The sequence below is a fragment of the Mytilus galloprovincialis genome, chromosome 5 (genome assembly GCF_965363235.1).
Source record: "Mytilus galloprovincialis chromosome 5, xbMytGall1.hap1.1, whole genome shotgun sequence".
NCBI lineage: Eukaryota > Metazoa > Mollusca > Bivalvia > Mytilida > Mytilidae > Mytilus > Mytilus galloprovincialis.
Genome location: NC_134842.1, coordinates 55,802,867 through 55,874,955, shown reverse-complemented (window position 1 = coordinate 55,874,955; position 72,089 = coordinate 55,802,867). Strand labels below are relative to the sequence as shown.

Here is a 72,089-nt window from a genome sequence, read left to right as displayed (position 1 = left end):
CAATTAACCATGACCAACGAACATTGAAAATGAGATGAAATTGACATCGAATTATAAGTCCATCATGCAACAGATATAATCGATCTGTCGCTTATGGTATTCGATTTATAGATCTGACCATGGAAAATAAACGTTTACCACTGAACCATGTAAGATAAACACGGTCAGACAGATATGGACAACTTTAAATCATTCCATACACACATTATAGTTGACCTATTGCATAAAGTATAGGGAAAAGTGACCTTCATATTTATTACGATAAATCAGACATTGGTAAACGATCGAAAAAGAGATGAAAGTCAGATGAACAAAAAACAACTTAATATCATTCCATATGCGAAATGTTGTTGCTTAAAGTATTTTTGACATGGTCAAAACTACAAAAACGTAACGTTGACCAATGACTCATGAATATGAGGTCAAAGTCAGATGACTCCCGCGAAATGGACCTCTTTAAATACTCCAAAGATAGTCGAAATTACACTAATTGTACACAACACACAATTGTTAAAATTGAGAACAAAGAACAATATTTACAATTAATAGTAATTCTTCTGCTCAACGATTGACACCCGTAATTACGTTTTATTATTTATCAATTGGTTTCAATATTCAAATTTATATGTTATTTAATTTTTATTTTGTTTAAAGTAAAAGAAAACAACATTTGGAAGATTTAACACATTGTCAAAATCAGTAGTTAATACTGAACATTAAACTATTTTGAATTGTCTGTATACAAATTGTCTAATCGTTTCTTTTGTCTAAAATGAAAAGAAACAAAAAAAGTCGCCATACATTCTATAAGTCAAAATCATGTTTCAAAAATAATATTGGCATTTTCAAATGTTAACGTTGATTCATCCCGATCCAATTGAACGACGTGTTGGTTTTCCAAAGAAGGACGATATTTCTGCTCTCATCGTTTTACTATGTGGTAATATAGATGACGAAGTTAGATAAACATCCAACTATTGTAAATAATTTCACACCCTCAACGATATTTGCATGATATTCCAACTTTTCAAATATGATAAAAATATCATATCGGGAGAAAAGAGTCAGGAACAATACAATACCGTACTCATACCTTGTGGCTACCAAGAACAGAAAAAATGTCATCTCAAAATCGTGACATGCAATATATTTCACACAAAACCGCATGTATAAGATCACTTTTGGAATTTCTGATAACAGAAAAACAACCAGAACGATGACCACCATCACTATCGATCTTCTTTCCTGTACTCTTTGTTGTGTCATCCGGGCTCTTAATTTGTTGGTGGTTAATTTGTACGTGATTAATATGAACTAGTACGGCCTGAATCATCAGGTAATACAACGAAGAGTATTCCAAAAATAGGTCGTTGACTGAAATCTTGCATTTATTTGAATCTTCTGCAGGCTCAATATGTACAGAAAGATGGCGAGGAAGACTAATTGCCATAGAAAGCAAAACATACATAACACAACAAAAAAAAAAAAAGGATTTTCTTTTTGACATTTGACATTTCGTCCAGATAGGAAACTGAATTGCAACGACTTTCAATATCCCAAAGGCACGTTGTTATCATGTAGGATGAAGTATGGCAAATGACGGATGATATTGACATATGTGTAGCAGCAACAAATTCCGGGTATGGTAACGTACATACTTTGACAATTGTTTCCCTATAAGGTTTCATCTCCTCTATCACCGTACAAACATATTTTGATTGAAACAAAGGTTTTAAACCATAGGATGAAAATGCTGTCAAAAAGTCAGCTAGAGCTAACCCTTGCATTAGTATTGTTGCAGGCGAGAATAAAGTTTTACAAACACAAAAAAGTTGAATATCATCGATATGTACGACGTAATTTTACCAGCAGTTGAAATATTTTGCAGGTACTTTTCTTCGCCTAAGTCGAAAAAATCATAATAACGCGACACCATTTTCCACATTTCGGTTAATCCAAATTTGTGAATGAATCTATTATTTTCATCCCAACTTGTTGATTTTGCTATAAGTGCTTGCAATATCATTTTCATCGTTCAAATATTTGCTTTTTGTTGAAGCTTGCGTGCACTTTTTTCACGATCTTTATACCCATTATATATACACTAAACACATCCTGTCATAATAACTGTGCATTTAAGGAAACATGAATGGTATTTATTAAGCGAGTCGAAATCAATTTACAAATAAGTTTTAACTTTCAGAGACATATATCATTTTCATGTTTCGCTTTTGTTAATGTAGTTTGATGAATATTCGGATAAGCATTTGTTATCTTTGGTACATTTGTTCGTTTTACTAGCTACGTGACATCGACAAACATTTAGTAAGAAAAGCCGACTGGAATGCATATACGTATACAAAGTCGGCCTTGCAAGAATCAAGAAATATTTTGGCCAGGAAATGAGCAGTTAGTTGAGAAGAATTTTATGAGTATCGGGTAGTTTCGTCAGGTCTTTTATCTTATTAATCATCCGATTGTCATGTGACAATATAAACATTTTTTGTTGTTGTTTACTTTATGACACATCAGCGTTAAAAGGCTATATCCCGGTGACTTTCGTCCAGAACGAAATGCAATACATGATTTCTTGTTTGGTTTTTAAAATTTGATATGTAACATAAAAACATACATGATATAACCTCATTCTACATACAAGATGTCGAAAATATAGAAAATGGTAGATTGAACCTGGTTTTATAGGTAGCTAAACCTCTCACTTGTATGACAGTCCCATCAAATTCCATTATATTGTCACCGATGCGTGAACAAAACAAACAGACACAATAGTTAAAAATGTCAAAAATAGGGGTACAGCAGTCAACATTGTGTTATCATCTTAATAACTTTAAAAACTAGAAATGTAACGAAGAAACACAAAAAGGCATACATCAAATTAACATCCTCATTTTGTTTATATTATACGATTTTATTTGTCTATGTAAAATGCACCCATCAAGGAAGGAGGGTTTTGAGTACTGGTGTCAAATTGCGCGTTTGAAATTCGTACAGGTAGACATAAAATAATTTTGTCGTTCAAAGTATGACGGGATGCATAAATGCAGTCACGCAAAATAGATATAACAAAAACTGACTAAACAGTATAAAGTAATGATAAATAAAATAATAGTGATGTTCAAAGTATGACGGGATACATAAGCACAGAGTTACGTCAAAAGGGATATCTAAAAAAAACAGACTTAACAGTAAAAGTAATATTAAGAGATCACTAAATTTAATTGGGTATAAAGATTGTTCTATTGATGTGTTTTGGAAATCTGAGACATGGTTTTGAGGATAACTGGTCAAGGAACAACATGTCTGAAAATCAAAATTCAAAACTACATTTTCATGACAAAAATGAATATGTCACAATTGAATAAATAAGAAGTATTATCTATACTTCATATGCCTATACATAAAACAAGACAAACACAAAACAAGACAAACACAAATATCAATTTGTCGACAGCCCGCCGTATTTGATGGACGCCGGATGTAATTTTATTATAACACATACAATATTGTTTCAAACAACAAATAAGAAACATGTCGCAACTCCATGCTTCTATACACTCTCTCTTAAATTTTCCCCAACATTTCCCTCACGGATAGTCTAAGCCGTCCAGGAAAAACCAAATTTTTTAAAATGGAAACCTGTATCCGACAACAATGCACACGCCTATCTCAGGAAAAAGGTAGTCAGACCTTACCTTATATAACGAGAGAGATGACAAACAAACAATTTTGAACAAAAATAAAATACTTCAATATATATATATATATATATATATATATATATATACATTATGACTTAAGTTTAAGTCATGCACGTACGAACGACGGATAGAAAGTGACAAACAAATCAAACATACCTACATACCCGGATCTAAATCAACCCCTCTGATTGGACCATACGCATATTACCCATAACGTCAATACAATATTTTCCCGCTTTACTTCGAATCGCGAGAAAATATTATTTTCCTACCCAATTAACTTCAATGTAATTCACACATGTACCATGGGGATACTTCAGGATTGACCTTTAATCATAAATCAATTAGGTTTTTAGCAGTAAGAAAGCATTCCATTTCAGCAATTCTAAATATATAAAGAAAATGCACACCCTATGAAACAAAAATCAGATCTGGCGGGAGATGTTATATCATATATAATTAGTGACCTTGCTGAAAGTCAGTTGCTACAGATATGGTCAAAACTCCGCCCACCATGATAAACCTTTACTATTAATGATCTCAGAAGTTTAATTACACATTGATTTACTTTCTTCAATATGGATTTTATTCATTTAGTACATAAAATAATGTTTTCATTTTTGCATTTTTACAAAAAGTAAGTTATGCATGTGTACACAAAATTATCAGTTGGTCAGTCTACAGGATCCATATGGGGGATTTCTAAAATTGTAATTGTATACAATGACAATATGGTGTTTTACACAAAGTATATTTTCTCATTTGTGCAGTTTGATAATGAAATATTCTGTGGTTTTGGAATATTGAGAAGTAACAAAAATAGCTGAAAATGAAATTTTGATAAAATTTAGTTGCTTATGTACCTTAAATAATCATAAGCCTATTAAATGCACTTCACTGCTATAATGTCAATTAGTTTTTGAAAATCGATACTTATCGCCAGCATTAGTACTCAATATTCCTTAATCTATTTGTCCGAGACCACAGTTATTTCGTAGTTCATTTCTTTTAGACAATAAATGATAATTAAAAAAAAATCCAACGTGCGCTTTCTCAATAATATTTTTAAAATGTTTTGTACTACTTTTGGGACAAATTATATCAAAATTCTAGAAAACTCTATCAGCTCTAACTCCAAATATGGACAATTTTATGTTAAGGGGGTCTTTAAACATTTTGACAGCTTCCAAAATGCTAAATTTTAACCTTTTTTGCTGGACCAAATCACTACTTGACTTTCAAGTTGATGACCCAAATTGTTTTACAGTGTAAACTCATCCCCTTCTTCCTATTTGAGACATTAAACATGAGGAGATAAATTTGGAAGGGGTATATAAAAAAATTGGCAAGTAACACACTGTCCATACTAGGAACTATATATATATCAGTGGACAACGAAGGGTGATAACTGTGTACCTGGACCTATTGTTACGACATATTTTTTTGCATTTTACAAACATTAGATACATGTATGCAAAACTTATAATATGATTATTCTTAAATGATTTGCATATTAATATGATTGGTCGGGGGTCTTCCAGTATTGGATGTTGACGTTGTTTATTTTTAAATAGACGACGTTGACAGAACTGCTTTTTGTATCCAATGTAAACAAGATGGCGGCTGTAAAAACAAATACCGACTCGACGTTAAAAATATGTATTTTCACTTCGCGTTCATCGTCAAATTAAATTTTAAAAAACATTTATTTGAGAGAAAATATAATATTTTTAGTTAACCAAATAACAAGCGCGTGGTCATTTCAATGGCACAAATTTACAATTTACGTGTGATAGAAGTTACGAGTGGATAAATCAAATTCCTTATCTTCAATATTAAAGAATTATAAGGATTTAACGTATTTTAAAGGAATTTATTGGTGTATAAAGTGGACCAAGTCCCTCACAAACATAAAATAAAAGTTTGTGAATGAATTGGTCGAGTTTATACACCAATAAATTCCGTTGAAAAGTCGTTTAATCCTATAATGTGCTTTAAGATATCCAGTATGTGTTTTTTTCTCACTTTATTTTTTTTTTAATTTCTATATATGAAAATCAGAAAATAAGGTATGACTGCCAACAAGACAACTCCCCATAAGAGACCAAATGACACAGAAATCAACAGCTTTAGGTAAACCTAAAACGGCCTTAAACATAAACAAAGCCCATATCATATCATCAGCTTTAAGGGCCCAGAAATAACAAATGTAAAGCAATTCAAACAAGAAAACTTACGGGGGCCTATATTAATGAACAAAAAAATTAACGAAAAACAAAATTAATATGTTACACAGCAACAAACGACAACCACAAAATAACAGGTGGCTGATAACAAGTACATACAAAATGTGGCGGGGTTTAACAGTAAAATTGAGAATGAAAATAGGGAATGTGTCAAAGAGACAACAAACCCACCATAGAACAGACAACAGCAGATGGTCACCAACAGGTCTTCAATGCACCCAGAAATTCCCGCACCCATAGGCGTCCTTCATCTGACCCCTAAACAAATATATATATATACTAGCTCAGTGATAATGAACGCCATACTAAACTCCAAATTGTACACAAGAAAGTAAAATTAGAAATAATACAAGACTAACAAAGACCTAACAGTACCTACTTTGATAAAGATCAAGGACTTTTCTCCAATGTTTTACTTACTGAAATTATCATGGATGCTCCATCAAATTCATAGAAATTTATTTTGCAATGTTATGTTAACCATTATTAATGTTTCAAAACAAATGTAACATTTCAAATTTTAGTAAATTTCTTGTTTGTTTGTCATCTTGCATTGGCATGAATGATATGTATGGTTCATGAATTGACTTATAAAATTCGCTAAAACAGTGTTCAATCGAAGAAAATACACTAATTATTTGCTAAAAGTATATAAATCAAACGTTTTAGATTTTGGTATTGTAATCAGATCGGAAGCACCTTGTCAATAGAACAGAAAGTATGGTTTGTGAACATGTATCTGTGAATATTATTTTAACAACACAACCAAAATTAATTCACCTTAGCAAAGTCGACACTAAGAACTATTGGAACGTCGGTGTTCTCCTTAAGAGTAGCCAATTGACATTAAAATACCAAACACATTCGGTAATGCCTGTACCAAGTCCATAATATGCCAGTTGGGTTTCACTCGTTCTATTGATTGATAGCATTTGATATTGTCAGTTTGTATAGACTTCCGATTATACATATAGACTTTATATATATATATGTTGCATTACGTTGTAATTCGGTCTTTTTCTTTTTTTTGTGTTTTCATTCTACGTTTCCTGATTTGTTGACTTCGTGGACATGTTGTATATGTAATGGGCTTAGTTTCCGATATTTGTTTTAAACTTTATAATATGTAGATCTGATGTACAGTAGTTGTCGTTTGTTTATGTAATATATACGTGTTTCTCGTTTCTCGTTTTGTTTATATAGATTAGACCGTTGGTTTTCCCGTTTGAATGGTTTTACACTAGTAATTTTGGGGCCCTTTATAGCTTGTTGTTCGTTGTGAGCCAAGGCTCCGTGTTGAAGGCCGTACTTTAACCTATAGTGGTTTACTTTTTAAATTGTTATTTGTATGGAGAGTTGTCTCATTGGCACTCACACCACATCTTCCTATATCTAGATGGATATGAATGTCACACATTGTCCAGCCGCCACAGTACACACGCTTGAAATGTCTCGCTTTCTTTATCGTGATTGAACTTATCTAGAATGTCTTTAATATGCACATATATATTAAACATATTTATATTATTAATCTGGTAAAGTGACAAAACCACAAAATTCAAACATGGACCATTGAGCCATGAAAATGAGACCAAGGTCAGGTGAACCCTGCCAGACAACTTGTACACCATGTTCCTCATTGAATTGCCTGCAAATATGAATAGTTAATGTTAGAGTTCAGCTACTAATTGGTTGGTCTTTAGTACAGCAGTGTGTTTGATTACCACACAATATAGGAAAATCAAACATCACATTAACATAATAAAATTAACGGTACCAATTTTCTTGCATCAGATGCGCATTTCAACAATACATGTCTCTCCAGTGATGCTCGTGGCCAAAATATTTGAAATCCAAAGCTTATATAAAAGATGAAGAGCTATAATCCAAAAGGTCCAAAAAATATAGCCAAATCCGTGAAAGGAATCAGAGCTTTGCATGAGGGAGATAAATTCCTTAATTTATAATAATTTCTATCATTTTGTTACAGCAAATTATAATAACACAAAAAAAAACGTATTTTTATGCCAGTAAGTATTAGCTACTGGGCTGCTGATACCCTCGGGGACTAATAGTCCACCAGCAGAGGCATCGACCCAGTGGTAGTAATAAAATTAACAGTACCAATTTTCTTGCACCAGATGCGCATTTCGACAATACATGTCTCTTCAGTGATGCATAAGTTACGTTAACCTGAAATTCTTTGAAAAACATAGTTATATACTCTTGATGTGGATGTTGCATCATAAGGAGGTTGAAAACTTACGCAATGGGAAAGATATTTAATGTAGACGGGGTGATACCAGGAGTGTAAACAGAACCAGCCTATCTTATTTGGGGAAATATTCGTCACACATTTCAAAACTAGCGTGGTTGATGTCACAGAGTCGGTAAATGGCAAAACAATAAAACAAAAAAACAGATTGACATTATGAGACATATCTGATTAGTACCAGGATTAAAATGACACCTGTCAACAGACGATCAGTCAAATTACAGTAGTCCCTGAAGTATTTGCATAATTCGTTTTATTCTGCACATCGGGTTTGGATTACTTTTCATTAATGTTTGTTTTTTTCATCGAAAGACCTGACATTTTCAAAAAACTATTTGGCATTTTTTTCTACACGTAAATATTTTTCACGTAGAATACAGAATTAACTATATTTAAATAGCTTATATTTGTGAATAAACTCATCATAGATACCAGTATTAAAATCCACTAGATACTGTAGTATATAAAATTTAAGTACATGTTCCTATCTGTACATGTTTGTCTGTACTCGTGGTAGTTTTTGAGGTGTAAACACAACCATTTTTGTCCATTTGTGGTGATGAACCTTAATAATAGATGTAGGTTATATAGGGTCTATTTCACCTTCATTAATCTATACGCATTTTTCAACATTGAAGAGCAAAATTATAATTCATAAATACTGGACTTATTCTCGAACATATTACTTAGTTCAAAATACTTGACTTGTTCTCGACCAATTCGTAACTGTGTTAAATAGTCTGAATGAACTTTACCCAAGTCTGAATCGTATTAAAAATTAAGAAGAAATAAGAGGGGATAATGGGATACTTCAATATAAAGAATAGTGGGGGGAAATATAAAGAATAGTGAGGAAAAATATTAAGAATAGTGGGGAAAAATATAAAGAATAGTGGGGAAAATATATAAAGGAAATGACTTCAGTTTTTTTGTATGTATAAATTGAAATTCTTATTTTTCCTCATCATTTGGACCCTTTCAAGCATTAACAAATTCGACATGTGTATTCACACTTTATAAAAACACTAATGTTCGTGCTTATTTGAAGGCATTTCCTTGGATCTTTTTTTTTTTTTTTTTTTTTATCTCCACTAAATCTAAATCACACCAGGCATTGGGCGAATTATTTTGCAATATAATGCATTATACTACAATTACGTTGAAAAAAACATGCATTAAATTACAATTACAATTACATGCATTTATCAAAGTAATGCATTATATTACAATTACTTTTGCAAAGTATTGCATTGAATTACACATTACATTTTTTATCAAGTGAAAAACAACATGCTTTTTTGAACTAGTTTATATTAACCTTACACCTTGTCCCATAACTTGCGATTTAAAGCATAATTTGAACAAACCTCTGCAGGAATCATTCAAAGGTAGTCTTTTCCATAGAAAGTATAAAACCTTAAGGGAAACAATCCTTTATTATTTGTACATCGTCATTCTAAAGTTTTATTTTACCCTGAGGTTTTAAAATAATATGATAAACCATTTCCTGGCAGTAATTCTGAATGTTGTTATCTTTTAATAGTTTTATTTTCCAGAGGTTTTAAGACAACATCAGTATACTTCTGTATCCATCCTGACTACTCTAATATTTTGTCCAATGAGAAGGTGTTGGATCACACATGTATATTTTTTGTACAAATTAAATATCAAATAGTTACTGAATGAGCAATGGCAAATATTTCAGGCATGTTCAGGATGAGAAATAGACACCCTTGTTGTTTGGTCCCTAGTGGATGATCATTTTTTTCATTGGCAATCATATCAAATCTGTCTCCTTTTTTTAATACATATTGAGTAAAAGACACTTTCATGATAGCACACATATATCTTGTCTCTTTCTTTACATACTCAGACTGTTTAAATGGTAATGTACTCTTTTTTCAAAGAAAAAAATTAATTCATTTACACACACACTTGCTCTTTTTTAGAAGAAATACACAGTAAGCATATAGACAGGCAGCAAGAAGGAAAGGTAAACTTCTAATTTACATGCTACAAAGGATATGCCTAAAAAACTAGACCAGTGCTTAAGGTTGAAGTTTGTCGTTTATAGGTGAATTTGGCATGCATAAATAAAAGTTCAAAAATAAGAAAGCAATGAATGAGGTTATTTAATTTGATATGTGCCTGTTTGTGCTTCTTTGGTAAATATTTGTTTGTTTTTATTGTGATTAAAATACTTGTGGTACTTGTATATTATTGTTTATGATATTCTCAGATTCGTTTTTCATTTATGCTAATGTGCATTGTATATATGCCTTTTGGTGTTACTTTGTAACATATAGCATGGCTCTGAACTTATACATCCCGTTATTTTGCTATTGTTAAACTTGTTTGTTGCTTTTCACTCAATTTTGCAAAGTGCTTTTTCTATAAGCCTTTTTATATTTCTTTGTTACATATATGACGTGGCTCTGTACTTATACATGCCGTCATTGTGTTATTGTACTATGGTAAATTTGTGTATTTTTGTCTTTAATTTTAACTAATATGCTTGGTCTATATGTCATTTGGCCTTGTTTGTTACATATTTGTTTGTTTTTTTTGGTGATTCAGGTAATAACACAATGTTGACAGCTGTATTATTAACATTTTTACCTATTATGTCTGTTTGTTTTGTTCACGCAAAATAGTCAATATATTGGAATTTGATGCAACTGTCATACAAGTAAGATGTTTAGCGAGCTATAAAACCAGGTTCAATCCACCATTTTCTACATTAAAAAAATGTCTGTAACAAGTCAGGAATATGACAGTTGTTATCCATTCCTTTGATGTGTTTGAGCTTTTGATTTTGCCATTTGATTAGGGATTTTTTCTTGGAATTCAGTATTTTTGTGATTTTACTTTTTGCATTTTATCATAAAATAGTTTTACTTATATCTTTTAATTGATTTATGTTGTTTATTTCTGCACTTTTTGTTACTGTTAATGCAGAAATTATTGCAATGTTTTTATTAAAACAAAAATTCGACTATGTTACAGTCAAGCATTAAATAAAAATTTATAATATCAACAGGATTTTTCTTAATATCGCAAAAATCAAAATCGTGTTCTAGTCAAAAATGACAAAGTCACAATAATAAATGCATGAAATAATTTCTGAATTTACAGAAATGATATCATGGTTAAAAGTTTTTGATGGTGGCTGAAACCACGGTTGCCAGAAAGAAGCATCCCTTCAACAGGAAACTTAAAATATACTTTTATTATATTATTCAGGGTCAAAAGCAGGAGTACAGTTTTGGCATAGATATATAAATAAGAATATATAAAACAAACGTCATATACTGAATGAAAAATGGATTTTATTATCAACAGACTTACAGACTGAAAATATAATTCCTCATATAAATTATTCAAGGCACAGTACTGATATAGCATAACAGTGTTAAAAAGTAACAGACAATAATAAATGAATCTACTTCTTGTACTTAATATAAAATATCTGAACATAAAATTTGGTAAATAGATTAAAATAATTTTCAGATTTTAAATGTGTGTCTGTCAAGGACCTGATAACACATTTCTTCTGCAGTCAATAAAGTAATTATTAAGAAATCTAGTATTTGTTTGTTTCATTTACATGCTGGTTAACATTCTGAATATTGACTGAAATCAAGAAATTAAACCTTCACATACTTTGTACATTTCAATTTATAGTAAATATATTAAAATGTGTATACTGAGGATTCATTTATTTTCGTGGGTACCAATTTTTGTGGTTTGAGGAAAACTTGCATATTCGTGGATATTTAATTTCGTGGTTTTTACAAAGTATGCATATATTCCTTTAAAAAAATTGCAATTCGTTGAATATTTAAATTCGTGGTTTCCCGGTACCCACGAAATCCACGAAAATTGGTATCCAACGAATAATAATGAATCCACAGTATTATCGTGAACAAAGGCACTTGAAGGAAAAATTTAAAAGTAACTGCCATTTAAAATAAATTATTCTAGCTCATACAAAATATGCTCATGTGTGAAAAAAAAAAATGGAATAAATTAATGTGAAACTAAAGTTCATTTAATGAACAATAAAGAATACATATTAGCATATAAACACTTATAAGTTAACTTTCAAACAAAGCTCCATTTGGCCAACAATTGGTTTCAAATTATTAGCACTACACTAAAAAATAAAATCTTTGGACTGAAATGTAAATGTATATCAGTGAATGATTTAATTTGGCAGCACTTTAGAAAAAAAAACAGTTTATAAAACTCTGAGAAAATATGCAATACTATTTATATACATGCAGTATATATAACAATGAAGGTTATACAAAAAAAAAATAAACAATTGAATTTGGATCATATCAGAACATCTAACAATACCTATTGAGATTGAGCATCAGCGGTAAATCCAAAAACAATATATCTATTTAATTTTTTTTTTGAGTCAAAATGTCTCAATTAACATGTGCCACTTGGGTAGGTATATTCTAATACAGTTCAACTATAAATGTTCATAATCTTGCTATGCACTTTCAAGATCCATTTCAATTGTAAAAGTTGAATCAAAAGTTATCTCCCATTTTTGGTTACCTCCCATTTCAATAGAAATAATCAAAATGTGAATGTATAGAAAATGTTCACAATTCATTTTTTTCCACTTTAATCAAGTTCCACTAAAACTTTCATACCCAGAATTTTATGTAATTGCTCCATATTTTTTATTTCTCAAATATTGAATGAAAAAAAAATAGTAAAAAAAAAACACAACACAAAAATTTTCAGAACATGTATACCTTTCATTTGCTAACAAAAATGTATAAGGCGTAACATATGAACACATTTATACAATGGATCAGATGATGTTATTATAAAAATAAAATTCAAGTCAAAATATTTTAGAAGTTCAACATTTCCATAGCCATATCAGCATTACAATAATGGTGAATTGTAGTTTGCTCTAGTAAAAATTCTACTCTAAAAAAAATGACATGACTTGTAACTAGACATATATAATAATTAAGATAAATAAGACAAACAAAGTAAAATTGATGATACATGTATAACAAGTTGAAAGATTTCAGCTCAATCTGTTTTAAATTTAAAAAAAAATATCAACAAATGCCACCTTATTACAAAAGCTTATGTTTCCACTGCAGAAGCTAGGGTTAAAAGAACAAGGTGTAAAATTGCACAGAAAATATTCTTTCATTTAAAATTGATTAGCATATATATACCTATCATACAAAAATCCCTAATCTGAGTCTGAGACTAAAAAAAAAATGAACAAGAGTGCACACGCTGAAATGTCTCGCCTTCTATACTAATCATTGATATTATGTTGATAGTCCTAAGTATAAAGCTAAGCTTTAATACAACTGTCACATAAACTTAACATTAACCAAGATAACTAAACAAAGACCAAGGAACCTTGAAAATGAGGTCATTAAGGTCAGATGAACCATGCCAGGCAGACATGTACAGCTAACAATGCTTCTATACAACATATATAGTTGACTTATTACTTATAGTTTAAGAAAAATAGACCAAAACACAAAAACTTAACACTGTGCAATGAACCGTGAAAATGAGGTCACGGTCAAATAAAACTTGCGCGACTGACCTAAAGATCATAAAATATTTCCATACACCAAATATAGATGACCTATGGCATATAGTATTAGATAAAAAGACCAAAACTCAAAAACTTAACTTTGACCACTGAACCATGAAAATGAGGTCAAGGTCACATGACATCTGCCCGCTAGATAGGTACACCTTACAATCATTCCATACAACAAATATAGTAGGCCTATTGCATATAGTATGAGAAAAACAGACCAAAACACAAACATTTAACTATAACCACTGAACCATAAAAATGAGGTCAAGGTCAGATGACACCTGCCAGTTGGACATGTACACCTTACAGTCCTTCCATACACCGAATATACTAGCCCTATTGCTTGTAGTATCTGAGATATGGACTTGACCACCAAAACTTAACCTTGTTCACTGATCCATGAAATGAGGTCGAGGTCAAGTGAAAACTGTCTGACAGACATGAGGACCTTTCAAGGTACGCACATATCAAATATAGTTATCCTATTACTTATAATAAGAGAGAATTCAACATTACAAAAAATCTGAACTTTTTTTTCAAGTGGTCACTGAACCATGAAAATGAGGTCAAGGACATTGGACATGTGACTGACGGAAACTTCGTAACATGAGGCATCTATATACAAAGTATGAAGCATCCAGGTCTTCCACCTTCTAAAATATAAAGCTTTTAAGAAGTTAGCTAACACCGCCGCCGCGCCGGATCACTATCCCTATGTCGAGCTTTCTGCAACAAAAGTTGCAGGCTCGACAAAAATTCATTGATTATCTTCCCTTTACTAGTATTTGTTTATATGAATCTTCTAGACTTGTACCAGAATCTTCAAGAAAGAACTTAAATATGCAGATGAATTAGAAAGAAAAAAATGAATGGAATAAATTTTGAATGAAAAGGAAAAATATATAAACATATAATTTAACCAGAATGAATTTATGTGTAAGAAAATAACTTTAATAAGTAGATTAATTAAAAGAAAAAAATATATATTTAGAATGAAAAAGAACACCATTGTAAATTTAACCATATAATTTAGAATGATTCTATTGAACCAAAAAAATAAAGTTTTCTGTGTTTTTTTTTTTTATTTTCCTTCCTCTGCCCCATTAAATGATACTAAACTTATAACTACATTAAATAAAAAAAGAGCAATTTAATTACACAGTATTAAATTGCCTTTAGAATTTAATAATCTGATAATCTCCTTTGATTTGCACCTCATTAAATACTTAACACTTTTGATTTGTAGTGTAAAACTAAGGTATGAGGGTTTATCAAGAAGTCTAAGAACCATAATTTGTACCTTAATATTTGTATAGATTTTGTAAATGTGTAGCTACTTATATCTCTGTCACACCAGAAACAACAATGCTGACAATTTATGTGGAAAGTATACACAATAATGAACACAAAAGTTATGTACTAAAAAGTCTCAAGGGCTCTTTTTAAAAAAAATCTTATGAAAAAAATTGATTGTAAGTTACATATATACTGAAATTTTCATGACTTACACATAATTTTTCGTAAGATTTTTTGTGAAATGAGTCTGAATCCTTCAAGCAGTGGAAATTAAGGTTTGTGCCTAAAAAATTTGTAAGAAAAATTACATATGTTATAGATTCTCAATATAACTGAAAGCAATTATTTGATATTCATTGCATGATAGACAATAGAAACTATTTATAGTGTATATGTATAAATATATATTTTTATATACATGTACATTCAACAGCATCAGAAATATGTAATTTTAACAAAGACATGAAGCTAACAAATCTCACTTTTATTTTTTTGGCAAGTACCGGTAAGTAAAATACACATTACAATATATGTTATACTTATAAAAATGTCTACTGGTAGATACGAAGTTAAAAAGCATGTGGTTACCATGGTTACCAAATGAAATTCAGAACACTTGGAAAGTAAAAATACTTGGTTAATTTTTATAGCTTAAAATATATACATGAGCAATATTTTAACAAATCTTAAACAATATGGAAGATATTTAATAACAGAAAATAATTATAATCTTTAAGCATAGCCTTAACCTAAAAAAAAGGGAATTAAAATGAATGATAATACAAAAATATTGGAAGGCAGTATTACTGAATAACATCACTGTTTTTGTTGGCATCCTGTGTTCAAATAAACAAGTTTCTTTTCTTCTAAGGTTAATGTTTTTTACCTTGGTAATTTAACAGAATTTTTTAATATTCTCTTATGACCTTTCAGCAAAAATGAAGGTTTCAGGACAATTTGCTAGTAAAAACCAGCACACTGCTTTTTACAGATCTATGAATTACTGGTTTACCATACATCAATCTGATGTCATTTAAATGAATAACTCTTTAATAAATATTTAAAAAAAAAAGCAAAATAGCATCTAATACAAAATTAAAAAAAAGAGCATGTTCCCTTGTATCAATAAGCAAAGAGTTGTCTCTAAATTGGGCTGGGTAGTATATAAGTAAAGAGCGCTTACGAAATGATTTGGTTAAAAATCACTCTAAATGTCTTACTATGAAAGAACATATCTTTCAAAAATACTGAATTTTGGAAAATGAATTGTACAAAGCCCAAAGTTGCAATATTAATGTCAGTAAATAAAACTTTGTAAACTTAGAATCAATCACTTCTTAGACTCTACAAAAACTTTTACCAAAAAATATTTTTAAGTATTTTTCAACATTAAAGGAAATCTTCCTTGAGGTATTTAATGATCGATAATTATAAATATATCTTTTAACCATTTTTTTTTTCAAAAAGAATAAATGTTCTAATAAATGTAAATTAAAAATGTTTTGGCAAATGAAAAGTTTCTTTTATATGAAATAAAGTTTTAACAATTGGACTATCTGATTCATACATTGTATGTATATTTTACTGAAGTTGTATATGACCATGATGACCCTTTATAGCCTTTTTCAACGAAATTCAAATTCAAGGCAGTGAAAAGGGCAGTCAAACCATATTCTATATTTTCCCATTTTCCCAATAACTTTATAACACTAATATAGTGCATTCTTAATTTCTTTCAGTTTGGACCGCAAAAATAAATTAACCACAAAAAAAAAAAAACAAAAACAAAAACCAACAACAGATATATATCTTATTAACTCTAATCTTGAATCAAAAATTATATAATCCGAGGTAGATCGTAACATTATTTTCTTAACATAACTTTGTAACTAACAATGAGATTCAAAACAAGCCAAGAAAGAAAAATCAAATAGTCAGTATCATTTAGAAGCTTAAGTAAGAATATAAATAGCTGATAAGATAAAACATACAGTAGATCGATATATTAACATTCCACCATACTACTGGAAGTCATTGTCTGACTAGGTGCTAGCTTTTTTAAAGATGAGAAATCAGCAATGGCCACTGGTGACGGGTGAGTATCACGAATTGAAAGACGTTCCTGTTCTCTGGTCTCTATCCCAGAATCCTCTGACAAAGGAGACCCATTGCTTTGATATTTAGAAGTCCAACCAAGTCCTTGAGCTTGAGCATAAGCTAAATATCTTTTTCTTCGATTTATTTTATACAACTTAATTCTCTCTTTTTCCTCATCACTATCAGAGACAGCATTTTCCCATCTTAAACTTTCTGTAGATTTCTGTTCGTTTCTGTTATTTCCTTTCCTTGGGTCGCTGACGGTAATCTTTTTTAAGTTTTTAGCACCACTTTGATTCCCTGATTTGCTTTTAGTTTTACTTCCTTTGGAAGAAATAGTTTTAGATTTGGATGTAACTTGCATGTTGGTCATTGATTCTGATAAAGATTGAACAGCTAGGGGTGAAATAGGGGAGGCTACTGGTTTGCGATCCTGTTTAATGTCAGATAAGACTGTCCGTTTGTCCTCATTTTTCACAACAGGGGTATCTAATGGTTTTTCACTTTGTCCTTGAGTAGAAGAGTCAGATTCATAACCTGAAAAGATATAGAATTAGAAAAAAGTTTACATTATGATATGAAAATGATGCGCAGAGTGAAAGAGCAATATTTTAAAACCACTACAAATGTATATACATATGCATGCTTAGCTGCTGAAAATAAAAATAGTGAAAAACAAGCAAAACTGCTCACTGATGATACCCCTGCCCAAATATGCATTGTCAACTACTTGAAAATAATTGTCATGTTTAAAAGGATGTAATTAGTGTTGGGTAAACAGTAAGTTGTGAAGTCATGTAAGTCATGATGAATCTGTAAACGCATCACACCGTAAAGCCGACTTATATAAACCCTGAAACAAAATTTCAAAAATCCTAATGACAGATGTTAAGTTCCTGAGAAAGATGCTGGACATTAAACAGTTAAATTAAACAAGAGTGCACACGCTGAAATGTCTCTCCTTCTTTACTAATCATTGATATTCTTTGATAGTCCTAAATATAAAGCTTTATTAATACAACTATCACATAAACTTTAAACAATAACCAAGAAAACTAAGCATTGACCAATGAACCATGAAAATGAGGTCATGGTCAGATGAACCAAGCCAGGCAGGCTTGTACAGCTAACAATTCTTCCTTACAACAAATATTATAGTTTACCTTTTGCTTATAGTTTAAGAAAAACAGACCAAAACACAAAAACTTAACACTGAGCAATGCACTGTGAAAATGAGGTCAAGGTCGAATCAAACCTGCTCGACTGACATATAAATAATTCAATATTTCAATACACCAAATATAGTTGACCTATATATTGCATGATATAGTATAAGAAAAAAAGACCAAAACTCAAATTCTAAACTTTGACAACTGAACCATGAAAATGAGGTCAAGGTCAGATGACATCTACCAGCTAGACATGTTCACCTTACAATCATTCCATACACCAAATATAATAGACCTATTGCATGCAGTATAAGTAAAACAGACCAAAACACAAAAACTTAACTATAACCACTGAACCATGAAAATGAGGTCAAGGTCAGATGACACCTGCCAGTTGGACATGTACACCTTACAGTCCTTCCGTACTCTGAAAATAGTAGATCTATTGTTTATAGCATCTGAGATATAAACTTGACCACCAAAACTTAACCTTGTTTCTGTGATCCATGAAATGAGGTCGAGGTCAAGTGAAAACTGGCTGACGGGCATGAGGACCTTGCAATGTACGCACATAACAAATATAGTTATCCTATTACATAAAATCTTAACTTTTTTTCAAGTAGTCACTGAACCATGAAAATGAGGTCAAGGACATTGGACATGTGACTGACGGAAACTTGTTACATGAGGCTTCCATATACAAAGTATGAAGCATCCAGGTTTTCCACCTTCTGAAATATATAGCTTTTAAGAAGTTAGCTAATGCTGCCACCGCCGCCGGATCACTATCCCTACGTCGAGCTTTCTGCGACAAAAGTCACAGGTTCGACAAAAACAATACCTTTTTTATTTATTTTTTGGCACTTTAACTATTTTATCTAAGGCTAAAAAAAATTACTAGAAATGGAAAATGCTTGACAAAAAGTAAATAAAAAACATTACCTTTTTTTTTCAAGAATGCTTCAAAAATAAAATTAATTGAAACAAAATCCTCATGGAATATAACTGAACTCAATAATGAATACTTCACAATTTAACTTTTCCTGTATTTTTCTCCAAGGTAGAGTTTCGTGAATCCATGACATTCAATAGTTCAAAGTAAAGAGTTTTAAACAAAATGTAACTGTGTATTCCATAAATTAACCTTAATCACCGGTGAAAAACAACAAAGCGTTAAGTTATTGAACAACTAGTCACTATACATGCGATTTAAGTATAAAACTTTCCATATCCAATGTTTAATGCGTGGACGATTTAAATTTCACCGAAAGACAAAAGCTACAATATATGAACAATGACCAGAAATCTGAGATTTAAAAGGATTAAATTGGATGGAACATCATGCTTAACCAAGTGAGAATAATTAGGAAAGTAATATCTTTAAATATTGATTAATGATTTTTTTTAATTTGCATACTTACAAACATGTAGGGTTCATTATTATTTGTTGGATCCCAATTTTTATGCCCCACCTACGATAGTAGAGGGGCATTATGTTTTCTGGTCTGTACCTCCGTTCGTCCGTCCGGTTAAAGTTTTTGGTCAGGTAGTTTTTGATGAAGCTGAAGTCCAATCAACTTGAAACTTAATACACATGTTCCCCATGATATGATCTTTCTAATTTTAATGCCAAATTATAGTTTTGACCCCAATTTCATGGTCCACTGAACATAGAAAATGATAGTGCAAAGTTCAGGTTAAAGTTTTTGGTCAAGGTAGTTTTTGATGAAGTTAAAGTTACTGTACATCAACTTGAAACTTAGTACACATGTTCCCTATGATATGATCTTTCCAATTTTAATTCCAAATTAAAGTTTTGACCCCAATTTCACGGTACACTGAACATGGAAAATGATAGTGGGAGTGGGGCATCCGTGTACTATGGACACATTCTTGTTATATATATTTTGTTGGTACAGGGAAACTAGGAATTTAAATGTTGAAGATACTTTTTATAGTAACTTTGGCAAATAACGAGGCTTCTCAATTAGGCGAGTCCATGAGTCCTGGACTCATCAAAATCTGTCTGGACTCGCCATTTTCAAAACTGGTGAGTCCACAGATGCATTTTAGATTGAAATATTTTGTATAAACTGAACACAGTTAAACACAAATATCATCATTTTCTAGCAAAAGTTTAAAAATGATCTGAATTTAATGTAATTTCATTGCTCTGTTAGGAAATGGAGACTAAAATATTACATTATATTGCAATAAATATTTTCTTCTTGCTGTTGAACTCATCATGGCTAAAAATGACGAGTCCCTGGACTAGCATTCAAAAATCCTAAGTGAGAACCCTGCTAACCACAAAATCAATATAATATCCATGAATGCAAGTCTTCCTCAACTCACCAAAAATACCCACTAAAAATAAATGAATCCACAGTATATATAACCTATTCAAGACTATAATGGTACTATAATATTAAAAATAATGGACAATTAAACTTTTCTATACAGATGTAACTTTAATATGTCATTTTAGTTTTGCTAGTTTTTATTGCAGTCTATTAGTCTATTATATATGCTTTCTTCACAGATGAGCTGTGTATTAATATTTTCACAGACCAGATCACCAATTTAAATATGTAACAAACAAAAATAACTATTCATGCAGGTTCCTTAACTAGCAGTGATCTTCAATTATTGCTCTTCATAAAAAATAAAACTGACTCAAAATTAAGCCTCATAAGTAATTTTCATTTTAAACTTCATGCATGTACATATGTTTGGTTAATTCTAAAACTTATATTGACCAGTCTTTTTGACTTTGTTTTTTTAATATTGCAGAACTGTTTCCTTAATTTTTTTTATCTTCCATAAATGATTTTTCTTAAATAAAGTAGAGTTATCTCCCATTACACATGTTAATTTGACCAAAACTTATACAGGTACCTATATTTACAAATTTATAGAAAACTTTATATAATTTACAATGTGACTTTTTGTTATGAAGTGAAAAAAGACTTTATTAACACATTTAAGTGTTTAGGAAAAGCCTTTAAATGATGTTGGATCCAGACTTAGACCTAAGATTTCTATGAAGGGCTTATTTTGTGTCTATCTCTCTGAATTTAATAGTCAAAATTCAAACCCATTTAAATAAGTTTTCTTTTCAGAGGGAGGTTTATATTTATCTTAACCCCTGGCTTAGTACAAATGTATATGAGGTGTAAATCAAAGTATGGGCTAAGTAACAAATTTTCAAGAATTTTCAAGTACAATTAGCATACTCAGGATCAGAAACCATTATCAAAATACGGAATTTGTTGTTATGAGCACAAATTTTGTAAGTAAAGTTTTATGACTGTTAGTCCTGCTCAATCTTTATCAGCCAGCAATAATACTGTTTCAGCGTTAATATTTCAAGATTTTATAGAGGTTGTTATTATTGCGACAGAGCGAGTTTCATAATTATAAGATTCTAATACCTGTTTATATATATGTTTTCCCAGAAATTACAATAATTAATATTGAATATTTGTCAATTTTTCAAAAATTACAATAATAAATGCACATAAAAACATTTTCTGCATTTACAGTACATTTGCAGTTTATTTTTACTGCAATTAATTTTGATAAACAATATAAAATCAGGTTAAAATGAAGACCACAATGGACAAACATAACTGGTGACTTTTAATTATTATTCTTCAGCAAGTTGCAGAAAGAAAATTTATTGTGTCACTATGTTTAAACACTTTTTACACTTTTTTCTGTTAGTTATTATGCGCATTTGATATATATATTCTACACTTTAACAAGTATATATATAGATGTAGTAATAATCAAAGATACTGAAAGTTATCAGATTTGAACAAAAATACATGTTGTGATGTATCATGCTATTGTTTCAGAAAAAGGGAGAAGGTTTGGATCCATTAAAACATTTAATCCCGCTGCAAATGTTTGCACCTGTCCTAAGTCAGGAATCTGATGTACAGTAGTTGTCGTTTGTTTATGTAATTTATATGTGTTACTCGTCTCTGGTTTTTTTAATTTTATATATATTAGACCGTTGGTTTTCCTGTTTGAATGGTTTTACACTAGTAATTTTTGGGCCCTTTATAGCTTGTTGTTCAGTGTGATCCAAGGCTCCGTGTTGAAGGCCGTACATTGAGCTATATACAATGATATAATGGTTTACTTTTTTAAAATTGTTATTTGGATGGAGAGTTGTCTCATTGGCACTCACACCACATCTTCCTATATCTATGTACATGTATATTGTTAACATTAGCTAAGGTACAAAAAGTATTAGCTAACCATGACCAATCATGACCATATCATTGTTAGGACCCTCATAGTAGCAATATATTAATGTCAATGTTTGAAAAACTAATCTCTAATAAATACAATAATCTCTAATCTATATGATCAATAATCAAAGTTACATAAAAGCTTTAACCTATTGACCATCTAGATAGGTTTAATTTGGTTTATTGGTTTAACATTGTGTATTGTCTATTAAATTGTGTCAAGTCATATACTTTATACAAACAATTCAGTCAAATCATCCAAGTCATTCAAATTTAAGTTGCTTTAAATTATGATATGCTGTACTTTGATGAATACTCTAGATCTCAAGACTGAAATAGCGCTAAAATTACTTTAAATAAAAAAAGTCTTAACGTTTTTTCATAAATAAAGGGTCCACCAGAATACAAAAAAAAACCAAATATGCAGAAATTTGAATAATATTTTTAAAATAAATTTTAAACCAGATGCCCCGCAGAGCACAGCTTTACGACCGCAGAGGTCGAACCCTGAACAGTTTGGGCAAGTATGGACACAACATTTAAGCTTGATACAGCTCTGAATTTGGATTGTGATTAAATAGTTGACACAACATAGGTTTCTGACAAAGAATGAATGTGGTCTAAGAACTTAAACTTAAAAACTTAAAAAATTTTAAATTGGACATTTACCTATTATGGTCCAATATCCAAAATCTAAATGGTTAGATTCAGCATATCATAGAACTTCAAGAAATCAATTTTTGATGAAATCAAATAATGTTCAATTTTAGACCCTTTAGACCTCGATGTGGACCAATTTGATATCTGGGCCCAAATATTAAAAAATCTAAATACATGGTTAGATTCAGCATATTGAACATGTTGAAGAACCCCATACATGTATATATTCAATTTTTGTTGAAATCAAACAAAGTTTAATTTTGGACCCCGATTTGGACCAACTTGAAAACTGGGCCCATAATCAAAAATCTAAGTACCTGTTTAGATTCAGCATATTAAAGAACCCCAAGAATTCAATTTTTGTTAAAATCAAACTAAGTTTAATTTTGGACTCTTTGGACCTTATATAATTAATGTAAAACAATTTGAAAACAGGATCAAAAATTTAGAATCTAAATACATGGTTAGATTTGGCATATCAAAGAACCCCAATAATTCATTTTTTGATGAAAACAAACAAAGTTTAATTTTGGACCCTTTTGGACCCTAATTCTTAAACTGTTGGGACCAAAACTCCCAAAATCAATCCCAACCAGAACCTTCCTTTTGTGGTCATAAACCTTATGTTAAAATTTCAGAGATTTCTTTTTACTTATACTAAAGTTATTGTGCGAAAACCAAGAAAAATGCTTATTTGGGCCCTTTTTGGCCCCTAATTCCTAAACTGTTGATACTAAAATCCCAAAATCAATCCCAACCTTTCTTTTGTGGTCATAAACCTTGTGTTAAAATTTCATAGATTTCTATTTACTTATACTAGAGTTATTGTGCGAAAAACCAAGAAAAATGCTTCTTGGACCCTTTTTTGGCCCCTAATTCTTAAACTGTTGGGACCAATACTTCATCAATCCAAAATCAATCCCAACCTTCCTTTTGTTGTCATAATTTCATAGATTTCTATTAACTTTTACTTAAGTTATAGTGCGAAAACGAAATGTCTTCGTACGACATACGTCAAAATTTTTGTGGTCTTATAAAAATGTGAAAACTTCTGCCATTCGTGTATTCAAAGGTATTAAATCAAGAATTTACCAATCAACAAGTAATCAATTAAAGCATATATATATACCATGTATACCCTGCTTTAGTTTAAAACATGATATAATATTATACAAATATAGCCTTTGTATGAGGTCGATACAAGGATATATTGACCTGAAAGAAGTATATTGACTGAGGATGAAGTCCGAGGTCGATAAACTTCTTTGGGTCGATATATCCTGTATAAAAGTTGTTATTTATTTTTATTTTTTTGTTTGTTTGACATCTTATGTATTTGAAGATTTTTTTCGTCAAATAACGATTACAGATATCATTTGTTTCAAAACGTTAAACAATATCCTGAAATTCATTACATGACGTCACAAAGTATATCGGTTTTTAAATATTCTAAAAATAACCATGCAATATGCTCTGTGCAATATGCTTTTTGCTATCCGCCGTTTTCTCTCCACCTTCGAAAATATAGTTTAACATGTGACTATCCCGAAACGAATCAAATTTGTTAAAATATACAAATTAATAAAATTACTTAATTTCAGGAACAAAACCTTACTTGACATCTCATTAAGGGATTTTAAGCTAATTATATAGCACACAAATAAAAACAGCTTTAAATGCATAAAATGCATGCAGTATTCGCAATATCATTGCAGTCCAAATATTGTTTCAGTCTTAAAATTTATAAGTTTTCCAATCAAAAAAACAAAACTTAACTTTTGCATACATTATGCATAATATTATTATAATTGATAATGGACCTTAAATACAGTAACTGTAAAAATTAAACCAGTAAACAAATATTGTTACACTTACATATATACCCTTATTTTCAATTTTTAATAATATTGACTTTTTGCCCTTGTGGTAACATGTGTTTCTTGCAAAAGCCAGAGTTTCAAATTGAGAAATTGACAAGCAAAGATCATAAATTTAACCATCAACAATCAAATTAAAAACAAGAGGCTCTCAAGAGCCTGAATCGCTCACCTTAAATTTTTTGCTTAAATCTTCCATCAATGATTATTTTGGGTTTTCAATTTATATAAATGGTTCTTCGATTCTGTCATATCTTCTTCAAAAGCAAAAACAAGAGTGGACACACTGAAATGTCTCGTTTGTCTCATGTTCATAATATAATTTATGATGAAAGTATAAAAAAACATTGTATACCCCAAGCATTACATTATTGCTGTTTACAGTTTATCTACATCTATAATAATATTCAAGATAATAACCAAAAACAGCAAAATTTCCTTAAAATTACCAATTCAGGGGCGGCAACCCAACAACGGGTTGTCCGATTCATCTGAAAATTTCAGGGCAGATAGATCTTGACCTGATAAACAATTTTACCCCAGGTCAGATTTGCTCTAAATGCTTTGGTTTTTGAGTTATAAGCTAAAAACTGCATTTTACCCCTATGTTCTATTTTTAGCCATGGCGGCCATGTTTTTTGATGAAATGGGAATTAAAACACAAACTTTATTCTAGATACCCTAGGAATCAATCAGATGAAGTTTGGTTTGAATTGGTTCAGTTGTTTCAGAGGAGAAGATCTTTGAAATAGTTTAAGACGACGACGACGACGCCAAGTGATGGCAAAAGCTCACATTTCCTTTTAGGAAAGGTGAGCTAATAATGTCGAAGTATAAATACTTTTTAAAGCTGGTGTCTCCAGCTGCTCTGCCAAGAATGTGGCCTTTCAGGGTAACAGTAATATTTTTATGGAAATATTCTTGAACTGAAGGAATGTGGCTTACATGAAATGTAAAATGAAATTTTAAATTTTAACAGACGGGGCCAGCCGGGGTTTTGATTAAATGTTTAAGGCCAGTCATCACTACCATGCATATAAACTCTTACATGTATATACTGCAGCTGTGCTATTTGAGCAGTCAAATTGCATTGACCCTATATTCATATGTGTTATACAGTCACTGACCGTATATCACCTTGTTTATGACGTTGACAATGTGTTTCAAGAGAGTTCCCCAGGTACAATGCTAGTCCAATTACTGCAGATGGTTGCTTTGTGAGCTACATAATGTAAGACCTTAAAAAATGTTTGACTGACCATCAGTTGTCTTACATGCATATATCACAGAGATTGAAAGAATTTAACATTAGTACAAATGTACCAAAATAACAGAAACACTGAGACAGTCAATAAAACAACAAATTATAATTTTATTATTGCTTAGGGACGACATCAAAAGTTCGATCAATGAAGGATAAAAAACCTTAATTCACATAGTTTTTTCACTGACCCCCACACCCCCCTCTAACTTAATTTGGGAAAAATTGATTGACCAATAGGGATATATGTAAAATCGATTTTAGATTAACAAAACTTGCAGCAATGTTGACCCCCCACCCCCAAACTATTTGATTTAAGTTTTTTATCCTACATCAATCTTTTGATGTCGTCCCTTAATGTCAAACATAACAAAGGTCGCAAGACAGTGTCAAATGTACATGTTAAGATCAATGTGATCTAATATCATAAGCAATGCAGTTTAAATTTTATTATTTTATCCCCTGACCAAATGTCATTACTCTATGACTTGTATTTTCTTTAAAATTATCTTTACTGTACCAGTGCACCAAAATACATTACATGTAAACATTAAAGTAAAATATATTATAAAAAATCACATGTACTTATATATAATGCAGCTGCGATTATTTATATTTTATAAATCACTTCATTCCTATTAGATTTCACTATCATGACTATATTAAGTACTTTCGAGCATGCCCTTGAAAAAGTTAGGTTCCGTCATGTCTATGTCAGAAGTACTGTCACAATACATGTACATACTTCTCAGTACATCCGTTTACAACAACCCCCCTCCTCTGATTAAATAACAAAGCTAGTACAAATAATACTACATTCAAACAATTACGAAAAGTAACAAGGAAGACTCGTGTTACTTATCTTTACAACAAAGTTCTAGGTCAGGTAACCGTTTCATTCAAGCTTTAGTAATATGATCACAACAAAATTAATTAAGAGAAGGTTGAATAATATATTGAATGACCTCTCTAAAAGAATTTGTTACAATTGCTTTCATTTCATTTCTATATATCAAAATATTTTGAAATCAACATATTAAAACGTAATCTATCTTGACAATTTAACAAAGAAAGTCAAATTGATATATTAGTACATGTATTTGTATTTTTTTAAGCAATTGTCATGTGATAAAATCTGAACAAAAAGAACATAGAATATGATAAACGGATTGAATTTTACACATGTTTCAATATTTTTCTAGCCTACACTGACTATTTAAATCTTGATAAATTTGTATTCAGACTAAAGTTTCCATACTTAATCCTTTATTTTGATTTCCTTTGATTTCTGAATTCTTCAAATTCACCTTAAAAAGTTTAAACATACAATGTAGCCTTTTAAAAGTAAAAGCATAAGAGTAAGTTTCACAGGTGTTTTTAATCCACAAGACTTAGTTTCATATATGTATATGCATGTACCTTATAGGTCCATATTCAACTTGAGCAATTTAAAGTTAATTTACAAATTAACAATCCAGGCTACCCAAGCAATTATGTCAAACGAAGAAAAATCACCAAAAATTTATTTTTTCTAATGTTCAGACCTAATACATGTAGCTTCTGGTAGAAGCTGATGCTTAACATTAGACAAAATTCCTTCAATTGTCAATGTGTGTAATTTTGATAGTACATTGTATTTGGAAGGGAGGGATTTGGTTGGTTATATATAGAGAATCACTGAAGCATGACTGGAGCAGACCTACCCTTAGGTCAGTCAGCGACCCCCCTTACAAAAAGTTCTTGATCCGCCACTGGTTACCCTTAAACATGTTAAACTAAACCATCACAAACATCAATAATTGTTGACAAACTCTGATACCAGACACAGAATTGGTGAGTGACTCACTTCTGGGATTACTTAGAGGTAAGACAAAATAATTATCATAAAGACCTTCAACCAACAGAAAAAAACTTCAAAAAGAACATTGTTGGAAAAACATTTTAAGCCACCATGACCATGATGACATTAAAAATGCTAATTTGTATGACTTGTATGAATGTTTTGGCCTTTAAAATATATAGTTGCATTAATTTAAATTGTTAAATGATCTGATCATTGAATAATTTAAATATGTCGTAATAGACCAATAAATGGAATTTTATTGATGCATTTCTTTATACAACTGAACATAATTTTAAAGTTTGAGTTCAAACTGATTTAAACTATTTACCTACAGCATTTTAATTCTGATCATGCTGATAAAAACCTTTAATCCAAATCTATTCAAGACAGATATATATCTCTATGTATAAGTACTTTCTCTCTTTAGTTATAAATTTTGGTGCGATGAGTCAAGAACTGTATATCAGTAAAAATAAATAAATTGAAATAAAATAACCTCACTATAAATTAATGCATTGACGTACATTTATGCAGTACTAGTGCACTTAAAGTAAAACATTTATTGACTCTGGGAAAGTCTTGGTCATTTTGGTGAACCTTTGGAAGTTCTGTGACAGTCTGAATATACATGTATCTCCGTTCGTATGCCAAAAGTAACTGGATATAATCTGGGCTGAATGACATAAGGGGGGCCCTGTTCAACAGTCATGCTTTAGTGATTCTCTATATAATCAACCAAATTTTTCCCCACAAGAGGGAGGGGCCGGGGACCCCCACAGGACTGCCTATACAAATTCTATCATTTCAAATTTATACTTCCATACCACCATAACTGTAAAACTATATATTTTTTATTACATTGAATGGTCATGTTGGTTGCAGTGAAATAACTCGATAACATGATTACAGTTACCCAGTGAAATCACTTCTCTAGTTATACAACATTCATGACATTGTTGCGATAAATTTATTTTAATAAAAAAATATTTTTCAGTAAAATAATAACAAACATGACAAAGATAAAGATTTGTGGTAAAATCTCATTCTTATTCATTATTGTGCAACCTTCTGACATGAAGCCAATGATGCAGGGTATTCAAAAGTTCAATATAGTGGGTTTTTTTTAAATGATAGGGATTTTTTTAGTATTTTATTAATGTGTAGTCAGTTTACTGTAATTTTGCAGAAATCAGAATTTCAGTTATTATTTATAAAGACTTTTTCCTCACTTTAAAAAATTACCACACAATTTCCTGTAAAATTTGACATCAACGTACATTTTACAAATTGTTGTTTAATGTCAGATGGTTATAAGCACAGACATATCTAAGGGAATTTGAGAAAAAATTCAGCTAATGATCATTGATCTGAAAGGATTTTTTCACTATGGGCCCATGGCCATGGCCCCACAAAAATAAATTCAATGAGACATTTTTGGATTAATGGGTAATGTTGTCAAATGAATGGGCCATACATTTACTACAAAAAAATTAAAATTCAGCAATGAGCATGAAGAGGTAGCGGAACTTATAAACCGGTTTGATTCTAATTGAAATCATGGATATTGTTCCTTTGCATTTGGAAATTTCAATTTCAATGAATAATTTACTCTCAAACCTGAGGCAATATTTACAATGTTAAAAATGGTACCGTTGCCTTGTTCTTTTACATTAAATTTTGGTCTTCTTGTTTAGTTATTACTTTATCACAATGACAAGAATAACAGTAAAGAGTAACATACATAGATAAGACTTTTAAAACAACAATTCACTGAAGGCATGCATGTTACAAATGTACTACAAAATGTACAAACGAGACCAATTATAGACAAGGACTGATAAGCGTCTTTCATGGAGACAAATACGACATTAATATAATAAAAAGTCCTTTCGGGTTTTCTATCGAAAAATAATTGCGATTTTACTTTAAAGATTATAATTTGAGAAAATTTCTCGTCTGTACTAGCCAAATTTCACAAATTTTAAAGTTGTTTATAAAAATTTACATCATGAAAGACGTGCAGGATGGCTCTTATAGTCCCATAAAACATTCAAGGGGCCTTCAAATATATTTTAATGTTGTTTTTTTGCTTCTTCATATTATTACAAGCATACATGTATCTAGATTATAATTGTAAAATTATTTGTTTTGTTTAAAATTGTGGACAAAATTGCTCTTTAAAAATTTTCATTTGGGAGCCTCCATGAGGGAAATCTCCTACAAATAGTGACAGTTGGCAGGTATGCGTATGTTGCTTATATTACCATATGAAAACGCCAGAGACATCCCAAAAATAGTTGGTGCTCCTATCAATGCCTATAACACAACACATTTATATACACACATATGAATTCGGGTCCGTTCGCGCCCATTCACGTTCGCACCCTACACGTTCGCGCCCTTTCAGTTTCGCACCCTACACGTTCGCGCCCAATTTTTATTGGTTTTGTGTTTGATAACTTTATAACCAAGTTTTGGCAAGTGTATTACTATTAGTATATTTGTTGTCATTGTCTCAAAATAAAGTGAGACAACGTGTTTTTTGTGTTGAATAAATCTTAATCATGCCGTTTTGGATAGTGTATTGTTAAAATATTTTTAATCATTGTTTCTAAATAAAGTGAGATTCTGACGACCGGGATATTTTGGTGGAATAAATCTTAAATATAAATTAATTTTGGTAAGTGTAATTGCTATAATTTTTTATTTAATTGTTTCAGATCAAAGGGGCAAATCTGCCGGTTAAAAAACAATTATCTTTTGTGTCTTTCATTTAAAATTTTCAAGGTTTTACTCATACGAGGTTAAATACATGCAGTATTTACAAAAAATGTACATCAAGGCAATTTAAAACAACAATCATGATGTTCTAATTATTCAACTGGAACTTGATTTTAAATTGGGTGCGAACAGACCTTGGGTGCGAACGTGCGAGGTGCGAACATGTTGGCTGCGAAAGTGTATTGGGCGCGAACGGACCTGATACCCACACATATGGCGACACAAAAAACAATAGAAAATCTATTTTAAGATATCTATATATGTTTAGAATTTAAGAAGTGAAAAATATTGTGTGCCATGTTGGCGCTTTCATTAGTCACTCTTTGCTCCATTTCTGGTCATGAAGCACAATTGGTGCATGGCGCTTGACCTTCCTGATTACAGTTTATCAAAACTTAGGTAAAACTATAAAATGCGTTTATAAGAGTCAAAATGGGAATCGAGACTACAAGTTGCGGAACTATAGTTCTAAGGTACTTTAATATATTATTTTTTCAATTATTTGCAGACCATAGAAAAATTAAAAAAAATATAAATAGGGTAAGAGTTATGGTAAGGCAGAGCTAACACAATTTTAAAACAGTTAACAACTACAACACTTTAGCACTTGAACTTCTACTGGTTACTCAACTGAAATGTTATAATTTTATCCAAAATAAAACATAGTGTAATACCTGTTTGATCTAAAGCCCTGACCCCTTCAATTTCTAAGGCATCTGGACTCGGATCACTATCTTTAGCATCTCCTTTTGACGCAGATTTCCGTTGTTTCTTTTTCTTGTTTTTACTGTTAAGTTTTGCCATAGTTTTGTCAACTACTACTGACAACCTTTTCTGATTTTTCTTTAAAAGTGTCTTTGCTTCCATTTTGTGATGAAAGCCCAATATAACGTGAATATGTCGACTTTTTCATCTTTTATCTGCCGTTATCATCCATTGCTGTTGACAGGACCGAAGAACAAAGAATATAAACTATGAGTCCGCAAAAATTCCAACAAATAGTTCATGATAACTTATCAATGATTTTCAAAGTTTAATTTTTTTTCTAAATCGAATCACAAATTTGGTATCAAATATGACTTCTGTTATGACTATTGATTATCTTTAAATCATATTAATTCTATTTATGAAAGGGGAAATAACGGAATCGTGTTACGTAGTAATATATGTTGTTAGGTACTATTTTATATTCTACTTCCGATGTAAACAACCGGCTTGAAATGTGCGATGTCTTGTGCGCCAAATTCAAACAATGAGATAGACTTTGATGACGAAGATGACGAGTTACTTTTGAAATCTGTGAATGAATGTAACATGAATTTTGTTTCAGTAGTTTAAGGAAAACAGTTCTCTAATTTCTCCTTTAAGGAATTTATGTGGCAGCCACGCCCATTTTTAACAGGTTGGGGAACTGTTCCCCAAATGAGTAACAATCCCTCATTTGAGTAATCATTCTGTAGTGCTAAAAAACAAAATTTTCGTATTGAGTCTTTTTTCTTAAAATGGCACATATTCATGAAAAATGCAGCAACTTTTCCAAAAGATGATTATCCTTATCTTGATTTACTGAGAAGATACTAGCCTACATGTATGAAAAATCAGAAAATTTGACTATTTTCTAGGCTTCTAACTTTTTTAAACCCACAATAACAATATAGTTCTTTGGGAGAAGTTGTTCAATTTTCTATAAATTTGTGCCATTTTACCTAAAAAGACCCATTTTTAGAAAAATTAGTTTTTAGCATTATGAAATGATTACTCAAATGAGGGATTGTTACTCATTTGGGGAATAGCTCCCCATTTGGCGGGTTGTCCCCAACCTGTTTAATACACTTTTACTAGTTTTAGTTTGACAGTAGCTTGCCTCACTAACCACTGATCACCACTTGTGTTTGTAGAATGCAAGTGGAAAGTGGGATTTGCTTTGATGAGATTGATACACAAGAGTTTGCACTTTAGATGTTTTGAGGGTATACATGTTACTGAATTCATGAGGCATGTGTTCAGGTGTTTGAGCAAGCACCTGTCTATTTACATTGATTTATGATTAAATAGGCACCTGCTACAATTACTATTATTACATTAAGACTGAATGCTGGAATGCCAGATTGAGTTAGGAACATTAAACATATAATATAATATTTTCAGCCACAACAAACCAGGGATGTCTCAAAGTGCACACAAAACAAATTTTCTCTGTAATTTCTCTTTTGAGTTAAACATATCCAAAATTTATTGTTACCTTCTCAATTAAAGGTTCCTGATCGATGACCCATCTTAGCTTTTGGCAATATGCCTTTTTGTTATTATTAAATTTTCAACCCAATTTTAGCCAGTATCTTATTCTTATGCAGTAAATTCACTTTTAAGCATACATGTAATATAAAAGTCATCTTGATTGTTTGTTTGAATAAGATGTCACTTAATTGGACATTTCCACATCAGGCATTTATTTTAATTATAAGTGTCATTTTTTGATATTATTAGTTACACAATGTGAATTGTCCTAATACAAGAATTTATTGGGTCAATAAAATTCATATCAGGTGAGAAGAAGCCAAACTTGATAGGAATTTTATTGACCTGATAAATTCTGCATAAGGACAATTGCACACTGTGTAATAAATTTATCCTTATTTTGTTATATTACAAGTTATTATGTTAAATTCAATCATTAGGACATTATCAATCAAATGTATTTAGATATTTAATCTAAAACTGTGAAAAATGAAAATTTTAGAACTACATGTATAATGCAACTAAATAATTTAGTATTTTTTCTAAGGTATTGAATTGTAATTATTCTAAATACATTTTGTTTCAGGTGAAGCAGAAGTAGCAAAAAATTCAACAAAACCACAATTTCCATTAACATCTGGAGATTGGCAAATTGTTCCATTGCAAAAGTTTAGACATGGCTACCTATGGGTATCAGATTTGTCCTCACAGAGTTGGTGTGAACAACAGATGTTCTATAAGTTTACAGTTCCTGGGGTCATTGAGGAGAACCCTGCAATGACAAAAGGCACCGATTTACATCTAGCTAGAGGTACAATGTTTAGAATTTTTGGGCTAAAAAAAAATGTGGATTTTTTTGTAGTTAAACTCTGTTCTCTTAATCACATGTATACATGATATATGTGTATTATAGCAATGAATCTATCAAAAAAATTAAATAAAATATGTGTAAACAATATTGAGTGGTCATTGATAAATGAGTAAGATCAATATTGTAAGGGCAACATATTTCACAAATATGTTTTAACATGTTCAACAGACAATCCCATACAAAAATCAATTTGCTAATTAACTTTTGGTTTTTATTTTTTAGTTGTGTTCCAAACATAAGTAATATGGGGAATGTGCCAAAGAGACAACAACCCGACCATAGAGCAGACAACAGCAGAAGGTCAGCAACAGGTCTTCAATGCAACGAGAAATTCTCGCACCTGGAGGTGTCCTTCAGCTGTCCCCTAAACAAATATATAATGAACACCATACTAAACTCCAAATTGTACACAAGAAACTAAAAGTTAAAATAATACAAGACTAACAAAGGCCAGAAAACATAATTCAGATTAAAAGGCAATCTTGTTTAATTCAATGTGTGATGTGAGTAGCTTTAGCATGTTCAGTTTACCTTTTTTCTACTTTTACTGAAAGGGGAGTTAATTTGAAAAGAAAAGACTGAATTATCTCCCATACACCTACACATGTAATTGTTACTTAACCTGCACATTGCAATTGTTTGAGTTCCATTTAACTTTAAATAGATTGAGTGTTCAGTATTTATTAAAATATAAAACAAACATGAAAACAAACTCAAAATTTTTATGATCAACTTTAAAGCAGATAGAGTTGTCTCCCATTTGTAGTAGATTAATTGTTTTAATATCAATTGACATTACTTTCATTTGAAAGGTTTGACAAAAAAGATAAAATATGAATTGTTTTATGTTTCAAATTTTAACTACAGTTTTCATTATAGTCCTTTCTGGATTATTTAATTATGAGTTAAAAACAAGATATTATTTGAACTTTAGAATTTGCATAATTTTATGTGCTTGAAATTTTTGATAAATTCCATGCTTATTCGGTATTATAATGTTTCGAGCCATTCATAACACTTTTCATTCAATGTATTTTGTATATAGTGTTGTGTGCAGCACAGTACATTCTATTGAAAATGTACACTTTTCTTTGTAATAGAAAGTGTTGTGCGCAGCACAGAACTTTCAAGTACAGAATTTATTAAAAATTTTAAGCACAAGAAATTATGCAAATTCCATAATTAAAAATAATTCCAAGTTCAAATAATAGCCTGTTTAAAGTAAATCATAAAATGTGGAGGTTTACATAATTGAGACATCAAATTATTCAAAGAAAAAACTTTCACCACATCTACACATGTAGACAAAGGCAAAAAACTTTCATATTGATATCATTCATTTCTTTATATGGAATTCTGTAATTAAAATTATCTGTATTTTCTGATTTTCTGATTTTTCAATGTGTTCAAGTCTAAATAATATTTCATTAATGAAAGAAATTGTGTCAGTTTGTGTTAGTTAGTAAGGACTGTTGTGGCCTTCTATACAACTTTTGAGTCTTTGTCCTTTACAATTGACTCCATCTAGGGGTAGTATTGGACGCTTTCTTAAGGTAAGCAGTACTGTGCTGCTCCATTAGCCATTTACATGTAGTTACACCTGTTGTGTTGCTCATAGTAAGTAAAAATTATGCCATAAGTTGCTACCTACCACTAACTGAATTCTATTGAGACTTTCAGAAGTTTTCCATAACAATACATTTAACCATATCCCCAACATTACCGATAAAGGTATTCACAACTCCTCCTTAAATTTAGTTTTTCAGACCAAGCATCTCTTTTCCTGTATAACTAAATGTATGAATTTTTTGATTGAACTCAAGATATTCTTGTTAGAAATAATTTTTGAGTTATCTCCCATGTAGCATTATTGATCAGGCTCAAGAATTTATTCATGGATTCATTATGAAGTCTGAAGATTTTACATTGCTTTTGTAACTCCTACAACCTTACAAGCATAAACAAATATTTTTTTACTGTAATTAAACAAATTAATAGCCCAGATCTATTGTAAAATATCTTGTTTATGAACAATAACCAGTAATGGACAAGGTGATTTTTGTAACTAGATAAACAAAGTTTATTTTTTTTTCAAATATAAAATTTCAATAACTTTTATGCTATAAATATATTTATACATATGAAAAGAAATATTATAAACACCCCTTTTTGAGAAAAAATTTGTTTGGTTATATAGGGAATCACTGAAGACTGGCTGGAGCGGGCCCCCTCTTAGGCAGTCAGTGGGCCCCCACTTATGAAAATTTCTGGATCCGCCACTGGTCCTAGTATCCCCCTAATAATTTTATGTTTTTATGCCCCACCTACGATAGTAGAGGGGCATTATGTTTTCTGGTCTGTGCGTCCGTTCGTTCGTCCATCCGTTCGTTCGTCCGTCTGTCCCGCTTCAGGTTAAAGTTTTTGGTCAAGGTAGTTTTTGATGAAGCTGAAGTCCAATCAACTTGAAACTTAGTACATATGTTACTTATGATATGATCTTTCTAATTTTAAAGACAAATTAAACTTTTGACCCCAATTTCACGGCCCACTGAACATAGAAAATGAAAGTGCGAGTATCAGGTTAAAGTTTTTGGTCAAGGTAGTTTTTGATGAAGTTGAAGTCCAATCAACTTTAAACTTAGTACAAATGTTCCCTATGATATGATCTTTCTAATTTGAATGCCTAATTATATTTTTAACCCATTTTCACGGTCCATTGAACATGGAAAATGATAGTGCGAGTGGGGCATCCGTGTACTTTGGACACATTCTTGTTTTCCTATGACATATGGTCTATTGCTCTTAAAAATATTGGAAAGCTATTTTGGAAGTTACATTGTATAATGAAATTGATTATAGAATTCTTTTACGTTCTATATTTTAACTATAATTTTGATATTTCAGAACTAGCAGCACATGATGTTGTACAGGTACAAGTCACCTCTAATGAAGACATCTGGGCTATCAAAGTCCTCAATCTACTGACAGCAATCAATGCATTTCAGTTTGGTCAGACTATTGCTAGAGAAGTACCAATATTTGGTGTTCCATTTAAGGAGGAAGATATCTTTGTGGTTGGGTTAATTGATGAGTTGAGGTTTGACCCTGAAAATTACACAATAGATTTATCAGAGCTGAAAACACGAACAAGTAGGATGAATCCATCTAAAGCTGTAACAAAGCAGCATAAAATTCAAGTGATGTTATATAAAAGATTATTTGATAATTTAGTTAAAGGCACTTTGTCAAAAAACACTATAGCTAAACATTTGAGACTAGATTTAAATAAAGATTTTGGAGATCAAATTGTAAAGCATTTGGAAGAGAAAACAATTATCAAAAAAAATTTGAACGATTTAATGGATCATGTTTTCGAAAAAATGCAATCCTTGACTTGTATCAACCAGTTACATGTGGAATATGTGTACCAAGGTACAGCAGAAACCTTAAGTCATGTGACTCATCCATATGATGAAGGAGAAATCAAAACTCTATATTTAAATTATCTCAAATTCTGGACAGGTGAAAGGTCACCAATTGGTGTTGATATTGAAGAAGCCTGGAAATGTCAAAGATGTGATTTTGAATCAATTTGTGAATGGCGGGAAAAGAAATCAGAAGAATGTGCGCAGAGAAATATTCAAAAGAACCATTTGTATTGAATTGAACAAATCAAAATTATATAACCCTGATTAAATGATTGTCATTTTAATTTTGGAAAAAGTTCATACCAATGATTATTAATATTATCCCATGGGTAAAATTGAGAATGGAAATGGGGAATGTGGCAAAGACGACAACCCGACCATAAAAAAAAAGCAGCAGAAGGTCACCAACAGGTCTTCAATGTAGTCAGAAATTCCCTCACCCAGAGGCGTCCTTCAGCTGGCCCCTAAACAAATATATACTAGTTCAGTGATAATGAACATGATGAACACCATACTAATTTACAAATTGTACACAAGAAGCTAAAATTAAAATAATACAAGACTAACAAAGGCCCCTATGCCTCTAGCCAATGTAGAAAAGTAAACGCATAACAATACACACATTTAAAATTCAGTTCAAGAGAAGTCCGAGTCTGATGTCAGAAGATGTAACCAAAGACAATAAACAAAATGACAACAATGCATAAAAAACAACACACTACTAGCAGTTAACTGACATGCCAGCTCCAGACTTCAATTAAACTGATTGAAAGATTAGGATTTCGTTCATATGAATATCAGGCACAATCCTTCCCATTAGGGGTTTAGTATCATACCATCATAACATATATCAGTCAGGGGTACTACTTGTACAAGTTATTGTTATTTACTTGAAGAAGTAAAAAAAATATACACATATAAGTAAATAAATAATGTTTGAATAATTTCCCCATAATTTTTTCAAAAATTTACTTGTATAAGTAAATTTTTCTTACAATCCCACAAAAGTCCTCAAGTTTTGAGATGTAAAATCATGGCTTTAATGATTTCCCAGGTTTACTCAATTTTTTTTTTTTCATAGAGTTTAATGTTTCATCTCATTAGGGTAATTCAACAAAGTACAAAATGTAACTGATTGCGCAAAGATCTTAGGTATTTGTGCAAGGCCTTCAAAAAATGCTCCTTGGGGGCTTGTAAATGGGCAGTGTTTTGAAGATAACAGATTGTCCATAAAATTACACTTAAATGATTAGTAAAGACATCTACAAAGGGCAGATAATTTAAAATTCTATTAGAGCAAAGAAATCATAAGCATTCAATACATGTAATAGAAGATAGGATGACTTTTTTACTTCTACAAGTAAAAAAATCTGAATGTCTAAGGGAACTCAGCCAATATTTTTAGCTCACCTGGCCCGAAGGGGCAAGTGAGCTTTTCCCATCACTTGGCGTCCGGCGTCTGGCGTCGTCGTTGTCGTCTTCCATTGTCCGTCGTCGTTAACTTTTACAAAAATCTTCTCCTCTGTAACTACTGGGCCAAATTTAACCAAACTTGGCCACAATCATCATTGGGGTATCTAGTTTAAAAAATGTGTGGCGTGACCCGGCCAACCAACCAAGATGGCCGCCATGGCTAAAAATAGAACATAGGGGTAAAATGCAGTTTTTGGCTTATAACTCAAAAACCAAAGCATTTAGAGCAAATCTGACTGGGGGTAAAATTGTTTATCAGGTCAAGACCTATCTGCCCTGAAATTTTCAGATGAATCGGACAACCTGTTGTTAGGTTGCTGCTCCTGAATAGGTAACTTTAAGGAATTTCGCTGTTTTTGGTTATTATCTTGAATATTATTATAGATAGAGATAAACTGTAAACAGCAATAATGTTCAGCAAAATAAGATTTACAAATAAGTCAACATGATCAAAATGGTCAGTTGACCCCATTAGGAGTTATTGCCCTTTATAGTCAATGTTTAACCATTTTTCGTAAATCTTAGTAGTCTTTTAGAAAAATCTTCTCCTCTGAAACTACTGGGCAAAATTTAACCAAACTTGGCCACAATCATTATTGGGGTATCTAGTTAAAAAATTGTGTCCGCTGACTCAGCCAACCAACCACCATGGCTAAAAATAGAACATAGGGGTAAAACACAGTTTTTGGCTTATAACTCAAAAATCAAAGCATTTAGAGCAAATCTGACAGTAGGTGAAATTGTTTTTCAGGTCAAGATCTATCCGCCCTGAAATTTCAGATGAATCGACTAGTCGGTTGTTAGGTTGCTGCCCCTGAATTGGTAATTTTAAGGAAATTTTGCCGTTTTTTGTTATTATCTTGAATATTATTATAGATAGAGATAAACTGTAAACAGCAATAATGTACAGCAAAGTAAGACCTAAAAATAAGTCAACAAGACCAAAATGGTCAATTGACTCCTTAAGGGGTTATTGCCCTTTATAGTCAATTTTTAACAATTTTCATAATTTGTAAATTTCACTAACATTTTCCACTGAAACTACTTGGCCAAGTTCATTATAGATAGAGATAATTGTAAGCCGCAAGAATGTTTAGTAAAGTAAGATCTACAAACACATCACCATCACCAAAACACAATTTTGTCATGAATCCATCTGTGTCCTTAAATATTCACATAGACCAAGATGAGCGACACAGGCTCTTTAGAGCCTCTAGTTTTTTTACCTATACAAGTTAAATAAAATTCACTTGCATAAGTATCCTACAAATTTATTAATATAAGTATATTTATATTACTTCTTCAAGTAATTTAAAATAACTTGTACAAGTAGTACCCCTGCCTGTATATGAGAAGAACATAACTTGTGTCATGCCAATAACTGGTTTTTGAATAAATGTGTTTAGTTCCGATGCAAAGACCCTATAAGTGAATCAATATTAATGCCAAAATATGCAATCTTTAATGACCTGACAACAGTATTGTAACTATATCCCTTCTTAAGTTTCTGGGGTGAATACTGACATTTCTGTGCTCTATAAAGAATATTTCCATAAAAAAATTGGATGTGAAATACCTGAACGTATAAGAAGTCTACATGTTGAGCTATATTTACGAATGATGTCCTTATACCGATGATAAGTTTAGTAAATGTTTTTACTAGTTTTTGATATCGAAAACCCTGGTGTAATAATTTTTCAGTAATACATAAATTTCTCTCGTTAAAAATCTAAAACATTGTTACATACACGAGCAAATCGTACAAGTTGAAATATATAAACGCGGGAAGATGGTGACAAGGGAACATCACCATCTAAAAATGGATAATTAACGATGGGTAATGAAAATCATCTCTTTTATCATAAATTTTAGTATTGAGCTTTCCGTAAGTGATATAGATATCAAGATCGAGGAAAGGGCAGTGGTCATTGTTAATATTAGCTTTATTTAAAAGTAAGTTCAACAGGATAAATTTCTTTAGTATACATACAAGACATCAAAGCACCCGGCAGAGAGCGACAGGGATTCAAATATGAAGAAAGATGAGCAGTCAAGAGAATATGACAGCAGAAAAGCAGAATACCACCATCTGTAAGTAATAATCATTTCTTCTGGGAAACCAGTGACCGTCAGGAAAGGCTGAATGGAGACTGGGGAAGACCAGTGACGCTGGAGAGACAGCTGACAACCGGGAACAGACTGGTATGGGCACTTGGGGTCAGCTACCCTTAGTGTGGTTTCCGTGAGGGAACACCAAAGACAGCTACTACACAGAATAAAGAAGTATACCCCCAGAGTCTCCCGAGAGGGGGGGAGGATGAGAGGCTCAACCAAACAGATAAAACGGCAACGACTAGGAAACGAAAACGGACAACGACACAGATGGTGCAAACAACTTTGACAGGAGAGAAGGCAGAAGCTAAATGCCATTGTGGAAAGATCTGCAAGAACCAAAGAGGCTTAAAGATCCACCAGTCAAGGTCTGGATGCAGTCGAGAAATTGTTACAGAGCAGCGCACAGATTTATCTGGTGAGACGCAGGAGAATCCTAGCCAGGACACAAACCATAGCGCAAGGAATCTCTCAGCATCAGTCACATTCCACGACAGCAGTCAAAGCTTGAATGATGAGGAGCCTATTGCACAGCAAAGGCAAGAGACATCACATCAGAAAGAACGGATAGCATGGCCAAAGATGAACAGCGAAGCCCAATGGAGGAATCTGAACGATGATTTAGGGGTAATTCTAGAAACATCACTCCAAGGATGTGTTGAGAGGAGAATAGAAACACTGACTACACTAGTATATAACATCGGGAAGGAGAGATTTGGTGTTGAGGAGAGAAAGGAAAGGAGTAACATCAAGCAGACGCCAAACAGGAGAGAACAGAAGATTAAACAGCTAAGGAAGGAGCTCAAAGACCTTAACAGAAGGTTCAAGAAAAGCAATGAGTTAGAGAAGTTGGGAATAGCTTGCATTACAGACAATGTCAGAGAGGAATTGAGAAGAACTAGAAGGGCAGAACAACTCAAGAATAGCAATAAGAAGAAAGCGAAAAATAGAGCAAACTTTATTAAGAATCCATACAACTACACGAAAACACTGTTGGGTGGAGAAAGAACAGGGCATCTGCATTGTAGTAAGGAAGAAGTAGAGAAGTATCTGCATGAAACACACTCAGACAAAGAAAGAGAGACACCTTTGGGATATTGCCCAAGAGTTGAAGAAGAAAAACAACCAACGATAGAATTTGAAACAAAGGAACCAACATGGAAGGAAGTTTGTGAGGTGGTAAAAAAGGCAAGAACAGGATCAGCACCTGGGTACAGTGGTGTACCATACAAAGTCTACAAGAAATGCCCAAAGATACTTAGAAAACTGTGGCAGCTATTCCGAATACTATGGAAAAAGGGAACCATTCCTGAGAGCTGGCAGAAAGCAGAAGGATGCTTTGTACCAAAAGAAAAGGATTCAAAAGATATCTCACAGTTTAGGACAATTTCATTGTTGAGCGTCGAGGGAAAAATCTACTTCTCTGTATTGGCAAACAGGATGACAAAGTATATGGTAGAGAACAGCTACATTGATACATCTATGCAGAAAGGAGGTATTGCAGGGTTTTCAGGATGTGTAGAACATACAAGTGTCCTTAGCCAACTCATACATGAGGCAAAGACAGGAAAGAAGAACTTGGCAGTAGTCTGGTTAGATCTGGCAAATGCGTATGGATCAGTACCACACAAATTGATAGAGATGGCAATGGATCACTACCACATTCCAGAACACATCAAGAAAATAGTCTTAACGTATTTTGATGGAATACTATTGCGATTTACTGTAGATAACAAGACCACAGCATGGCAGAAATTAGAGAAAGGAATAGTAACTGGTTGTACCATCTCACCAATACTATTCATTATGGGTATGAATATCATCATGAAGGCAGCAGAAAGAGAAACAAGAGGTCCAAAGACAGATTCAGGGATTTTTCTACCAGCAACAAGAGGGTTCATGGATGACCTTACAGTAACAACATCATCCCATATTCAAGCAAGATGGATACTGACAGCACTGGAAGAAGTAGTCACTTGGGCAAGGATGAAATTTAAACCAAGGAAATCAAGATCAATGATACTGAAAAAGGGGAAGATAACAACAAAGTTCCAGCTTAAGATCCAAGGGGACGAAATACCAACAATAGTAGACAACCCTATAAAGTGCCTTGGAAAATGGTTTGATGATACCCTTAAAGACAATACCAGTGTGAAGACAGTACAAAGTCAGGTTGTAGAATGGCTGAAGAAGGTAGATAAGAGTGGATTGCCTGGGAAGTTTAAGGCTTGGATATACCAACATGGGCTGTTACCGAGACTGACATGGCTTCTCATGATCTATGAAATGACAGCAACAACAGTCGAATCTATAGAAAGAAAGATAAACAGCCACCTAAGAAGATGGCTAGGAGTACCACCAAGCTTTACAGCCATAGGCCTTTACAGTAGATCATCACAACTACAGCTACCTTTAACATCAACTTTGGAGGAATACAAGGTATCAAAGAGCAGACTTGTTATGACTCTCAGAGACTCGAAGGATAGCAAGATCAGTGAGGCAGGAATACAGACACGTACTGGACGTAAATGGTCAGCAAGAACTGCAGTCGATCAAGCAGAAAGTATTCTTCACCACAAAGACATAGTTGGCAACACCTGTACTGGTAGACAAGGCTTAGGAATGACACATTTCCAACAGTGGTCAAAGGCAACACCAAAAGAGAAGAGTAGCATGGTACAGTCAGAAATAAGAACAGTAGAAGAAGAACAAAGAAGGGCAAAAGCAGTGGAGCTAAGCCGTCAAGGTGCATGGATGAAGTGGAACTTGCCAGAAAGAAAGATCGCATGGGCAGAGTTATGGAGGATGGAACCATTCAGAATCTCATTCATGCTTAGGTCTGTGTACGATACACTTCCTTCCCCTTCAAACTTACACCAGTGGGGGCTGATAGAAGAACCAAGCTGCAAGTTATGTGGTGAACGAGGTACTATGGCACATATACTTTCAGGCTGCAAGGTTGCTCTGACACAGGGAAGGTATCGATGGCGACACGACAAGGTCCTAAAACATCTAGCAGAAATCCTTGATATAGAGAGAAAAAAGAAGAGACCATCAAAAACAGAGGCAAAACAGATCAGATTCGTTAGAGAGGGAGATACTGGACATGCAACAAAGTCTCAACAGCACTTCATCTTGGACAAGGGCAGTGATTGGAACATGAGAGCTGACATTGGAAAGAAGCTTGTGTTTCCAGAATGCGTACAGACAACCCTACGCCCAGACATTGTAGTGTGGTCACAGCCTTCAAAGATGATAGTTGCAATAGAACTGACAGTTCCTTGGGAAGAGAGATGTGAAGAGGCATACCAGCGGAAGAAGGAAAAGTATACAGAGCTGATGACAACATGTAGAGAGAGAGGTTGGAAAGCATGGCTGTTCCCAGTAGAAGTAGGCTGCAGAGGTTTTCCTGCACAGTCAGTATGGAGGATGCTACAGGCAATGGGAATAGTTGGAAAGGCAAGAAAGACAGCAGTAAGACAGCTAGGGGAAGCAGCAGAGCGTTCATCTTGCTGGTTATGGCATCGCCGAGATGATCTGAGCTGGAAGCCGAGTGCTGATGAGTAGAGGTTTGGCCACCTCTACTGACCCGCCAACCGGAGGATGTAATGGTACAGGGTCGAAACATCTGGTGAAGGTTGGAACCATCTGAAGACATCAAAGCACCCGGCAGAGAGCGACAGGGATTCAAATATGAAGAAAGATGAGCAGTCAAGAGAATATGACAGCAGAAAAGCAGAATACCACCATCTGTAAGTAATAATCTGAAGTCGTCATTATTGAGAGCCAAGATATCATCCAAATATCTAAAAGTATTATTAAATTTGTTTACCAGATGTTGTTTCGATGTCTTTGCTGATTTTTGTCATAAATTGTAACTCATAGCAATACAAAAACAGGTCCGCAACAAGTGGTGCACAGTTAGTCCCTATTGGAATTCCCATAACCTGACGGTATACGGAATCTCCAAAGCGAACAAAAATGTTATCTAGTAAAAATTCAAGGGCATATACAGTATCAAAGCATGTCCAATTGACATAGTTTTTTTGTTTATTGCTACAAAAGAATGACCTAAAAGAGTTTGAACATATAAATTCACATTCTGACTTTTAAATGCCCTTTTAATTTGGTGTGTAATTTTTTTCTTAATGAGAATGTGAGGCAATTTGGTGTATAGGGTAGAAAAATCAAAACTTTGAACAGATTCAAAATCACCAATATAAGCATGCAATTTATCAAGTACTTCCAACGAGTTCTTGACACTCCAAAAGTAATTAATTCCACTATTTTCGAAGGCCTTATTTGAACAATTTATTATCAGGTTTTTGATTGTACCAAGTGTACTGGTAAGCAGAATAGACAATTTAGTAGTGGAACAATGGCTTGAAGACGAAATAAATCTATATTTGTAAGGTGTTTTGTGTAGCTTCGGAAGCCAATACATAGTTGGGACTTTCATTGTATTTGGTTCTGCTTGTAAAGCGGTAGCTCAAAGTTTATGTTTGTTACAGATGTCGTTTTCTGAAAATGGAGTCAGTTGGAATGTTGGTGAATTGGTAATTTCTTTTTTCAGAACCTCAATGTAAATTTTACGTCAAACAATAATAATATTATTAGCAGCTTTATCAGCCAGGACAAACACAAATTCCTTGGCTAGTTCTTTTAGTTTATGTTTGTTAAGAGAAATAGGTTTATTGTGGTTATTGTTAATAGTAAAATGTTCTTTAAAATGTTGAATACGTATATCAACTATGTAAGTTGGGAATAGAACTTCTAAGATTGTCAGTAACCCCTTGCCAAAGTGAGGCATCTGTTTGACTTGACAGGAATATACAAGTATGAAGCCACTTCTGGTCAGAACAATGTCTCGTGTAGAGTGTGCCACAAAAGCCATTGAGGGGTTAATAACTATCGTATTTATTGTTACCTTCCTTAACATGAATGCAATATTTGCCACTGGACATTTAGTAACCAGAAATCATTATGATATGAAATATGTCTGACTGGCAATATCTGATGCCTATCCTTGAGGTATTTAAAAATTGCATATGAAAAGCAATAACCTAACAGCTGATTGTTCGGGTTCCTGTATTTTTCTTGTTATCACTCCTTATACAAATTCAGATATCTCTATTCCTGTTTCTAGACCCAGCAGAGGACATTTCAAATAATAGAAATCATAGAAAAAGACAAGAATAATAATTATAATGCAAATGCAAACATTTATAGATCATTTTATTGATAATCTATGATTAAAGATGTACCTCCAAGAGTATCATAGCATTAACTTTCAGGATCAGAGTCTATATGTTAATAGGAATAATGCTACACACACAGTTTTAGTTTTAATAGCAAATAGGTGTGAATATTTTTTAAGTCTCAGGATATTTGAAATTTCATATACTTTCTATAATTAATTTTAAAGTATATTAACCATATGTATCACTTCCCCTAAAATCCGCATTATAAGTGGTCTTTTGATAACTTCGTGCTCACCCCGAATGCAGATCTGAGAGTAATCACAATTACAAAAAGTAAGTTCAAAGCACATACAAACATCAACAAAGAAAAAGGTACAGATCTAAGAGTACTCGCAATAACACACAGCAAGTTCAAAACTCATACAAACATCAACAAAGAACAAACATTACAGATCTGACAGTACTCGCAATTATACAAATCAAGTTGAAAACACAAACATCAACAAAGAACAAAATTGCAACCCTGAGAGCACTCCCAATTACTCTAAGCCAGTTCAAATTACATATCAAGAAAGACAAAAAAAAAGAGATCTGGGAATACTCGCAATTACACAAAGCAAGTCAAAAGCACAAAATCCGCATTATAAGTGGTCTTTTGATAACTTCGTGCTCATCCCGAATGCAGATCTGAGAGTAATCGCAATTACAAAAAGTAAGTTCAAAGCACATACAAACATCAACAAAGAGAAAGGTACAGATATTAGAGTACTCGCAATAACACACAGCAAGTTCAAAACTCATACAATCATCAACAAAGACAAACATTACAGATCTGAGAGTACTCGCAATTATACAAATCAAGTTGAAAATACTTACAAACATCAACAAAGAGAAAGGTACAGATCTAAGAGTACTCGCAATTAAACAAAGCAAGTTCAAAACAAAGACAAACATAACAGATCTGACAGTACTCGCAATTATACAAATCAAGTTGAAAATACTTACAAACATCAACAAAGAAAAAAAGTACAGATCTGGGAGTACTCGCAATTATACACAGCAAGTTCAAAGCACATTCAAACATCAACAAAGACAAAAATTGAAGATCTGAGAGTACTCACAATTACACATAGCAAGGTCAAAACACAAACAAACACCAACAAAGACAAAAAGATCAGATCTGGGAGTACTCGCAAGTCATCTAAGCAAGTTCAAAGTACATACCAACATCAACAAAGATAAAAAAAAATAACAATAATTCAGATATATGGGAGTATTCTCAATTACAAAAAGCAAGCTCAAAACACAAACAAACATCAACAAAGATAAAAATTACAGATCTGGGAGTACTCGCAATTACACAAAGCAAGTTCAAAACCAATGAAAGCCGATAAGAAAAAATCCTTTGTGTAAGACTAAAATATCAAATTAGACTAATAAAGAACAAACAGTTAATTGTTTACGTCCGATAAAATCCTAAGTTAGATATAAACCTTTGTTTTATGAACATGGATGACGTGGTACATATGGTTTTGAAATATCTATCAAGAGAACAAATTCACATTTTGTCATTTTTTTAAATTGATATAAATTAAGCCGTTATAGTTTTCTCGTTTGATATGTTTCATATATTCATGCGTGTCTTTTACAGCCAGCTTAAAAGTATGGTGTTTCCTCATGGTTGAAGTCAATACAGTGACCTATACATACACAGGGGCCTGTAATTTAGTGGTTGTCGTTGGTTTATGTGTTAGATATTTGTTTTCCGTTAATTTTTTTGTATAAATAAGGCCGTTGGTTTTCTTGTTTTAATTGTTTTACATTGTTATATCGGGCCTTTTATAGATGACTATGCGGTATGGGCTTTGCTCATTGTTGAAGGCCGTACGGTGACCTATAGTTGTTAATGTCAGTGTCATTTTGGTCTCTTGTTGACACCGGTTGTCTCATTGGCAATCATACCACATATCTTCTTTTTGATATTTGATAATATCCGCTTATTGGATGGTTGTATCATTGACAATATATTATTGTACCACATCTCTTATTTTTATAAAATAGAAATAGGATTTTGAGGTTAACATGCTGTCACAACATACAAGAGTCTTTATACCATGTCATCAAATATTCAAAGTTAACAGTAACTACTAAAAATCAGCCTCCATTACTTATCATTGACTTTGTTAATTTTAATGACAAAAAATAAATAGACTAAAATTTTCTGCATACATTTATTTCTTTAATTTTTCACAATGTTGCTTGGTGACTAGTCTGAAATAAGACACACATGTGAAATATAACCTAGTTTGGTATTAAATGCATCTTTTCATGTAATAATAAAATTCATCGTAAATACAAGACTTCTCATTTCGTACGCCAGATGCGCGTTTTGTTTACAAAAGACTCACTAGTGACGCTCGAATCACTATACTAATAAAGCCATAAAAAGGTACGAAGTTGAAAAGCATTGCAGTAACAAAATTCCAAAATGTTTTGCCAAAACACAGCTAAAGTATTAATTGATAGATAACAGTTGAAGTCAAATACTAGTATGACAGACACCAACCTAAAAAAAACCACTAAATTATAGGCTCCCGATCTGGGACAGGAAGATAAAGAATGTGACGCAGATACACATGTTCTCAACCCTTATATTGATTGTAATATTGATATTAAGTACAACAACCACTGAAATTAAAAGATTCAAACAGTACCGTTGCAGCTTCTTCAAGATAGTTCCAAATCATATGGTATCTCGAACTAAAGTATCAATTTATTTTGTTTTTGTGGTTAATGATTCAATATATAAAATTAAAAATACAATTTCAGACCGTATTCCACAGAGTCCACACTTTTCCTTAAATTATCTAATGGAACATTTATTTAGACAAAAAAAATGGGTATGAGAAAATGAAATAATTATTAAAACTTCGGAATTTCATTATGGTTTGTTTCTGAGATTTTCTCTAAGATATAGAAAATCTTAATCTGGCATGTTAATACATCAATGATTATAGCCAATAGATTAAGTTTGAAAGTTGTTAATGTTCACAAGATTTTAAACAATAACCTGACCTCTTAATACAATAGTTTACATATTAAAAGATTTGCTATCCTGATTAAATCGGTGGTTATGTTCCCTAACTAAACAGAAAAATGGGTAGCTCGGGTCAAGTCTAGAAAATTTAAGCTGGATACGGTGAACTGAAAAAACGGGTAAGATAATATTAATGGATGTGTGTATCGACAGTTATTAAATTAACTTAATTAAAAAAGTATTTTAAATGAGTATTGGCAGCGTTGCTATAGCTACATAAGAATACACCAGTGTAAATGTATGATAATGTTGTTTTTTTGAATGGGATCTATTTCAATTTTGTTTCGTTTTATCAATTGCTTTTAAAATATAGAAATAGTTAGTTGTTTCTTTAAATTATAATACAACGTATCATCAGGCGTTTTTTTTTTTTGTTTTTTTTTTTTTTTTCTTCTTTTTGTCGCATTTGTTGTATAGAAATGTTCTTATATCAATCTGACGTGGTTACCCTTTAAGCCAAACAACGTTTAGAAATGTCATGTTGTGCACACCGAAATAGGAATCTTAGACCACATTTATAATTCGATCTCATTTTACAAAATCTTCATTTTACTTTCCTACCTTTTCGGGTTTGTATTCTGATAAGTACTTTCAGGTACCAAATTTTACACAAATACTTATTTTTCTGTTAAGCATTTTTTCTACATTTCAAGACATACTTTTAACATTTTTGTTTCCTGTTTACGACTTTAACCTGAGAAGTCTTGTAGGTCAAAATGTGCTGTTGGTCACAGATACCGGAAGTCAGTCTTACTTCGTATTCATCTCTCTTTCGAAAAGAATATATACTCGTTTAGTCATAAAATATTGCTCCAAAATAGTAACTGTGATGCCTGAAATATAAATACTAGACAAGTAAGGGGAGATCGAGATATTCTAGGGAGGAGTATTTCAAAAATGAATAATCAGGTCTGGTTTCAAAGAACTGAAAATAAATATTTTATATTGATTGAAATAGAACGAAGGTTAATATTTTACCAAATAAAATCACATAATAAAGGAGTAAAAACAAATTGTCGTGCATATTTTCGTTACATTGGAATGAATTCAAAGTATATTAATTTTTATATATGTTTTAAACTTCAAATATTTCCTGGTTTATTGCTTTCTGCAATTTTTTAACATTCCGCACATACGTCAATTTCCCTCTTTTTTCTCTCAAAAACTCGTTTTCTTTTTTTCTTCTTCAAATTCGATTACATGTAAATGTAATTATTTTTGTGAAACGAATATACTATAAGTGGCCACTATCAGTTAACTATCACTTAAAATTGAGAAAGGAAATGGGGAATGTGTCAAAGCGACAACAACCCGACCATAGAGCAGCCAACAGCCGAATTCAATGTAGCGAGAAACTCCCGAACCCGTAGGCGTCCTTCAGCTGGCCCCTTAAAAATATGTATACTAGTACAGTGATAATGTACGTGATACTAAACTCCGAATTATACACAAGAAACTAAAATTAAAAATCATACAAGACTAACAAAGGCCAGAGGCTCCTGACTTGGGACAGGCGCAACATTGGGGCGGGGTTAAACATGTTTATGAGATCTCAACACTCCCCTATACCTCTAGACAATGTAGAAAAGTAAACGCATAACAATACGCACATTAAAAAACAGTTCAAGAGAAGTCCGAGTCCGATGTCAGAAGATGTAACAAAAGAAAATAAATAAAATGACAATAATACATAAATAACAACGATACTAGCAGTTAACTGACATGCCAGCTCCAGACCTCAATTAAACTGATTGAAAGATTATTTCTTCATCATATGAATATCAGGCACAATCCCTCCCGTTAGGGGTTTAGTATCATACTATCATAAAATATATGAGAAGAACATAACCCGTGTCATGCCAACAACTATTTTTTTTAAATAAATGTGTTTAGTTCCAATGCAAAGACCCTATAAGTGAATCAATATTAAGGCCAAAATATGCAATCTTTAATGACCTGACAACAGTATTGTAACTATATCCCTTCTTAATAAGTCTGTTTAAAGGTTTTGTAAGCTTTTGAGGTGAATACTGACATTTTTGTGCTTTGTAAAGAATATTACCATAAAAGATTGGATGTGAAATACCTGAACGATAAGATGTCTGCCAATATAGATATCAAGCACATGTTTTTCCAGTAGATATTGTAACGGTTCAACACACACAAAAAACACGAACATAACTGAAATTTAAAGAAAGAAATGAAATACGGGTTTTTTTTTAAAAAGGGGAGGTAAACAAATTATCTTGTCTCCGAGTAACTTTATGTATTTCGACTAATCCCTGCATATCTATTTTTTATTAGACATGAACATGGAGAAGCAAGTTTCGGGGTTATACTCCATAGGCGATTCTCATGATAAAAGGAAGACTTTAGAAATAACGAAAGTCATGAAAGGAGCACTTAGCGTATCGAAAAGTAGAACTGGTGAGACCATATTCAGAAGTAACGAATTTCATAGAAAGACAATGGAGAAAAAAGTAAACCAGTACAGATCAGCCGCATTAACAGAAATAAGTTCGTTTGAAGCAAAGAAAAGAACTATCACACAACGCTTTTCTACAGTTTTTGGAAAACACAAGGCCACTAATGAGACAATGCATGCGTATGATGAAGTCATAACTAAAGCTCTTGAAGACACAAACGAAAAACCACCAGTTTCAATTGTCAAAATCAATTATACCAAAAACCACGAATCTGAGAATGAAGATGACGACGAAAAAAAAGAAGATGAAGTTGATGGAAATAAAGATGGCGTAAAATTACCCCATGTCAGCAATTCTCAGGGGCGAGTTAAAAATGTTCAAAACGCGTTGGATGAATCTGAGCGTAAAAAGTCTGTATTCATACCAACAGGGGTGTTAATGCCAATTTCATCAACTGTCAAATATTCACGTTTAAAGTTTAACGACGAGAAGGTCGAAGAAGAACCGGAAGTGGTTGTAGAAGAAGTCAAAGAGCTATGGCCTCTTGAAAATTCAACAAAATATGATAAATATATTAGAACACAAAAAGATAGACATGAGGTTCTCGTAACTAGGAACATTTTGAAAAAAATAAAATCGAATATTTCCGGCAAAAACACTTTATTGAGATTTAAAATGAAAGCCATCCTAACAGATGATCCGGAAGACTTTGTTAGAAACCTAACAACTTCCGCCAAAACAGCGCCAGGGGGAAATGCAATGAAAAGGACAAACAACTCTAGTCGTAAGTTCAAAAAATTCATAGCAAATCTTCCAGCGCAAAATACAAGACCACAAGCACCTAGTTATGCGTCACTGCAAACAAGCAGACTGTTTCCACCAATAACTGCAGGTTCCGTAAAATCGACCAGTACTTGCTTGTCACTTAGGCGTTCCAAAACAATGCCAATTTGAGGAATACCACTCTGGTGGACTATAGTATATTCACAATAATCAGGCAATATAGGAACATTATAAACTACCAAGATTGTGTCCCTTCTTATTGCCATCATACATTTATATTCATGACTGAGTCGGATAAATAGTTTTGTTAAAAAGTAACGAATACATTTCGATTTAAGCTGTATCAAATAGATCAAATTGATAAAAATTTCGAAAGTTCCAACAAATTATATGAGCGCATAATGTTACGACATTTGTCTGAAATGTAGAGAAAAGCCATCTTAAACATACAAGTTGTTTCTAATCACGTATTCAGTCAACAGTCAATATTGATTTTGAAAAATAAAACAGACAAATAGAGGTGAATGAGTGCACAAGGACTGGTTTACAAACTGTGGATTTGACTGTGTTAAGTTTACAGGGACAGTCGTATACTCTGTGGATTACTGTCTTGGTTCTATAGTCAAACTCTGAAGTGTCATACGGTACATTGGTGATACTAAGTCTACTCTATGACCACTTGTTGTCAAATATTGTTAATCACAATTAGTCTTGCTTTCGAAATTAAGCTTTTTAATAGGATATAGATCAGTATATATATATGACAAGCAACACCTTTTGAATGTAACAGTTATTGGAGTAATCTCATCGATTTCTAGACTGGCCCTACCTGTATGTGCGTCAGACATTACAAGTACTTAAAAAATAAGAAGATCAAGATTAAAATCTACGCAATTAAACATTTGTGTTTCAGTACTTGTTGTGTTGATATAAATATATATATATATATATATTTATAAATATTTGTTGTTTATATATTTATCAACATATAATGCTTTGCATTTACGTCAACTTCTTAATTCGTATGAACCAATATTCAAACTAAGAAAACAAAAATTAGAAGTACATGTTTCTTCACTTGATAAAACTGTTGAAGATTCTAAATTTAAAACTACATAAAGAGGGCATTTCGAGAATCAACAAAAACAATATTTTCTTTTTTGTTTCATCATATGAGCGAAGCGATGAAAAAAAGGACTAAATGTGTTTTTGATAAATTTTACAGGACACATTGTTAAAGGTCAATTTTGAAAAACGTTTTTATCGGCGTAAAACAATGGTTTCTACTTTTTAAAGCATTTGACATATCATGATCAAATCTGACCCGAATTCGTCATTTAAAAAAGAATCTGATTTGTTCTAATTATTCTACGCCGAGATTAAATCATGTACGAAACCATTTATTTTATACACAAATTGCTTTGTAAGCGAGAGCCTTATTTTATCGCCAGTGCTATCCAAAAGCCAGTTTAAGACAATTAGACTTTTACATATTGACAAATGAATATGAAATTTCAAAATCATATTTAAAATCATTTGAAGAACACAAATAAATAATTATGGACACGTTTTAGTGTTTCAAGAAAAGTGTAACTTATAATTTTGGTATTTTTTCGTGTTTGTACCTTTTTTACATGGACTCGGCTAATATAAAAGAGGTGGGTTACGGTCAGCATTGGCATCTACCAATAAAATATTGTTTCTTTGTTTTCTAAATTTGTCAGAATGAGTACACCTGCATTTGAGATAAAATTACGAATGGAAATGGGGGATGTGTCAAAGAGAAAACCATCCGACCAAAGAGCAGACAACAGTCGAAGGCCACCAATGGGTTTTTAATACAACGAGAAAACCCCACACCCGGATGCGTGCTTCAACTGGACCCTAAGCAAACATATGCACTAGTTCAGTGATAATGGATGTCATAATGAACTCTAAAATATACCCCAAAAAAAACTAAAATTGAAAATCATACAAAACTAACAAAGTCCAGAGGCTCCTGACTTGGGACAGGTGATACATGGCGGCGGGGTTAAATATGTTTGTTTTTTTGTGTCTTTAACCTATGCCAACATTTGATAAAAAAAATATATTCAACATATGTCTACAAACAAAATACAAAAGGTGATGTTATAACAATTATTAATTGATAAAAGGTAAAATACAGTCAGTATATTTAAGCATTGTGAAAAGAATAGTAAAAAAAAGAACACTTGATACTAGCAAAATTGAGTTGGAATATATCTTAAATTATTATTAAGAAATATTTTCTATGTTTTAATTTAGAAAATTCAAGTACTCCGTGTTTGTTTTTATTCATTATATTGAGATGTGAGATTTATGGTTACATTTTGTGTCTCTAATTTGGAACTCCATCATTCGATTTGATATTAAATAGTTAATAATAAGATATTTTGCAAAATTAATATAAAAAATCCGTACTTCAGGATACTATCTATCTTATGATCATAAACAAGCTTCTGTCCAAGTTTGGTACAAATCCAGTATAGCTTAAGAAAGTTTATATAATTCCCGAGAATTACACTGATAGATGTTTGATATGACTAGATGATTGTTCCTTAATTAAACATTCATAAAATCCTTTTTTCACTTATTATTTCATTATATTAATTTAAAACTGATTCTTTTATGAAATTGAGATCCTCAACACACACAATTACCTACGTTTTCACTAGTACTTGTAAAAGGAATTGCATATTGAGTATACTTCAACGCTAGGTTTAAACTGGTTGTAGATTGATTTGCCCCTAATTAATTCATGTTTTATAACACTTAATCTGTAACAAATTATTCAACCTACGCCAAAATTTTTTACACAATTTTATACCTAAATTTCAAAATGTTGGCATAGGTTGAATGAACCGTTTTTTTTATATATCTCAACCCTCCACAATACCTCTAGCTAATGTTAAAAATACAAACACATAGCAATACGCACAGTAAAACTCGCTTTAAAATATATCGGAGTCCAATGTCAGAGTAGGAAACAAAAGAAACTAAATAAAATGACACGGATACATAAGTTAACAAAGGACTACTAGAAGTTACTGACATGCCAGCTCCAGACCTCAAATAAACTGATTAAAAGAGTGAGTCTTTATCATATGAATATCAAGCACAATCCTTTCCGTTAGAAGATATACATTTCCCAACTCATTCGGTATTAAAGAGCTTACAGCTTCTACTCAGACTCTGTAAAACGTCACCAGTGTCTGAGCAGAAAGTTGATGGACCTTTTTCTAAAAGTTTTCATCGGAAGATATCTATGTCATCCGTGTGAACTCATCAAGTCGAACCTTTAAAAACGTATTACTAAATGTTTGCTTACTAATGTTGTAATTAGATCTTTGAATATAGTTCAAATTGGCACTAACATCGATTTTTGTCATCAGCAAATTCAAACATAATTAAATTTGTATTCTTTTCGAACGTTTTTTTTTTTTGGGGGGGGGGGGGGGGGGGGGGTTGGGGAATGTATAAATACACATCCACGTTCATTTTCTATATAGAAATTACTCTATTTATCTATCATGTATTACATAATACTTATTTATCAAAAGGTTAACTCTTAAATATCCTACTGCCTGTCGATACTTTTATTTTTGGCATTGCACAAGTCATGTCTGCATTGTTCATAACTTACGATCAATCTTAGTCGTAAGTTTGTTTTTGTGAAACCGACTCCTGGAATGTATTTAGTTACTTATTTGGTGTTATATCTCGTCTCTCTATTTTTGATATATACCAGCTTTGTACTATGAACAACAAAAAAATGTTTATTTTGTAAAACAATATTTCCGTATTCAATTACTGTATACCTTACAACAAAATTATTATCATGCACCCGAATGCGGATGATGTACTTGTCTAGACAAAAACAATTTCTACTTATCTTAAGATGCCAATTTTTTGGTACATTTTTCGCAAATCACATTTATGGATGAGTACTGATTGATAGTTTAATTCAGATTCTTAGATACATGTTTTTTTATTAGTTGTTATTGACTTTGAACTAGCTGTCAGTAACTGCGAGTTATCTCAGATCTGTACTTGGTGTCTTTGTTTTTAAGATCGATGTATACATAAGTACGCGTCCACGTCCTCTCTAGGTTTTGGTAGATGTATTTCTATTTGTATTCATTGTATGAGTTAAGCATTTTCAAACTGATTTTTATTGTTACTATACTATATATAATTTTTCTTTAATATATTGTATTGTAACAACCCAATCAAACCAACATATAGGACATGGCCTATTAACAAATGGCGGCCAATTTGAAATTTGGCGGCCATTAAGGATTTTTTTCAGATGGCTCCATATCCCAAAATGTTTATTATCATCATATTTAACAATGTGCAAAGTTTCATGTTTTTACCATAAAATGATCAATTGTGCCAAAATATTAGACTTAGCCGCTGGACTGAGCCTTGAGCGTCCACGTACAGTCATGTTTACATTGTTTTTGTCAGGAGCCTGTAGTTTATGCAATGGTGCTCGTTGGTTCATGTCTGTCCTTTTAGTTTTTCGTAAGTTGTTTTGTTATAATTTAGGCCGTTAGTTTTCCCAATTGAACTGTTTCATATTTTTTTCATATAGGGCCTTTTATAACCGACCATACGGTATGGGGTTTTCTCATTATTGAAAGCCGTACGGCAATCTAATAAAAATTAGAATGGCTCATATGTAGCAGAACGTAATCAGAGATCAATATTTTAATTAGATTGGACGTACGGTTGTCTACCTTTGATGGATAGGTGTCTCCTTGGCAATCATACCACATTTCCTTAATGTTGTATTACAACGCAATAACAAACGGAGATTTATTAAATCAGGTTTTGATTTTAATGAAAAAGAAAAATAGTGCAATTCTGGTATCTTGTTTCACGACAGGGTCTAGAGTGGGCGGTGCTCAGTTCTGTATTCTAGAATTTGTGCCATTTAAATAACTCTTTTCTGCGTTTAAATTTTTTTTCTTCTAATTATGATTTAGTAGTCAATTATTCACTTGTTATAAATTGTTTACCAATTTTTGTCTAACTTTTTTGGTTTGTCCACTTTTCGCTATCCCGTAACCCCAATCTCTTTAGAGATATTTGGTTGCCAGAGAAAATTAAAATAAATATTTGTGTTCAGCCTTCATACTGTTCAAAGAAACTGCAAATTAAATAAAACACAACATATTAATGATAATTTTAAATTTGGTATGTAAACTAATATAACATTGCATTCATAAATTATGTAAGTTCCATATTTTCCTCTCTATCGACATCCCACGCAGAGGAATAAATGCACTAATTTTATTAGCATTTCTCAGTTTATTCATGTTTTTAGCACTACATTGTATTTTAACACTTATACGTCCGAGTGAGGCTCCCGAGCTAAAGTCTGCTTGATCATTTAATGAGATGTTGGCCTGTTTATGACACTTTTCGTTGCGACCTCTTATACCCCCTTCTCTTGGCGAAATGACGTGTTCTCTCACGGGGGTATTTCTGGCAGACATTTGAGACTCGGTTCTAATTCTTAGATTATTTAAATGTTGTTCTATCCTCATCTGAGCAAAATTGTTTTCTATATTTATTGTTCCCAGATTAGGAGTCTTCTTTGCCAATGTCAGTGGGATTTTTACTGGTCTTTCGTCTTTGACTCTCGGCGTTACCACGTGCACGTCCTTGCTTCTAGGCGTTACTATTTCTTTTACTCTAGGCGTTACTACGTCTTTCCCTCTCGGCATTAAAGCGTTTTCGTCTATCGGTGTTACAACGCGTTTTTCTTCGGTTATAGCTAGTTGATTCATCACAGAAGTATGACCCGTGATAATCTTCTGATCTTTTAAACTCTCTACGTTTTTTGAAAATCGATTCATGTCGTTTGTTATGACAAAAACTTTACTCTTTATTTTATCTTCATCTGGTATCGGCAAACATTTAGGACGAGGTGTACTGCAGACTTTATGTTCTAATCCAATGTCCAGGGTTTTTATCTCTATAGGTTGGTCTTTATATACAGTATTTACGTCAACACCATGTGAATGTTTAACAAGCTCCCCACTTTGAGGTACCTTTAAATATGAGGAGTTAGCTTCTAAAACAGCGTCAATCTCTGTTGATTTATTCAAGCATCCATTTTTAGTATTCAAATGATCGTCTGTATTTGAAGCTGTCGCTTTACAATGTTCGCATGGTTCATATAATTTTCCGCTTTTCTCGAATTTCTTTTTGCAAACTGTATACTCCAGAACATTTCCTACTGAAATTTTGGGTATTGGTATCATTTCGTAACGGCTGTCATCTTTATCGCTTTTACTTCGTGCTCCTTCAACCTGAAGCAAGTTGGTCACGTTACTTGTTTCTGTTTTCTTTAAATCAAGAGAATTTCCTAGACTTGCCTTCTTTTTTTGTGAAATGCGTAGATTTCCGTTCACAGGAATATTTTGAAATATTACGTCGAAATTGTCGAAGTTTAATATTCCCGTAGTATTTCGTGCAACGTCACTTTTGCGCGGAACTGCTAATATTCGTCGTTGTTTATCCTGTAGTTTGGGTGTGTTCGGAGGGGAGGATTGATTGGTCTGCTCATTACGATTAACATTTGAATTAACTGAAAGTGACACTGACCTTTTAGAACGCGCCCATTGATTGTAATGATTGTCCCGAACTCCAATTTTAACGTCCAGTTTAAATTTGCTAAGGGGTTTTATACTGTCCACTGCACATTGGTCACTCAAAATTTCTCTTCTTGTATAGGATTCTCTCCTTTTTAAAGCACTTGCAGATCTTTCGTCTTCGATGTCTTTTACATGTTCGTCATTTGAACACGAAGTCTTGAGTGCGGTAAGGTTTTTATTGATTTTTAAAAAAGCGTCACTTTTCGACCTTTTTAATTTCTTGCGCCTCGCTGCAAGAGAATCTGGTATTTTCCCACTTTTACATACCCGCAAGTCTTCGCTTTCTCTGTTTGAGTTTTCGTTGTTATCTATTGTTTTGCTACGAGATTTAGTAAAAGAAACACTTCTGCTTACCAAGTTTTCGTCAAATTCTTCTGATTTTGTATTAGATTTTGTTGGTGTTCTTGTTCCTGAAAATGCCGCACCTCTTACACACATAGAATTCCGACCGTATTTTATTCTTTTTTCCGTGTGAAAATCAATTACAGAACTCATTGTTATAACCGACTTCAGTCTTATTTCAACATTTGAGGTTTTATAAACGTTGATGATATCACTGAAATGTCTAAATCCATTTTCGTTGTTTAACCGACGTATTCTAATATTTAGTGAAATGATTTTCCATTATACTAGAAAATCCACACCAAACCAACATCTACTCTGTCCAATGTCCATTTCTATATAAACTGTTCATATTTGTCCCTTAGAAACAATGTTGGTGTGACAAATAGTTCTTTTAATTATTTATGATTTTTCACGGGTAGCCTACTCTTGCTCCAAAAATGTACCAATCAATAACTATTAGAATTTATTGTAAGTATGTTAGTACTTTTTAATGGAGGTTTTAGATCATAAATGATAAGGAATGCCTTATATCTCAGATCAATTTTATAATCTCGACTTTGGTCACGCGAGACTTTTAAGCATCGTGTAAAGAAGTACTGAACTATGTGGATTTTAGTCCTCATTACATTAATAGTCTGTCATACAATTTTAATTTTTATATTCCACTTTTCTGTACCTAATTGAAAAGTTCACACACTATGCCTCACTTCCATTATAGTTTCATTGCTTTGATTAAAAAAATATAAGCTAGAATCAACCGAAATGTGAAGTTCATTAATGAGAGAAATTGTATATTTAAGTCTTGTCTTTTAATCAACGGCGGACAAACTCGGACTTCGTTGTTTTAATTTAAGACTTATGAATTCAAGAAAGATTTTACGATTGTCAAAAAACGTTAATAACTTACGTTTCGCGTTTTTATAGTTTTTTGTTGTGTTTTTTATTTTTAATCTTTTTTGTATTTTTTGTAAAATAATCATTTGAATTCAACTTTTGGACAATTCAAGATGGTTTTGGAAAGTTTTCATACTATTTATCATAAACGCGGCCTATACAAACTAAAATATCGAAAATAGTAAACTAAACCAGAAATTAAAATAAACAGCGATTAATGAGCAAGCCGGGATGCAGATTTATAAAAATGCCATTATGTCTGCGTGGGAAACGGAAAGTTGTTATTTCTAGACAATTTCTAATGTATATCTGTTACAATGTTATGTTGCTAAAGCCAGGTAATGTAGTTAATAAACTTTTAGTAGTTGTTCATTATTTATCACAACATTTGAGTGTCAAATATCGCTTTGACACGCGAACATCTGGGTTAATGAATTAATCAGGTCGTTAGAAAATGGCTAATTACTTTAACTCAATTTTGATGCCATGATTTCATACTATAGATTTCTTACGTAAAATCCATAAATAAAACAAAAGAATCCCATTCTCGATCGATTACGCGAATGGATTAATTTGCGAAAAATAAAATAAATTATGTTCATACAACAATCAAACAAAAAAATAAATAAATAAATAGATGAACATGTACATAAAGAGGAAAAAAAAAAAATGATTTAAGACAAGCATCAAGTAAAAAATCATTTATTTAAAATGGCAAGTTAAAGAGAAGACAAAAACAAACGATACATAATAATTAAAATAACAGAAACAAAACAAAAAGAACATAAGCGTATTTTAAGCATTAATATTTAAAAAGAAATTGAGCTTACTATATCAATGATAAGTACAGTAAGCTAGAGTCACACCATCTTCAAAACTTAATTATGATATTTAGTATTTCATCATCTGATATGCATTGAATGGTATTATTTCGTATTAGGATATAAAAAAATATTGAGTTTGGTCGTATTTAATAAAGTTACTCTGGTTTTTCCACCGAAATAAAAGCACATCATTTCACAAAAAAATGATTTTTGCTATGTACGTATACACTATGTACTTTCCTCTCTCGTTAATCAAAATATACTGCCAGAGTTCTTACTGTTTCCTTACGTAGGTTTTGTAATTTCATATGGGACTGTTGAATCAAAAAAATATCGGATTTGAGAATAAACTAAGGGAAGCTGGGTCTTTCCACTGACCATGCTGACTGCGATAACTCGTTTTCTATATTTTCAGTGGCAAATAGTTCAAACATATACATTGAAGGAACACCATCTATGACAAGTTGATTAAAAAAAAAAAATATCGGATGTAGTTCAATTTCTAGCGGAAAGTATCTCATAGATATAAGATGTGGTATGAGTGCCAATGAGATAACTCTCCATCCAAGTCACAATTTGTAAAAGTAAACCGTTATAGGTCAAAGTACGGTATTCACACCCAACAGCAAGTTATAAAGGGTCCCAAAATGACTTACAAAACCATTCAAACGGGAAAAACAACGGTCTTATCTATATAAAAAAGAGAAACGAGAAACAATTATGAACCACACCAACAAACGACAACTACTGGTTACTATTCAGGATGGGAACAAGATACGATTTAAAGCCGACAGAGTTACAAATGGGTTTGAGTCCAGGCGTTATTTTCCTATTTTGAGTTTATTACTTAACTGTGTATTGGCTACCTAAGACGTTTGTACGAGAGATTACGTGTTAGGCCTGCACTATCCGCTTGCTAATTTGAAAGGGCACTTTTGTGGTTGATAGGCTCCAATATGTACTGCTAGTTTGACACAGCCTAGTGTGTCGAATTATGAATGTTCAATGTCCTTCCATTCAACGCAGTCCCCTCAGTTTGTTGAGATAGTTTTACACCATGCAATAACCATTCCAGAATATTAGAATTTATATTCATACACCATGCAATAACCATCTCAAGGCGTCAGATATGATATTGAAGTTCAGAACACCATTCAATAACTATCCCATGACCTCAGAAATCATCGGACACATTGTAATAAAAATACTGAGACGTTGAACATATATATATTTGATCACCACTCAATAAAAACCGGGGATGTAGGAACTTATATTTGTACGCCATGCAATAACATCAGAACTTATGTTTATGCACCATTGAAGCAATAACCATCCGTGTATGAAAGTTATAACATATATTTGTACTCCATGCAATTATTATCTCGGGACATCCGAAAGTTTACATGTACATCCTGGGACGTCTGTACACAATGCATTAATTGATTACAATAAAAAAAAAAAAAAAAAAAAAAAAAAAAAATCCCAAGAAGTCAGAAATTATATTTGTACATATCAAATAACCATCCATGGACGCCAGAACTTATATTTGCATACCATGAAATAATTGTATAAAAATAAGGAGACACCGACAACCACTGAACTATATGATCCTGACTTGGGATAGGCACACATATATAATATGGTGGGGTTATACTAGTTTGGCGCCATCAAACATTCCCTCTAACTTTGGACAGTGGTGTAACGATTCAACATAAGAACAAACAAAACACGTAGTTGAAAGGGGCTTAACTCATCAGATAATTGCAAAGCAGAAAGCATCAAACAAAAAACACAAACCTGACGTGGCAGCGTATCTATACATCCCAACACAACTACGTTAAGATTTGTGAGTACTCGCAAGCCAAAAGCAAATTAAAGAAAAAAAATGATGTATCCGAGACTAAATTTTCAATCCATTTACATCCAACATCCAATGTATTAAGTGTAAATAAGTCATTACCAGTCAGATAAAAACACGACCTTGTATACAAAAGATCTGTGTATTATACAGGAAACCTCTTGCGGCTGCGAATAACAAATACACCAATATCTACTCAGTAACTATATTTTTGGCAATGCCAATGCCAAAAATATTGTATTACAGGAAACCTCTTGCGGCTGCCAATGCCAAAACTATAGTTACTGAGTAGATATTGGTGTATTTGTTATTCGCAGCCGCAAGAGGTTTCCTGTAATACACAGATCTTTTGTTTTCGATTCACCAATAAGTTGTGCGTTGTTCTAAAAGGAAACATGCTACACTGTACCACAAGAATTGTCTGATTGAAAATATTTTCCGTTCAGAATTATTCCCATTGTCTTGCATGTTTTATATGTATGATATAATATGAACAATAATTGATATACAGCAATGATTTAATATTTGACGTAAAAAAATAAGAAAATACTATAGTATTAATGAATGGGTGTTTTTATAATGGCCCTGTTATATGTCCAAGGTCTGTTATAATGGTCGAGGAAGTCTGTAATGGCCCGAGGCAACGCCGAAGGCCATTACAGACATCCGAGGCCATTATTACTGACCGAGGACATATAACAGAGCCATTATAAAAACACTCATTTCTTAATACATTTATTAACCAACTAAATAAAAGTGTATGTGTTAATATACCAAATATCCAAGATATTAAGTTGACAGAAGTTATGTGTTGAAAACAGAAGGAACAGTGATCCCTATATATGGTTCTTTAATGTTGATTGTTGGTTACTAAATTAAATAAAATACAAAAAAAAATATACCCTTTACAACTTAATTTTATTAACTTTATTAAAAACCCTAACTGTGCTTTATACAGACAAACCGGGCATTAATACAGGGCCATTACAGAAAAACAGGGCCATTACAGAAAAAAACAGGGCCATTACAGAAAAACAGGGCCATTACAGAAAAACTGGGACATTACAGAAAAAAAAACCAAGGCCATTACAGAAAAATAGGGCCATTACAGAAAATATGTTATTTTTAATAACCAGTCATTTTTGGCAATAATGTACTTAGTTGGTTAATAAAATAATATAATTACCCAACAGTTACAATATATCTCAATATGATATTTCTTAATGTAAAAAAGGAAAGGCTAACTTTCTTTCTATATATTTAAACTACAGGGTCATTTCAAAGAAACATTTGGATCTTAACAAACAAACCACAGTGGCATTAAAGGGGCGCATTAATGTATCGTTATTAATTGCCCTGAAAAGCTTGATTAAGAAATGTGAATATGTTATGAAAGACGGGTATAAATTAATTAATATCTAAAATGTATGTAGTTAATGTATGACAAATATCATAAATACGTTTTCGAAATTAGAGTCATTCAACTAAATCCGAAAATTTTGAATCGGTGTCGGTAAAGTTTTCCCGCCAATCTGTTTGTAGTTTGAACAGCTTGACAGTGTTTTTCTCAACCGGTATCAATGTTACCGCATGCTGTGTCACAAGCATTGTATCCCCTTGTGAGTTTAGACAGACTTTGTGCGGTGACGACAGGTTCTGCTTGATGACATCACCCAACATTTCTCCCATAGTCGTTATAGCACAGATATTGTGAGATCTACTCCCAGCGATGTACACGCGTGTACCGTGTACAGTTATTCCACGTGGTGCCTTCAGAGAATGTGGTTTTAATTCCCATCGTTTCTCGCCACGGACGGTCACGGAAATAACGGACTTTTTATACCTATCTGTAACGTACAACGTTTCACCTATTTTATCGAACGCTACATATTCGGGAAAGAAAAATAACTGGTGACCGTAGTGATCAGCGTTAATTGTCTTAATTTCTCTGCCGTCGCGGGTCATCAATTTGACGCATGGTGGAGCGGTGTAACAAGAAACTGCAATAGTGCCTTGAGATGAACTTATTCCCCAGCATTTTGATCCTGTCTGAAAACTTGACGAAACAGATATTTCTGGATTGCGCACATATAAAATTAAAACACGTTTCTCTTTGGGAATAGTGACTGCTATTTCGAAAGGTGCAATTTCAGTAATATCATAAGGCCGTGCTGACAAGACTTTCTCAGAAACCCATCGTTGCATGTCGTCATAGAGCTTTATCTTTCGATGAACTTGATCGACAAGAACAATTTTTCCATCGGATAAAAACGTGGCCCCCGTCAAACAGGCATTATCACGGTCATTTGGTGTGCGGGCTACAAAGGTAGTATCAGGGAGTGCTCGTTTAATGGCTCCTTTCCGAACAGCCGGCAGTTTTCCCGGTGATATTGGTGTGTAGTTTACACGTGCTGAGATATCTCCACTTATTCGAGTGGTCCCGCTGAGACGATATGCTGTTGGCTGAGGTGAACAATTTGTACTTTCAGATGATGTTTCCTGAGTTCTATCACTATCTTCTTTCATTCTTGAGGAAGGAATAGGCAGTAACTGAGATGAGTATATCTTTCCCTTTTTCGGAGAACCCCGAGCTGAAACAGAATACAAAAAGGGTTTTGATGAATGTCCTTGACCTTTAAAATTGTGATATTGGGATCCTCTTCTTTTCGAATTAACAGAACTTTTCCCACTTGTCCTTGCCGAGTTAGCTCCTTTAATAGTTGAATGTGAGGGTTTTGATATTTTGCTTGCAGACGACCCTTTGCCACCAAATGGAGTTGAATGTTTTGACATATTTTGCTCAACCTCATCATCTTCTTCGTCATCATCTTCATTCTGTGTGATAAATATTGTATCTGCTCTCACGTGGTACGAAGGAGGAATATTGACTGTCTGTCGTGACACGGAAAAATGTCCAACCTCTTCAGCAAGACGTGCCAGCATTTCATTTATCGAATCGTCTTCACGAAACTCAATTTGGACGGTATTGAGCCGCTTACATAGATCTCTGACCTCTTTTTCGTGTTTTCGCGTTGCTGATTTTATTTTGGCCATGCAAGACAAGACGTCGGTATCAGTCCCGTGTTTGAGTGAATTTTTCAAGAGAGCGTTCGCATTCCTTGTGATGCTTATAATTTCCTTACAACGATTCTTTTCTTTTTCGAACTGTTCAGCCTCCTCCACTTCGTGTTGTTTGAGTTCTGCAATCATCTTTTTCTCCTGTACATCAAGAATAGCGTTAACTCTATTTCGGATGCTTTTAATTTGGTCTTTCACCGAATCTGCTGCTCCTTGAATATCCTTTAAACATTGTTTTCTGTTTTCCATAACTCGAACAGACCATTCTGTGATTTTGGAAAGGTTATCCAAGATATATTTCCCATCATGCTTCAGCGTGGCAGCAGCTTCACTCACAAATTGTACGCTCTTACAATCTCTATGATTTGACGTCACACATGACGTACACAATACCTCCCCATGATCGGAACAATAATAATCTAAGAACTTTGCTTCATGTTTCGGACATTGCAACCTCAATTGAGTAGTTTTCACTGGAGTTTGTTTCACTTCGTCTATATCTGAGGTGATATGCCCCGTTGAGTATTTCATACTGTTATGTAGTCCCGTACACGAATCGCACATTGCCTCGCCACACTGATGACACCAAATGGTAGCAATATTTGATTTATCCATTTTCTTACAAGGGTCACACTGTCGCTCGCCTGTCCGTAGCTGAATTGCATCAATCAGGCCAAAAATAAAGTTATTTACAGGAAGGTCGTCTGCCCATGTTTGTACCGAATTCGTTGGATTGACGGCGTCAGCGTTTGCCTGACAAACAGGGCACGCGAAAGACTTAGCTGATTTTACTTCACGTGTATTCTCAACAATGTAATCTGAGATGCAATGATGGCAGAAAGAATGCAGGCACGGTAACATCCGGGGATCCGCGAACTCCTCGGTGCAAATAGGGCATGTTAGAAACTCCTCTGTTATGTCACTTAAATCTACTGTGCTTTCCTTGGTACTTCTTACGTATGTCGCAGACATCTTTCTTGAATCTTCTTCTTCCTCCATTTATATATTCTGGAATAGAAGAAAAATGTAATAACACAAACCGAACTATGCAGTTTGAATAGTGACTTCTTGGAAGAGATATTTTGTAACGGACGGTCAACAAAAACTCATGATTGAATCACTAAAACTCACGGGGAAATGCTATATAGAACTGTCCATCTTAACTGGTCTGCGATTGAACAGTTAATAAGGTGTAATAATTTGATTCCTGTTGAAGGCTTCATTGTAAATTTCAGAAGAGGAAAAGCAGTACAACTGTTTTTCGTTGCTTTTGACTAGATTGTCTAATGATTTCGCGATAAACACACAATTATTTAATCTTTAGATTAACAACAATATTATGACTTTTGGTTTAGTAAATGTCAAATTCAAGATATCAATTTCTGAAGTTCCTGATTTTAAAGTTTTAAGCTTATGTACGTATTTGCCATTCTTTCTTGTTTTACCGGTATATCGTTAATATGATAAGCCCTTGAAGTGACCATAAGAACAATAACTGCTATAAATAATAAAAAGTTAACTCATCACTCTACCTGATTATCTTAAATAAGGAATGTAAAGATTACCAAAATCAATTAAAATCTGTATGAATTCCTATGAAGATCGCCATTACGGAATTACGTTTTGAAGTCACCAGGGTGATACTCATGTGCTCACAAGGAGGAATTTGCATATCTGAGAGGTAACCTCATCCTAAAACATGTTTTCTGTATAAAAATTGACAACCTTTTAATTTTCTTTCAAAATAAGCATATTTGAAAACCTGAATTCCTACATTTTATCACTGTTTAATTTTCTACTTTTATATCCACCCCTTCAAAGACCCCTGTCTTATATGTCTTCTGAAATATGAAAGTTTGAGACGACAGTGTCATACTTTTAAAAACAAAAGATATGTACATTTATTTTTATCAAATGTATTAAGCGGAACGGTAGATTACAATACTGCAATCGAACCGGAGATAACTGGTCTATATTACAATTTGTAAGTGTAGTCACTGGTTTGTGACTAATGAATATGGTATTGTAACATGCAAGGACACCTTTAGTAAATTTTGATTGATAAACACAGGCACTTGTCTCAGAAAAAAAATGTCCTATATACCTTAATATAACACAAGGTACTTAACTAAATTTTTTGAAAAATGACACCCAGTCCCGAATTCCCGTTACTTTTCGATTTCTCGGTTGTCAAACCTACTTAAACTTAATATGCCGTAAATCTAAATTGATTTATCTACACAATGGTATATGACACGACTATCATTGTTGTCGGGATCATTAGTAGCAGGTCTCAGAAGTCGGTCAACGGGAATTTTTTTTGCATTCGTCTCAAACTTTGGCAACACCCAGTCCGCATGTAATTTTATACTGGTTTCTCATTGGTCAATCGTCTGGCTAAAAATAAATGTGGGAAATTTTGGTCAATTTATAACTCTACATTAGTGTCGTTGTGTACACGTGTGTTTCATAACAAAATGAATGTCAAACAGCTTAAAGCATTGAATGAGGTAAAAAATGGTCATAACCTTTTGCTTCTGGGGCAAAGTGGAACGGGGAAGAGCCATTTGGTCTGTACTATAGAACAAGAACTAAAAAAAGGGGGGAAAACGGTTGGCAGTCACAGGAACAACGGGAGTGGCTTCCTTGAATATAGGTGGGATTACTGTCCATTCCTGTTCCGGTATAGCAGATGGTCATTTTTCAAATGACGAACTATTACAAAAATTGACTATTGATGAATAATTTCGAAAATACAAGGGGTTCTGCAAGTTTAGGATTTTAAAAATGTCAATTTACCATTCAAATAAGGATTGACATATGTTTTTGTTTTGTTTTCCCTACTCAAAATGATATCAAAATGTTATTAGAAATATACATACCATGAACAAATAGCATTATTAGCTAAATACATCTTTTCATGATACTTCAAAATTTCTCGCTTTTCAAACCTTTTGGAGTTATCTCAATATCTTATGTAAAGTCCAGAGAGAGTCTGAATGATGTCAATAAAATGGGAAAATCTGAGTTCTAAAATTAGAAACTCCTGACACATTCGACAGACCTAAAAAAAACACTAATTTGGGTTTGTTTCACATATTCTGTAAAGAATTTACAATAAAGATAATAATTTATAGTCAGAGGGAAGCTGACAGTTTTTATTTTAATATTTTTTATAATAATTCAATCACTGCGGGCTGGGTGTTGCCAAAGTTTGAGACGAATGCAAAAAAAAATCCCATTGACCGACTTCTGAGACCTGCTTCTTATGATCCCGACAACAATGATAGTCGTGTCATATACTATTGTGTAGATAAATCAATTTAGATTTACGGCATATTAACTTAAGTAGGTTTGACAACCGAGAAATCGAAAAATAACGGGAATTCGGGACTGGGTGTCATTTTTCAAAAAATTTAGTTAAGTACCTTGTGTTATATTAAGGTATATAGGAAATTTTTTTTCTGAGACAAGTGCCTGTGTTGATAAATCATGAAATGAACCCGCTGATATTCATACAATTTATTTTTTTTTTTTTTTACGTTTTTTTCAACACAAAATACGTTTTCAACACAAAACCGTCGCACGCACCCTTTTCGTAACTTTGCACGAGTATCGACCCCTTTATTTATGAACCAGAGAGCACCGCTTGACTTAAGAATAGAAGTATTAGATATCTGAAGTTCTCCTGTCTGACAGTAAGAGGTTCGCTGTTTGGGATGTATAAATACGCAGCCACTTTCGGTTGAAAATGTGTCGCTAAATCTGGTAGCATTATAGCAAGTGTTGAGAGGGTGTCATGTTCTCCTTACGCTTACACATGTTAAACGTCCTTTGCGACACCAGTTGGATCGACCAGGATCCGTATATACCCATGTTGAATTTCAAAGGCAAATGTATAGCCTTATCCAATATTTCATACATTTTTTTGTTGTTTTACATTGTCAGTCGAATCTTTCCATCTTTCATCCCAGTAAACTAAGAAACCCCTTATACTTATTAGATTTATTGTTTCATACGTGGTTGATCTAAACACGCAAGGAACAAATTTGCCAATTGACTCAAAGCAAACAAAATCTATCACTCAATCAGATTCACTCTGGAATGTATTTAAGATAAGTCGTGTTTTAAGTAAAGTAGAAAGGGAGATAGCCTATTCAAGCTATGCTTAGTCCATAGATAACATAATCTGCGCATCAGTAATCGAAAACTACAGTTCGCGATCTTCACATTTTATTGATATATTTGAACTAGGAAAGATCTAAGTTTTACATATTCGCAACAATAAAATATATTCGCAATATTTTTCTACTCGCGAAAATAAATTGCTCTCAAAAATTTTGGTTTACAGAACACGTGATAAAGTAATACACAGCCACGACGTACGTTCAAATGTAGGACGTTGAATGGTATACTTGTATAATTCTTATATGATTTGCATATCTATAAATACTTGAATTGGATTGGTCAATTAGAATTTTTCTCTAAGTTTACACTTCGATAAACCATGTTTCCGAAACTACTTTTGTAATCTATTCATGCGCGATACACAAGCTTGCAGTGATCCCGGGATTTTCAGCAAATTGAAATTAAAAAACAATTGCATAACAGTTGTGACTATTCTAGTGCATATATAACAAAAAAAGAAATAAATTTATTGCACTAAAGCTTCGAAAATGTACAAAAATTAAATTTAATAAAATTCCGCGAAATTTCATGAAGGATTTGGCGAATTTACGTCATGGCAAAACACGACGTCATACGAATGGAAATGTTCAAGGGAAAGATTATTTCGTTACGTGTACGCTTCAAATTCGGATAAAATTTAATTAAAATGAAGTTTTTGAGGTAGGTTTAAGATTCCGTTGTATTTATCGGACATTTATGGTTTTTAGAAAGTCAAGATGGTGGCGTACTCCTTAGTTACGACTTGCCATTGTGCTTTTGATGGTAAATATATATAGTAGCCATCAACAAAAAAAATGTTTGGCTGAAGAATTATAAGGATTAAACACATTTTGTCTAGAGGTTATTGATGTGCAAACCGGGGCTCTTACTCACAAACTCAACATAAAAGTCCTTCGGACTTTTATTCAGTTTGTGAGTTAATCGCCCCGGTTTACACATCAATAACCCCTATAATAATATGCTGTTTGACAGAACCGTCGGAATGACTCATTAACCCTTTGAGCGCCAAGACGTTGTTTTTTCACATGGTTACGTTGCCATACATATTTCAATGACGTTACTAAAATGATACGTAACGTAACGTCAACACATTACCGTACAAGCACATGCACGTTTCCTCGTTAATCGATTAATTGGACATCTCATACATTCGGGGAAATTTCCCATATCTCTGGTGACCTTTGAATTAACTTGAGTACACGTAGCAAACTATGCGTAAATTCTATGTTCAGGGATTTTTGCTTAATTTTCGGGCTAAAATTCGAAGTTATTTTTATTCTTTTCTAGAATACTATTAAAAAAACCCGACAATATGGAAATGAATGAAGATTCTTATAGCATAAATATTATTAACAGTGAAAATATATTGAAGAACATATAGCTCAATTACTGTATTTTGATATTAAGAGGGTGGTAAAGGGTTATTTTCGTGTAACATGTTTTGCTATTTTTATTTCACGTGCAGCCGTGAAAAAGGTTCATTATTCACCGTGTTT

General features: G+C 32.7%; 5 protein-coding genes across 8 annotated transcripts; 3 read left to right on the top strand and 2 right to left on the bottom strand.

The window, feature by feature from the left end:
• Positions 1-11,549: 11,549 nt before the first annotated feature.
• Positions 11,550-32,067, bottom strand: LOC143076074 (uncharacterized). Its single transcript, XM_076251709.1, has 2 exons — positions 31,763-32,067; positions 11,550-17,772 (listed from the first exon to the last, which is right to left on the bottom strand). The coding sequence occupies exons 1-2, from the start codon at positions 31,953-31,955 to the stop codon at positions 17,144-17,146; spliced, it is 822 nt and encodes a 273-aa protein (XP_076107824.1). The 5' UTR covers positions 31,956-32,067; the 3' UTR covers positions 11,550-17,143.
• A 193-nt stretch (positions 32,068-32,260) lies between these two features.
• Positions 32,261-37,909, top strand: LOC143076073 (exonuclease V-like). Of its 2 annotated transcripts, XR_012978522.1 has the most exons (4): positions 32,261-32,397; positions 33,913-34,137; positions 34,420-34,497; positions 37,102-37,118. XR_012978522.1 is itself a non-coding variant. In XM_076251707.1 (3 exons), the coding sequence occupies exons 1-3, from the start codon at positions 32,316-32,318 to the stop codon at positions 37,857-37,859; spliced, it is 1,065 nt and encodes a 354-aa protein (XP_076107822.1). In that variant the 5' UTR covers positions 32,262-32,315; the 3' UTR covers positions 37,860-37,909. The 2 variants fall into 2 exon arrangements, 1 of the variants encoding a protein (XP_076107822.1); XM_076251707.1 differs by lacking the exon at positions 34,420-34,497 and having other exon boundaries at positions 32,262-32,397; positions 37,102-37,909.
• A 3,571-nt stretch (positions 37,910-41,480) lies between these two features.
• LOC143074085 (uncharacterized) lies at positions 41,481-44,777 on the top strand. The gene has a single exon (XM_076249632.1). The coding sequence runs from the start codon at positions 41,481-41,483 to the stop codon at positions 44,775-44,777; it is 3,297 nt and encodes a 1,098-aa protein (XP_076105747.1).
• A 4,760-nt stretch (positions 44,778-49,537) lies between these two features.
• Positions 49,538-53,629, top strand: LOC143074612 (uncharacterized). The gene is made up of 2 exons (XM_076249987.1): positions 49,538-49,627; positions 51,813-53,629. The coding sequence occupies exon 2, from the start codon at positions 51,815-51,817 to the stop codon at positions 52,886-52,888; it is 1,074 nt and encodes a 357-aa protein (XP_076106102.1). The 5' UTR covers positions 49,538-49,627; positions 51,813-51,814; the 3' UTR covers positions 52,889-53,629.
• A 10,193-nt stretch (positions 53,630-63,822) lies between these two features.
• On the bottom strand, positions 63,823-68,215 carry LOC143076072 (uncharacterized). 3 transcript variants are annotated; one of them, XM_076251706.1, is made up of 2 exons: positions 68,180-68,215; positions 63,823-67,413 (listed from the first exon to the last, which is right to left on the bottom strand). In XM_076251706.1, exon 2 carries the CDS (start codon positions 67,402-67,404, stop codon positions 64,804-64,806), a length of 2,601 nt encoding a protein of 866 aa, XP_076107821.1. In that variant the 5' UTR covers positions 67,405-67,413; positions 68,180-68,215; the 3' UTR covers positions 63,823-64,803. The 3 variants fall into 3 exon arrangements, with proteins under 3 accessions (XP_076107821.1, XP_076107820.1, XP_076107819.1); XM_076251705.1 differs by lacking the exon at positions 68,180-68,215 and adding an exon at positions 67,971-68,109; XM_076251704.1 differs by lacking the exon at positions 68,180-68,215 and adding an exon at positions 67,938-68,060.
• Positions 68,216-72,089: the final 3,874 nt, after the last annotated feature.

Excerpts from the sequence above, each read along its gene's own strand:
- LOC143076074 (XM_076251709.1), bottom strand. The coding sequence starts at position 31,955 with ATGGAAGCAAAGACACTTTTAAAGAAAAATCAGAAAAGGTTGTCAGTA. Across the intron at positions 17,773-31,762 it reads CAGGGCTTTAGATCAAACAG|GTTATGAATCTGACTCTTCT; the intron begins GTATTACACTAT and ends ATATCTTTTCAG.
- LOC143076073 (XM_076251707.1), top strand. The coding sequence starts at position 32,316 with ATGTCTTGTGCGCCAAATTCAAACAATGAGATAGACTTTGATGACGAA. Across the intron at positions 32,398-33,912 it reads TTTGAAATCTGTGAATGAAT|GTGAAGCAGAAGTAGCAAAA; the intron begins GTAACATGAATT and ends ATTTTGTTTCAG. Across the intron at positions 34,138-37,101 it reads CGATTTACATCTAGCTAGAG|AACTAGCAGCACATGATGTT; the intron begins GTACAATGTTTA and ends TTGATATTTCAG.
- LOC143074085 (XM_076249632.1), top strand. The coding sequence starts at position 41,481 with ATGGTGCAAACAACTTTGACAGGAGAGAAGGCAGAAGCTAAATGCCAT.
- LOC143074612 (XM_076249987.1), top strand. The coding sequence starts at position 51,815 with ATGAACATGGAGAAGCAAGTTTCGGGGTTATACTCCATAGGCGATTCT.
- LOC143076072 (XM_076251706.1), bottom strand. The coding sequence starts at position 67,404 with ATGGAGGAAGAAGAAGATTCAAGAAAGATGTCTGCGACATACGTAAGA.